Genomic DNA, 67,581 nt, shown 5'->3' with positions numbered 1-67,581 from the left:
CAGCACCCCCCATGGGAGGGGCGGGGCTGTCTGTGCAGTGCCATCCCTCACCAGCGCCAGCCAGCGCCCGTCCCCCTGCACGTCGGCCAGCGGCGTCGGGGTGCTGGCTGGGTTCTTGTCCCCGTCACTCATGGTCCTGGAAGCTCCTAGGAGGCAAAGCCAGCAGGTCAGAAACAGCAGCAGTCTCCACCCTGCTTTGATAATGGTTCTGTCCAGACCCAACCTCTCCCCATGTGGGATAATGGTTGGGTCTGCACCCTCAAGTCCCATGCACGGTGGATAATACCATTCCCTGGGATGGGGGACAGGAGTTTTGGCCCTTCTCCATTCTACCCATGCCCGTGGATAATGGTTGAATCCTCTCAGCCCACTCTCGGACTGTACCATTGTGAAGGTGGGGTGACAGGTACGGTTCTCAGCTACATCATTCCCCCTTACGTGGTATAATGGTTGTGTCCACCCCCCAGGCTCCCATGCATAGTGGGAGATGCCATTCCTTTGTGAGGGGGACTGATCCTATTAACCTCCCTTCCCCCCCTCCCCCGGTGTATACTGACTTATCCGTACTCCTCAGGTCCATGCAGGGCGGGGTCAAACTCAGTTTCCAGGCTCAAGTATGGGGAAGAAGGCTGAGTCCTTCGTAACACCCCCCATGAAGACTAATGGTTTGGTCCGCCCCGTGAGGCGGGGGGGCATAGAGATTGAGCGGGTCCATTTCCCCAGGAAGGGGGTTTATCCATCCCCCCATGGGGGCAATGGCTTGGTCGGCCCCTCGAGCCCCCATGTAGAATGGATAGGACCATTCGTGGAGGGGGAGGGAGGAGAAAAGGGGCTGGTTCCCCTACCCTCCCGTGGGTATAATGGTTAGATCCACACTGAGCCCCCCCGATGCATGCGGGTGGTACCATTCCCCTGGGCCGGGGGGAGGCTCACCTAAGAGGCTGGCGGGGGAGGGGAGCGAATGGTTCCGGAGCCGCCGCAGCCGCCCGCACGTTCGCTCTGCGTTGGGGAGCAGCGGGCGGCCTGGGCGGAACCATGTGACAGGGGAGGGCTGGGAAGAAGTGCAGACGCTCCCACCGCCGCGCGGAGATGGTATGAGCTAGTCCGGCTCCTCCCCACCAGAGCCCGGCTGTTCCCAGCGCCCCCCTTCCCGGGGTCCGGCTCTTCCCTTTACCCTCCCCACCAGAGCCCGGCTGTTCCCAGCGCCCCCCTTCCCGGGGTCCGGCTCTTCCCTTTACCCTCCCCGCCAGAGCCCGGCTGTTCCCAGCGCCCCCCCTTCCCGGGGTCCGACTCTTCCCTTTACCCTCCCCGCCAGAGCCCGGCTGTTCCCAGCGCCCCCCTTCCCGGGGTCCGGCTCTTCCCTTTACCCTCCCCGCCAGAGCCCGGCTGTTCCCAGCGCCCCCCCTTCCCGGGGTCCGGCTCTTCCCTTTACCCTCCCCGCCAGAGCCCGGCTGTTCCCAGCGCCCCCCCTTCCCGGGGTCCGGCTCTTCCCTTTACCCTTCCCGCCAGAGCCCGGCTGTTCCCAGCGCCCCCCCTTCCTGGGGTCCGGCTCTTCCCTTTAACCTCCCCACAAGAGCCTGGCTGTTCCCAGAGCCCCCCTCCCCTGATTGCAGCCTCTGTGTGACTGTGGCTGTTCTCATCACACACCCCCCATCCAGCTGTATTAACTGCCCCCCTCTGGACTTAGGGGGAGAATGACTTAAAAGCCGAAGTCTGGCTGTTCCTTTTACCCCCTCCCCCTAAATCCAGGTGTTCTGTTCACTTTTCCCTCCCCGTCAGCTGGCTCTTGCTGTGCCATCCCTCCCCACCCCACCCCCACACACAGCTGCCTCCTGGCCCAGAGGTGCCTCGTCCCGTCAGTGCTGCTGTGCCCCCATGGCACGATGCCGCCTCGCCCCGCGCACGGCTCCCCAGCCAGTTTCTGCAGTGACCCCCACACTGCGCAGGGTCTGGCCTGCTCTCTCTCTGCGTGGGAGACCTAGGCCCAGCGCAGCGCGAGGGAGAGGCTGGTCAATTTCTCAGGGGGAGAGGGATCAGAGGCCCAGCTCAACCCCTCCCAAATCTCCCCCACCTGTGGTCTGGGCAGGAGAGGAGATCGCCTTTGGCTCCCTGTCCCAAAGTGCTGTGAGGTGTCGCCATTAACCAGTGGCCCTGCCTGCCCCAGACGTGGCCGCATCTCAGTGCGGGGCTAAGGATCCTGTATAAACAGCTTCCCCCCTAAGCATCATACACATAGGAACCCCAGAGGAAGGGACGCTGGGCCTGGGCCCTCACTAGCTGGAAAGCGCTGCAGACACACAGGAGTCTCCGGGAGAGGAGCAGCAGCAGGGATGGACCTACCCTCCTCTCCAGTTTCTCATGTTTGGTGATGCCAATGCAGTCCAATGGCACAGCGGGCACTGCTCCCTGTCTCCCGCGGAAATCACGGACCTCCCCGGACTGCTGTGTCGACTGCAACAAAACGTTGTCACTTGAGCCTGTTGAAATTCAAAGCACTTTTTAGAGCCGGGGCTGCAGCTCAGGGAAACTAGTAGCGCGAGGACCAGACGGCCAGGCGAGCTCAAGGGGCTTAGGGCAGAGGCATTTACAGGCTCCCAGATCATATTGAATCAAGCACCAGGCCAAGACAGGAAATACTGGGGTGGGAGGGAAGAGGGTCCCTCAACTTCCTGGGCCTCTTTTGAAACCCTTCACCTCAGGTCCTCATCGCAAGTTGGTCCCTGGAGGTGAGCAGCCCCAGGCCCCTGGTGTCCCTGCGTCCCAAGGGCTGCAAACCTCTCTCACTTTCGCAGTGGCTGTAAAACTGAGGGTGCGACTTGCCTCTTGCCTTGCAGAGGGCAGGCCAGGTTAAAGACGCCTCATTTATTTTAAGCTTGCCCAGCTGATGTTACTGTTGTAAGCTCACGGGGCAGCAGGCAGCAATGCAAAACCTGGGTCTCCCCGATCCCTGCTGCACCAAGGAAACCTCCAAACCCCAGCAGCGGGTGCTGGCGATGAGTCTCAACCTGCGGAGATCTCGCTTTGGCCAGCACGCGCCGCCCTGCCAGCCAGGTGGAGACCGCTGAGCGTCTCGCCCGCCCTCCTACGTCACACAGGCCAGGAGTGCCCTCCATGGATCCCTGTTGGAGCTAGAGCCGGGCCTGTCAAAAACATCCATGCAAAGAGTAAAATCGCTCTGTTGTCTCCATTCTGCCCCCCGAGGAGCCAGCTCCCCTGGCCCTGCCGCTTGTGGTCCCCGAGCCCTGCCCTGCCCCACTGGACCCTATGTCCAGCTTGGCATGGCGGGGAGGTCTTGCCCTAGCTCCCTGTCCATGGGGCTGGAGCTCACTCCTGCCCCTCGTGGCAGAAGGCTGGCTTGAGTGGCTGCACACCCTCTGCCCTGGGGGTCAGCCTGGCATAGGGCTCTTGCTTGGGATGCTCACGCTGCAGGGTTGGCCCCGCTCAGGGGTCAGGCTCCCCCCAAGGGTCAGCCCTGCGTAGGAGGGGTCACGCTCCTGTCTGTGGGTCGGTCATGTTCTCCCCATGCGGGTCAGCCCTACGCAGGGGGGTCACAGTGCCCCCAAGGTGGGTTGTCATATTTGGGGGTCATACTGCCCCATGGGGTGGGTGGGACTTGCTTGGGGGGGCCACAGTGCCCCCAGTGTGGGTCAGTTGTGCTTGGGGGTCATGCTGCACCATGGGGTGCGTGGGGCTTGCTGGGGGGGGACACAGTGCCCCCGGGGTGGGTCAGTTGTGCTTGGGGGTCATGCTGCACCATGGGGTGCGTGGAGCTTGCTGGGGGGGGACACAGTGCCCCCGGGGTGGGTCAGTTGTGCTTGGGGGTCATGCTGCACCATGGGGTGGGTTGACCATGCCCAGAGTCACGCTTTCCCATGAGGTGGGTGGGGGTTGCTCAGGGGGGTCACAGTGCCCTGTGGGGTGGGTGGGGCATGCCTGGGGGTCACACTCTGCCCAGGCCAGGCCAGCCTAATCTGGATCCAACCTGTCCAGCCCACGCCCTTCCTTAAAGGCTCGCCCCAGCAACTGGCCAGCCAATCAGGGTGTGGCTGCCAGAGCCGCGTGACCAATCACCGCGCGGCAGGGGGGCGGGGACAGCGAGCCTGGAGCGGCCGTTTCCCCTTCAGGCGGGGAGGGGGAGGGAGCAGCGCGAGGCACCGTTGGCGGTTGTTACACTGCACGTGGCAGCCGCCTCCGCACATGGCCCCGCCCCCGGGGCGCACGTAGGGGCTGGCCGCTTCTAGAATCTTCCAACGTCAATGCCCCCCCGCCACTGCCGCCCCCCCAGGTCACGTGGCACAGAGACTCCCCAGTGTAACCCCCCCCCGGCACAGAGACCTGCCCCCCAGTGTAACCCTCCTGCACGTCTCCTGCTCCCCCCTTACACAGAGACGACCCCCCTGATTGCCTCCCAGCGTAACCCCCGCCCGCATATCCCAGCCCCCCAGCAGAGACGGCCCCTGCTCACTCACCTCTGACTACCCCCCAGTGTAACCCCCCAGCATGGAGACGTGCCCCCCAGTGTAACCCTAGCACATATCCTGCTCCCCCCTTGCACCCCCCAACCACCCCTGACTGCCCCCCAGTGTAACCCTCCACGTACCCTGCTCCTCGCAGCACAGAGACATTTCCCCTGTCTGCCCCACAATGTAACCGCCCCCCATGTACCCCACTCCCCCTGCACACAGACATCTCCCCTCACAACCATCACTGCCCCCCATGCCTAACGTCCCCCTGGGCTGTTCCCTCTTCATATAAAGCAGGCTGCAAATGCCCGTCTGCAGTCACAATGCCTCCCACTGCCCCCCAAATCACCATGGGGCATGGAGAGGCCAAGTCACCCCACGGGCGGGCAGCACTCCTTGCTTCCTAAGCGTAAATGACCGTTAATAGGTACAGGAGCCCTCTGAAAGGAAGCACGTGGGATTAAGGCTGGCGCCCAGTATCCCCCACTCCCGGCAGCATGACGCCTCCCATCGCCACGCTGGGGCAGCGGGGTCGGTGACGGGGTGCACCTCCCACTGCCCAGCTGTCCCTTGGCAGTTAGCGATCAAATCCAGCTTAGCTGCTGACGTCACGGCCAGGCAGCTGTGGCTGGGCTTCGGTCAGACAACCCCCAGAGAGGAACCCAAACCCTGCACCCGCCCCAGTGACGTCGAAATATCCAACCCTGCCCTATCCTGATCCAGATAGGAGCCTAATGCGATTTTCAAAAGCGCCATATGTGTTTAAAAATCTGGCCTAATCCCTCCATCCATGGACAATAACGCTCATGATTAGTGATGTTTCAAACTGTTTCACAATGTTTTATTGGCAACAAACAGCGGGACCCACTCATGGTGTGAATTTCACGTCCACTCATTCCCAAAAGAATAAACCCACAAATTCCCTGGCAACTTGGACATGCCAGAAGGGGGATAAATCCTTCAGTGCAGCTCGAAAGCGGCTTTTAAATAAACAGCCAGTCTTTAAAACCATACATTTCAATCCCTGTTAATTTCAGGAGGAACTCAAACTACTCAATACAATATTGTTAAAAACCCATGCCCCTAACGACATTAAAAACACACTGCTTTAACATTCCCGTGACAAACACAGCTGTGTGCCGTGTCTTCACTAGGGCCAAGGTTTGTTCTTGACTCACGTTAGCTAGCACATGGTAATGAATGGTGAAATCCTAGGCAAGACAAGACAGACCCTCGGCTCCCCTATCTTCGTACCTCAGTGGGAGTGGGAAAACTCCAAGCTGCAGTGCCTTGTCTTCAGTGGGATTTTACCGTGCGCTAGCTACCTTGAGTTAAGGGCACACCTCTCTTCCCAGTGAAGATGCACATGGAGGGTCCCCGCACAACCCACACTGCAGTCCGTATGTTCCAGCATGGTGCTGGCCTGGCTTTTTACATTTCTACAAGGAAAGCAGGACAGGCAGTTTAAAACCAAAAAGTGGCCCTTCCCCCAAACCTCTTAAAAACAAACACCAGCGGGGAGGTAGGGTGAAATTCCCTCCCGCTCCCCATGATTGTCCATCTTGGTCCCGTGGCCTTCCTCCCAGTGCCGTTCTCCTAAAGGCAGGGCCTGCTGCATCGCCAGTCCCCAAGGAGCTGGGAAGGAGATGGAGCTCAGCTGGCTGATGCTCAGTGTGGCGGATGGAGAGGTGCTGGGCTGGAGGAGCAGGTGAGGCTGGGCAAGGCTCCCTGGATGGAGAAGCTGCATGTTTGCTTGGGGACGAGGAAGCCAGTCCCTGCTGTGGCGGGATCTAAACAAAACACACAAGTCAGCATTACGTTCCAGGACCTGATTCCTGCACTCCCTCCCCCTTCCACTGTTCAAATCGCAGGCAGGCCAAGCAGGCCAAGCTCTTCCCAGGACAGGCCGGTGACTCTCCTTTGGCGCTGCCCAGGGATGAGGAATGGCCCATGGCTGTTGGGATTTCAGTGGCTGCACCTCCCTGCACAGGAGGCAAGCTGATACTGAGCAAGCCACAGAGAGTCCCCCTGACTTGGGGCATGAATATGGCCACTCACTGCCTGGCACGTGGGCAGGTCTGTTTTGTACCAGAGGACTGAGGGTATGTCTAGACTGCACACTAAGCTCGGGCTCTGATTCAGGTTTGAGCCAAAGCCCCTTTTTGTCCATACACATCAGTCTGACTTGGGTCAGTGAGCGCTCAGGACCCAGGTCCTAGGACCCTGCTGGGGGTGTATCAGAGCCTGAGTCCCACTGTGACTCAGGTCATTTTGCAGTATGAGCAGCTCAAGCCGCAGACCCCTGTCAGAAGGCCTGTGCAGCGTAGTGTGGACGCATTAGCATGGCTGTGAGGAAACCGAAGTCCAGCAACCGTAAACTCAGATGTACAGTGCAGGGTGGTGGCTAGAAATGGCTTGGAAACACCAATTCCACTAGCTGGGGTCCCACTGACTCAGGTTTACAGTGCAGGGTGGTTGCTAGAGCACGACTTCGAACCACTGAGCCGGGGTCCCACTGACCCAGGGGTGACACTCCGCACCCCATATTCATCACAGTGGTAGGAGTATGATTATGACATAATTATGCTGCATCTTGGACAAAATATGTCCTGTGAGGTGTCTATGGAAAAGTGATGGTTTGCTGAATGTGATTATCCTGTTTATATAAATGTATCATTTTTGTATCTGGAGTTATGAATATTGACTATGTAGGTGCTTGCACCTGAGTAACTAGCCAGCAAACCATGAATGGCCTGTGTAAGTTGACTGGCCCATCAACAAAGACAAGGGCCATGGGAAACACTTATCCTCATCTGGGGAGGTTTCAGTCAGCCCCTGGATAATGGCTGCCATGACTCAGTGAAGTACACAAGGCCATGTGACTAGATCACATGGTACTGAACTCCATTTTGGTACCTGTATTTTTCCACAAACTGGGCTGGGACTTGGCTTGGAACAGAGGGGTTCCCACCATATGGAAGGAGCTATAAAAGGGGGACGTGACATCACCAATGGGCCTCACTCCCCACCCAAGAGAATGCCTGGAAACACCTGAGGATAAGGTTACCAACTTTCTAGTTGCACAAAACCGAACACCCTAGCCCTGCCCCTTCCCTGAGGCCCTGTCCCTGCCCTGCCCCTTGCCCTAGACCCCTCCCCCTACTCACTACATTTCCCCTCCCTCAGTGGCTCACTCTCCCCCACCCTCACTCATTTTCACTGGGCTGAAGCTGGGGGTTGGGGTTCAGGGTGGGTAGGGCTCTGGCTGGGGGTGCTGGCAATGGGGTGGGGCTGGAGATGAGGGGTTTGGGGTGCAGGAGGGCTTCCAGGCTGGGGAGTGGGGCCAAGAGATTTGGAGTGCAGGAGGGGGGCTGTGGGTTGAGGCAGGGGGTTGGAGTTCCGGAGGGGGTGAGGGCTCAGGTGGGGCTGGGGATGAGGGGTTCAGGGTATGGGAGGGAGCTCTGGGCTGGGGCAGAGGGTTGGAGTGCCGGGGGGGAGGTGAGGGCTCTGGGCTGGGGTGTGGGCTCTGGGATGGGGCCAGGATGAGGGGTTTGGGGTGCAGGAGGGGTCAGGGCTGGGGTAGGGGGTTGAGGCTTGGGGTTGGGGTGTGGGCGGGTGGCTCCCGGTCAGCAGTGCAGCGGGGGGGCTAAGGCAGGCTGCCTGCCTGTCCTGGCATCGCACTGCGTGCCCTGGAAGCCGCCAGCAGGTCCGGGTCCCAGGCGGGGGTGCTAGGAGGCTCCATGCACCACTATCGCCTGCAGGCACCCCCCCCACAGCTGGTGCTCAGGGCCGGGGCAGCGTGCGGATCTCTGTGGCCCCCCCGCCTAGGGGCTGGACCTGCTGGCCGATGCCAGGGCACAGCGCAATGCCAGCCAAGCCAGGTAGGGACTAGCCTGCGATAGCACTGCCGACTGGACTTTTTACAACCCGGTCGGTGGTGCTGACCGGAGCCGCCAGGGTCCCTTTTCAACCAGGTGTTCCAGCTGAAAACCCGACAGCTGGTCACCCTGCCTGCGGGGGGGGGGGGGGGGCGGGGAAGTGCTGGTCCCAGGCAGGAAAGAAGGAAGCCTGCCTGTGTAGAAAACCTTGGTGGACTTTTATACTATCTAACAGGGTGAGATGCTGCTTAATTCAAATCCTATCTAGTATATTAGGCTTACATTGTGTTTTTGCTTATTTGCTAGGTAATCTACTTTGATCTGTTTGCTATCACTTTGCTGCTTGTCACAATGTCACAGTGTGAGAGGGAGCCCAGACTAGTAAAACAGGGGGCTCAGCAATCCCCCAGTTCCAGGTTGCACTCCGGGGTGGGGAGGGGTCACACCGAGTTTACAGTGCAGTTTGGTCTCTAGCATGGCTTGGAAACACCAAGTCCACTAGCCGGGATCTCACAGACTTGGGTTTACGAGGCAATGTGGACATGGAAATGGGATACAGGCACCTGTTTCAACTCAGTCCCAGGGGACGAGGCTGGCTGGTTCATGGGGGGCAGGAAATTGGATATGCAGCTTGTCCCTTCCAGGGGGTGCTGGGTCTAATCCAAACTCCGATCTAGGGTTGCCAACTTTCTAATTGCACAAAACTGAACAACCTAGCCCTGGTCCTTCCCCAAAGCCACTCCCCTTGTCCCCCCCTTCCTCAAGGCCCTGTCCCCCACTCACTACATTCCCCCTCCCTCGGTGGCTTGCTCTCCCCCACCCTCACTCACTTTCACTGGGCTGGGGAAGGGGTTGGGGTGTGGGAGGGAGTGAGGGCTCCATCTGGGAGTACAGGCTCTGGGGTGAGACTGGGGATGAAGGATTTGGGGTGCAGGAGGGGCTCCAGGCTGGGGGGTAGGGAAGAGGGGTTCAGGGTGTGGGAGGGGGCTCAGGGCTGGGACAGGGGATTGGGGCTCGGGGTAGGGGCACTGGCTTACCTCCGGCAGCTCCTGGTCAGCAGCAAAGGGGGGGTAAGGCAGGCTTCCTGCCTGTCCTGATTCTGCGCTGTGCCCCAGAAGCGGCCAGCAGGTCCGGCTCCTAGGCAGAGGTATGGCAGGTGGCTCTGCGTGCTGCTCTCACCTGCAGGCACCACCCCCGCAGCTCCTATTGGCCATGGTTCCTGGCCAATGGTAATGCAGAGCCAGTGCTCAGGGTGGGGGCAGTGCATGGAGCCCCGTGGGCCCATTGCCTAGGAGCCAGACCTGCTGGCTGCTTCCAGGGTGCAGCGCGGAGTCAGGCCTGGTAGGGATTAGCCTGCCTTAGCTCCGCAGCACCGCCGACGGGACTTTTAACGGCCCGGTTGGCGGTGCTGACTGGAGTTGCCAAAGTAACCAGGTGTTCCGGTTGAAAACTGGACACCTGGTCACCCTACTCCAGTCCGGGGGCCTGGCTAGTTCAGGGGGGTGGGCAAAGGGACATGGAGCTTTTTCCCTCTAGGGGCACCAGTTTCAGTGTTGTCCTGGTGGGCTCAGGAGTGAATGCTGTTCTGATCTTACAGCCGTTCAGTGGCCTGAGTGGGAGCTGAGTGTGCTGGGTCTCTGTTCCTGAGCAGGCTGGACCCCTGGTGGGAAGGGTCAGGAATCTGACACGTGCCCTCAGTGATGGGAGCAGCCGAGTGGCTTGCACTGTACCTGCCAGGCCCCGGGTCCCAGGTGCCCTGCTTCTGCTGCTCTCCTCTGCCACCTGCCCCTTGCTTCCACTGCCACTCCCCTGGCTTGCAGGGCCCTGCTGTATCTTGTGCCTTGGGGCAAGCACAGTGTCTGGGAGGGGCTGATGGGTAACAAGGTATGGGCTGGGAGTCAGTAAGGAGAGCCTGGGGACTGTGTGCACTTCTACCATGACAGGGGGGATTTGTGTGGGCAGAGGGGAGATGGGCATTTCTGCGGGAGGGGCACACAAGGGCAGGGGGTGAGGGCTGCTGAGAGCAGAGGCAGCTCGAGCTGGATCCGGGGCGGATGCAGCTGTGTCTGGAATCCCACTGGGATCTGCAGCCTGTGCCATGCAGAGGGTCTGTGGACTGGAGCCCAAGGAGTCAGAAGGGGCGGCATCATGGTTGGGAATCTCCCGGGGGCTGGAACTAGGTTTGAAGACCTGGATGTTGGAAACCATCAGGGTTGTGGCTGCCTTGGGCCCCCAGGGTGGTGCTGTCGAGACCAGGCGAAAGTTCTTGCGAGGCTGAGGAAGAGTGCTGCAGCGCAGCAAAGGGGGGATCACACGTCCTGAGCCCTGCTGCCCACCAGCGCCAGCCAGCTCAGCTGGCAAAGCCTTGTCCCCACAGGCCTTCAGGGCCTGCTGCTCGGTGGGATAAGATGCCCCCATGTTACCGGGGTCTCCAGGGGGAGGGGTGAAAGCAGGAAAGGCCAGCAAGGGGGGTGCAGTGCCAGTGAGGGGCAGGAAGTTTGGCATGGCAGCAGAGGGGGCCAGCTGGGGGGAATTTCTCAGGACCATCAAGGCCTCGGCAGCCTCCTTCTGCAGCTGCTCTTCGGAGACAGGAGAGAAGACAAGCCCCCTGCTGCACCTGAGTGGGAGATGAGCCGAGGAGAAAGGAGGCTGAAAGAGAGGGAAGAGACGATTCCCACATCAGGGGAGGGACAGACACTCCAATCCAGCTGAAATCAGGACAGAACCACAGGCTGAGGCCAGGACATACGCACCCCAGCCCAATATTATCCCCCCATTACACAGTTGCTGAGGTTGGAGCTGGCTGACTGGGATACGGGGCCCTGGTTCTAATCTAGCCCCAGGTCGGTGCTGACTGAAAGATGCCGAGTCGCCTCTCTCTGTTCCGATCACTCTGTGCCGGGGCTGGAGAACCACGACACATTCCTGTGCAGCGGACTCCTGCTTCTCAGGGACCGACTGAGGCCCTGGGAAGCCATGGACACATATTGGAAAGGAAGAAGAGAGCCTGCCAAGTCCGGGACGGATGCCTGAGCTTTACAACCGTCCCCTGAGACCTGGAGCAGTGAGGGACCATGTGTCAGCATCAGGAGGGACACAAAAGGGGGTCTCTCGGCTGCCATATCTCAGCCCTCTGAGGAGGACAGATCTCAGAGCTACGCACCTGGGCTCCTGGCAGTGTCGACTCCAGGTGGCTGCTCAAATCCATGTTCCCATCCAAGGGTCTCAGCACCAGGCGGCTGGAACAGGCAAGAGACAATGCATCAGAAAACACTGTACTTGGCAGCTTGTCTCCCACTCTAAGACTGCTGAACCAAAAGCCACTGGCTGGGGAGCATCATTTCAGTGTCTGTTTATGGCCCGTCTCCCATGCCAGGTCTCTGGTAGGCAGGCGCCCAGCACTGCTTGTCCTTGGGATCTAACCCACCTCCCATCCCTGGCTTTCCCATGACATTTACAAATAAACTGTCATGGTGGGAGATACCAGTCAGCTCTGGCTGGGACACACATACGCAGAATCTTACAGGTTATTTTTTTCTTAATGTGTGAGCAAGTTTTCAGCCTTTGGAGAAATACTGTGGGGTTAGTTTTGTCTGTGCAGATGTCAGTGACAAGCTCGGTTCCAGGACTGGGTGCACACAGTGCAAATAAAAGACGTTACCCATAGAGAGTACTCAGACTCCTTGTCACTGATTTCTCCTCCACGAGGAAAGTGACCTGCAAAGCCCCAGGGTTTTGCTCCTGCTAGGCCGAGGGGTAATGCTGATATTGGCAATGAGACACCAGTACTGAAAGAAGGGGCAACAGCACTCTACGAAAATCTTTCCAGCTAGATCCACGTTAACCTCTGGCCCTTTAAGAGGAGATGGTTCCAGGTATGTGTGACACCCTTAGCTCACCTCCCCAGGTGGAGAAAATTAGCAAAGTTACATGATGACAGGCAGGTCATGTGGCTAGATCAGGCCTCTGGCAGAAGCCTGTGGAGAAAGAGAAGGGAGGCTCTAGAGCAGTGGTTTTCAAACTTCTTTTCTGGTGACCCAGTTGAAGAAAATTGTTGATGCCCATGAACCACCAGAGTTGCTCCTGACCAATGGGAGTGCGGAGCCGGTGCTCAGTGCGAGGGCAGCGCGGAGAGCCCCGTGGCCCCCCTGCCTAGGAGCTAGACCTGCTGCTGGCCGCTTCCAGGGCGCAGCGTGGTGTCAGAACAGGTAGGGACTAGCCTGCCTTAGCCAGGGAGCACCACCAAAGGGACTCTTAATGGCCTGGTCGGCAGTGCTGACAGAGCCGCCGCGACCCAGTGCCTTCCATTCCGTGACCCAGTACTGGATCGCAACCCACAGTTTGAAAACTGCTGCTCTAGAGAGCCTTGGGATGGGAGCCCAGGGGAGAGAAGACAGACCCTCAGGAAGGAGTGCTGTGCCCAGCTTGAGACTGGACGGGGAAGACTTTTAGAGTTTGTCTACGCTGGCAAGTTTTGTCACCAAAAACTGCCTTTTGGCAACAACACAGCGATAGCGTATACACTGCAATGGGACTTTTGTAGAAAAAAACACCCAGTTTTGGCGACAAAAAACTTCCACCCCGCAAGAGACTTTTGTCTTTGCCCCTCCCTTTATTGTCGACAAACAGAAAGTGGAGACACCACGCCTTTTTTTTTCGGTTTTATTGGCCTCTGGAAAGTGTCCCACAATTCCCATGTTGCCACTCTGGTCAGAAGTTTGAACTCTGCTGCCCTGCAGCCAACCCACTCCTCCCCCTTGCAAGACCTGGGAATTTTAAATCTCATTTCCTGCTTGCTGGCTTCCCAGGTGAGCATAGCTGGCTGTCGCACCTAACACGCTCCCACTTGGACCATCACAGAGCTGTTGGATCTGATCAGTATAGGGGGCGAGGAGTCTGTTCAGTCGCAGCTGCGAGTGACCCATAGGAATCGGGACACATATGGGCACATTTCTCGAGGCTTGTGCGAAAAGGGCTGTGATTGGGACATGCAGCAGTGCAGAGCGAAGATAAAGGAGCTGAGGCAGGCATACCATAAGGCCAAACCATCACTCCAGTGGTGCACCTAGGACCTGCCACTTCTAAAAGGAGCTGAATGCTATCCTTGGTGGTGACCCCAACTCCATCGCTGATTGTCCCGTGGATACTTCGGAGGCAGCAGAAAGAGGGGGTAATCCGGGGGCTGAAATTCTGGAGGAAGAAGTGGAGCTAGAAGAGGATGTGGAGCTCCCAGTGGGGTTGCCTAGTGGAGCAGGCAGCCAGGAACTTTTCTCCACTCCAGAAGTGCTCAGTGGGGAGCAGGAAGCAAATGATACACCGGGTAAGTTGCTGTGGCTTGTGCAGAGAATCGAAAAGTGGGAGGTAGGTAGCGTTTTATGTGAGCTGCACATTGCCCTGTGTAGCTAATCTGCATTGCCAAGCAGGGTGTTGATGGACATCAAGAGCTGCAGGGAATCCTCCAGAGGGAGGCTCTGGAAAGTTTCCAAGAGGTACTTGTTAATCCTCTGCCGCAGATTCCAAGGGATTGCAGCCTTGTTCGTTCCCCCATTGTAGGAAACTGTACCCTTCCAGTTAGCAATCACTGGTGCTGGGACCAAAGCAGCACACAGCTGAGCTGCCTATAGACTGGGTTGAAAGCTGCAAGCATTCAGCAGCTGTGCCCTTGTTTCTCCCTTCACCCGCAGCAGCGAGATGTCAGCCAGCAGGTTGGCTGCCTGTGAAAAAGTGTGGGATAATTTTAGAATGAGTTCCGTGCAAAGCTGCCCTGCAAGCTGTGATGGTTTTGTCCGTACACACAACTGCCTTCCCCCCACTCCCGACACTCCCCATGATTGGGGTGCTCGTGGACCTGTGTGCCTGCCTAGAGTAAGTGAGAAAGTGATAGCTACTAGTTGCGAAAGGCCCTTGTTACTGAAATGTTTCAATCGTTTGCTGGAATGTAACAGTCCCTCTTCTGTGAACTGTCCACAGCAGCCAAGATCTTGTGGAATACACCACGCACCCCTGCTGACCGACTTCGGCAGATAAGGAAGAAGCCGAGACGCAGCAAAGACGACATGTTCAGGGACGTGCTGCAGCGCGATGAGAGACAGATGAGGGACAGAAAAGAGAATGCACCAGGCAAGCGACAGAGCAGATGATACAAGTGATGGAGGATCAAACAGAGATGCTCAAGTCTTTGATCCAGCTGCAGACTGAGCAGATCCATGGTCGACCTCCACTGCAGCACGTGCACAAGTCTTTACCAACCCCACCCTACTCTACGCCCACACATTCCTTTTCACTCCACAGCCCTCCTGAGTTTCCCCATCACTCCACCCCTTCTCACAGCTTGGACAATAATCGCTGGAGCTACGCCCAGTTGTGAGGTTTTACCCTTTTTAACAATAAATAAAGGCTAAGATATTTAATGGTACAGCATTTTTATTCTGTGTTCTACAAAAACGTATAGCAATCTATTCAGTCTTGGGAACAGGCTTCTAAGTCATTTTGTTGCATGGATCTTAGGCCCCAAAATTGTACATGGATGCACCAGGGAATCAACTCCAAAGCAGACATGTGTTAATGCCCCTCATTGTCAAAGTGATTCCTCAAAGCCTCTCTGATGTTAATAGCAGCCCTCTGGGCTCCTCTGACAGCCCTAGCATCTGGCTGTTCAAACTGTGCAGCCAAGTGCTCTGCCTCAGTGCTCCACACCTGAGCAAACATTTCACCCTTAGAGTCACACAGATTATGCAAAGTGCAGCCTGCAGCTATGACCACGGGAATATTATCCTCAGTAAGGTCTAGCCTGCCAATGAGACACCTCGAGCAAGCTTTCAAACAGCCAAAGGCACATTCGACTACCATGCGGCACTTGCTCAGGCTGTTGTTAAAATGCTCCTTGCTGCTGTCCAGGTGCCCTGTGTAAGGTTTCATGAGCCAGGGCTCTAAGGGGTAAACCGGGATTACTATGGGCATTTCTACATCTCCCACTGTGATCTTGTGGTCTGGAAAGAAATTCCCCACCTGCAGCTTTCTGTACAGGCCACTGTTCCTGAAGATGCGTGCGTCATGCACCTTTCCAGACCAGCCTGCATTGATGTCCGTGAAACGCCCCTGGTGATCCACAAGTGCCTGCAACACCAGGGAGAAATATCCCTTCCTATTGATGTATTCTGAGGCAAGGTGGTCTGGTGCTAAAATTGGAATGCGTGTGCCATCAATTGGCCTGCCACAGTTAGGGAAACCCATCTCTGCAAAGCCAGCCACTATTTCATGCACATTTTCCAGAGTCACGGTCCTCCGCAGCAGGGTGCGATTTATTGCCCTGCACACTTGGAGTAATACAGCTCCAACAGTGGACTTCCCCACTCCAAATTGATTTGCTACTGACCAGTAGCAGTCTGGATTTGCCAGCTTTCACACAGCAATTGCAACACGCTTCTCTGCCGAAAGGGAAGCTCTCAATCTGGTGTCCTTGTGCTGCAGGTTGGGGGCCAGCTCAGCACATAGCTCCAGAAAGGTTGCTTTACGCATCCGAAAGCTCTGTACCCACTGGTTTTCATCCCACACCTGCATGACAATGTGATCCCACCAACCAGTGCTTATTTCCCTAGCCTAAAAGCGACGGTCTACCGTATGCAGCTGCTCTGTGAATGCCACTGATAAGTTGCTGCTGTCCATATCACACTCGGGTGCCTGAGATTCATCCTCTGTCAGTAACTCTGCGAGTAACTCTGCTGCCATGCACGATGTCCTCACGACAGCTAACGGCGCATAGGAGAGAAGTGTGGGATCCAGCCTCTCTCACTGCAGATGCTGGTGCGCACTACAACGACTGACAGTTGGAAGAACGGTGTGAAAGGAAGCCAGAAACCACTGGAGGACTGGGACACAAAGCAATGCATGACAGGACATTTTGCATGTCCCAGGATGCACTGCTCTCCCTTTCCGCCTTCCCACAACACCTAGCGACAGATGGTGTCGCCAGGCACTGTGGGATACATACCCACAGTGCATTGCTCACGCTGTTGACAATGGGGACATGATCTGTTGACACAGAGGGCAAATGCAGACTTGCTTTGGTGCCTTTGCTTTTGTTGATTTTTTCATGTCAACATTAGTTTCATTGACAAAACTTGCCAGTGTAGACAAGCCCTTATTTCGAACCCCTGGAAGGGGTGGACTTGTTTCTTTTATGACTTAGCTGCGGGGTGAAGAGGCTGCAGCAGCCAAAGCAGGCTGGATGGTTGGGAGATCCGACCTGCATGAGGGGGAACTGAGGTAGCAGCTAGATCAGGCTGGTGGCACTGCTACACCTACCCTGAGGGTTTAAAGTTGATGGAGGCCCCCTGTCTTCACCATGGGGACCGATAGGTTGATCGCCTTAGCCTCTGGTTAATCCCCAAGCCCTTCCCACGTGTGACTAACCAGACGGGTGGTTATTGGTATGTGTAAACATGGCATCTCTCTCGCCATACAGCTCTGTTCCAGGGGGCAGGTGTTGGGTTTGCTGCTTACAGTGTAGGACGGGTCTAGGCTGGCGTTTAGTGGAACCAGGCAGGAGAGGGGATAGCTCTGGAGTATCTTAGGCTGCCTCCAGCCTGCAGATATTGAAATACTCCAGTTCAGAAGTCGCTTCCCATGCAATTTCAGGTTGCTTCTTTTATACGCTGTGAGCGTGCTCCAGCCAGGGCTGCTGGCCCGGCAGAAATACACACCCAAGCAGTTCAGTGGATGCAGAGGCTGCTGGTGGAAACCAGGGGGGGCTTGGTGCCTGCTGGAACAGTCGTCCTGGGGCCGCCACGAGACCCCCTGGGGCACGTGTCACCTCGCCGCCATCACAACCTGCTAGACAAATACCAGCCGATGTCAGTCAGAGCTGAGCAGCTGAGGAGCCGGCAGTGGAGGCAGCTGGGGCTATGTGGCACTGTTGACGCATTCTACTCCTGGCTAAGGGAGCGTTGTACAGGCACAGCCTGGCTGTGCCGAGCTTTACAGAGGAGCTGTCACGCTGACAGAGCCCACAGAGTCACCTAGCTCCGTATCCCTCGCCCCGAAGCAGGCCAGTGGCCTCGGCTAGCCAGATATCACTCCCTTTTCTTGCTACGACTGGTCAGACCCACAGCCTGGTATCCTTCCACCATCCCCGCCACCTCTGTATCCCTGCCCCGCAGATTAGACCAGTGAGCCCTTCTGAGTCCTGCCCAATCCTCCCCGCCCAGTCTGTAACCTTTCATCCTGCATCTTAAAGAGACAAGAAAACACCAGAAGGCACTTAGGCTCCGGGGCCATCCTGGAGATGGAGCTACCCACCTGGGTGAGCTGTGAAGCAAAGGGGAGGCTCCTGAGGCAACACCTGGCAGGGGAAAGGTGGTGGCAGGGGAAGAGCTGGCAGGAACCAAGGTGTGTAGGGTGGCTGGCATTCTCCAAGAGGCCAGGGCAGCTGAGTCACCTCAGGCTGGTGCGGAAGAGGCAGCCAAGGGCTTTCCTAGAAAGCAATGCAGAGGACACATGCATGCGACTCAGGAGACAGGCAGCTGCTTGCAAACAGCAAACACTGGTCACACAGAGGAGTTCAAACCCCTCTATAAGGGGATTTCGCCACGTCAGGGGACTGGCAGCGTTAAGGGGAATTGAGAAAGGGAATATGGGCCCTTTCCCCTCCAGGGGGCACCTCAGTTAGCAGGACTAGATGGTTCTGGGGGCACGTGGAATGGATTGAGGGGCCTTTTGCCTCTCGGGTGTGCTGGTTCCAATCCAGACCAAGGTTAGTGGGACTGGATGGGCCTGGGAAGGTGATGGAATGGGTTATGGGTCCTATATATAGGTTCTATAGCACAGTACCCATGGTACAACACCCTCTATAGGGCACCAACTCCAATCCATACTGGGGTTAGAAGGACTGGGTGAGTTGGGGGTCTGTGGAATGGGTTATGGGGACTTTCCCTCTATGGGACCCCAGTTCCAATCCTATCAGGGCCACATGCAATACTATTCCCCTCGGCACCCTTCTGGCAGGTTGACTCTGACAGCCGGTGGGCCCTGCAGTCCCCTGATGGGTGTGTCTGTCCGTGGAGCCCGGCTCTGCGTTTTCCTTTTCGGCTGCGGAAGGAGGAGAGCGTGTGAGTTTCTCCAGCAAGAGAAGCTGGATGTGAGCTCTAAAGGGGCCATTAGCCCATCTGCAGGTGTTGGTGGGGTAGATACACACCTGCGGCTGCTTGCTCCTTTGGCTTGGCCCCTTCGCAGGGATTGGCCAAGCCCAGAGAGGCCGCGGCACAGCCATCCCTGAGCCGCTGCAAACCTCTGGCCAGCTGCTTCCTCAGCTCTATCTCCTGCTGCCTGCGCAGAGCCACCTGGGCAGCCATGACACGCCGGCGCTGCCTGTGGGGAGCAGAGTAAGGGAAGGGCCTTGGAGGAACAGAGAGAAGGCAGTGCAAGCCCAGACCTCCCCCCAAGAGTGTCTCCTAGAATTGGGCATTGGGGCCAGACTGACTGCCGGGGAGAGCCCCCCAACCCTGTTCCCTGCAGCACTGCACCCCCCAGCAGCACGCTGGGGCATTGGGCCAGCCCTGACTGCTGGGGAGGGTGCCCCCTACTGAGCCCCCACCCTGCTCCCCGCAGCACAGTACCCCTAGTATTGGGCTCAGCACTGGCTCCGTGGGGAGCACGCCCCGGCACGTACAGAATGAGGATGCACTTGTCACACTGGCAGCCCTGGAACTGGCAGCTCTTCTTGTGGCCCTTGAGCAGGACCCGGATGCCGTGGTTGCGGCAGCGGGCACAGGTTGGGGAGCGGGCGGGGGCAGGCGGGGCACAGTCATGCTGGGCTCTGCCGTCGTCTGTGGTGGAGTCTGAGGGGCAGCACTGAATGCGTGGCCTTGCCGTGGCGCCAGGGTCGCCGCTCTCCTCCATGGTCCGTGAGCCTGAAGGGGGGAGCAGCAAGTGAACACAGGGGCCATTCCTGACCACAGAGACAGAGCCCAGGCCCTAGGCAGCTCCATAGCTGCTCAGCTCAGATAAAGCAGGGGGCTGGGGCCCTGCCTCGGGATCTGCCCCCAACCCCCCTCATCTTGTGCATCAGGGTTATGGCTTGTATCAGGGTCACGATCATATATGGGCCATGCATCCTGCACCCCTGGCTGCCCCGTTTTCACTCTGGCCCGAACACGCTACCCCCACCTCCCACGTAATTCTGTGGCAAAGGGGTGGAACTGTCGGGAAAGTGGGAGAGCAGGGAGTGATAGTTGTTACAGGGCGGCACTGTTGGCTGAACAGGAGTTGACGTCCCCATGCGGTGGCCAGGGTTGCCTTGACGTCACAGCGGGGCATCTGTTGAGGATGCACACGTGGGGCTGGGAAATGGTGTCACCTGTGTCTAGGTGGGTGAGGGTTCTTCTGTGGGGAGGCAGACAAGATAAGTCACCAGAGAGTGGATGTGTAGTGGGGTTGCTGTTGCCATGAAGCCTAGCATGGCCTGGCATCACTATGAGGGAAGAATCTTTTGTAAGGCAGCTGTGGGGCGGTTCTTGTCAGAATGGGGCGACTGTTGGGGAGGGGGGTCTCCTGTGGAGTAGCTGTGGGTGGGTTGGTGTCAGGATGGGGTGACTGTTGGGGTGGGGGTCTCCTGTGGAGTAGCTGTGGGTGGGTTGGTGTCAGAATGGGGTGACTGTTGGGGCGGGGGTCTCCTGTGGAGTAGCTGTGGGTGGGTTGGTGTCAGAATGGGGTGACTGTTGGGGCGGGGGTCTCCTGTGGAGTAGCTGTGGGTGGGTTGGTGTCAGAATGGGGTGACTGTTGGGGCGGGGGTCTCCTGTGGAGTAGCTGTGGGTGGGTTGGTGTCAGAATGGGGCGACTGTTGGGGCGGGGGTCTCCTGTGGAGTAGCTGTGGGTGGGTTGGTGTCAGAATGGGGTGACTGTTGGGGAGGGGGTCTCCTGTGGAGTAGCTGTGGGTGGGTTGGTGTCAGAATGGGGTGACTGTTGGGGCGGGGGTCTCCTGTGGAGTAGCTGTGGGGTGTTGGTGTCAGAATGGGGTGACTGTTGGGGCGGGGGTCTCCTGTGGAGTAGCTGTGGGTGGGTTGGTGTCAGGATGGGGCGACTGTTGGGGCGGGGGTCTCCTGTGGAGTAGCTGTGGGGTGTTGATGTCAGGATGGGGCGACTGTTGGGGCGGGGGGTCTCTTCCGGAGTAGCTGTGGGGGGGCAGCTCTTGGAGGGGTGTCTCTTGTGGGGGCTGACATCCCCTCTGTGTGAGGCAGCTGTGGAAGGTTTGGTACCACTGGCACTGAGTGGGTGTCAGTGGGGGTGTCTTCTGTGGGATAGCTGGGGGGTTTGACATCCCCTTGGGATGAGGCAGCTGTGGCAGAGTTCATGTCACTACAGGAGGCTGCTCGGGGGGACATCTCCTGTAGGACTCTGGTTTGTAGGTGGAGGGTGGCTTAAGGTCACCATGAGGAGGCTGTTTGTGTGTCTTCTGTGGCCAGGCTGACAAACTGCAGTGGGTGGCGGTGGACGTGTTGGCGTCACCACAGGGAGGTTGTTGGTGGGGGCATGTCTCCTGTAGGCATGTCCCCACAGCATCATAGGGAGACTTTTGGAGAGGGTAGACATCTCCTGTAAGGTGACTGGGGGTGGGGGGCCAGCGACGTCACTTATGGAGTGGCTGAGGCAGGATGGCTGTGGAATGATTGATGTTGCTGTGGGGCAGCTGTATGTGTGAGGAGGGGGGCATGTCCTAGGGAATTGTGTTGCTGTTGCTATGGGAGGTTGATGATCCCTGGGGGGTGGTTGCTGGGGGGATGTCTGTGGAGGGACTGATGTTGCTATGGGCCAGCTGTATGTGGGGACACTTCGCAAGGAATGGTGTAGATGTCCCTGGAGGAGATTGATGACTCCTGGGGGTGGTTGCTGTGGGGAGGATGGCTGTGGAGCAATTGACGTTGCTGTGTGTGTTTGTGTGGAGGGACTGAGAGTGTGTGTGTGTGTGTGTCCCAGAGAACGGTGTTGACAGTCCTGGTGTGTGTGTGTTTGTCCTGGTGTATGTGTGTTGATGGTACTGGGTGAGGTGTCCCAGAGAACGGTGTTGACGGTGCTGGGGTGGCTGTGGAGGGATTGAAGTTGCCATGGTGTGAGGGCTATTTTCCAGGAATGCTGTTGAAATCGCCATTGGAGACTGATATCCTCTTGAGGGGGATGGCTGTGGAGGGGATGACATTGCCAGGGGCGGTTGTGTGTGGAAGACTCCCAGGGACATCACCATGGGAGGCTGATATCCTCTTGGGGGGGATGTCTGTGGAGGGGTTGACGTTGCCAGGGGGTGGCTGTCTGGCGATGTCTCCCAGGGAAGGGTGTTGCCATTGCTGTGGGGGGTTGATATCCCTGGGGCGGTGGCTATTGCCAGTCAAGTGCTAGTTGTGCGCTGGTGTTGACATGACTGCAGGGAGAACGGCCTGGCTCTGTGGGGCGCAGCCCTTGGTACCTCAGGGCTCATTAATTTGCAGAAGGCTCTATACCAGTCCCTTCCCCCTCCACTGACTGAACCTAACGAACCCTGCCTGTCGCAGAGAGCCAAGGAGCCAATCACAGCACCTCTTTCAGCCGCCTTTCCTCGGTGGACCAATCGTCCTTCTCCTTTCGTCTCACTTTCTAGCGGATGCCCAATCAGAGGTGATGACCCATTTCCCGCCTTCGGGCAGCTAATCAGGCTCGCGCTCCCCACAGGGACAAGGGTGGCTCGAGAGGCCGCTCTATTCCCGCGCTCCCTCGGAGCCAGCCAATCAGCGGCGGATGCGCCTCAGACGGGCTAATAGAGGAGGAGATAACCTTCTGCGGTCGGGACCGAACCATCTGGCAGAAGGAAAGGGGGAGCCAGTGAGCTGAACCATTGTTCACGTAGGGCGAGCTGCTTCCTTGTGTACATGGGGGTCACTGAGCAATGAATCAGTGTGCAAATGGGGACAGAACCATTTTTTTGGGGGGGATAAAAGGGTAGAGATGGGGACTGAACCACTGGTTAAATAGGGGGCTGAAACACTGCCCCACAGAGGTGCCATCCCCCAGGATGCACATGTCTCTGGAGAGGCCCACCAAGGTAATAATTCCCAGCATGCAATGCGCCAGTGCAGCCCAGGGAGGTGGGGGCTGCCAGCAATCACTGCTCCCAGAGGCAATAGCTCCCAGCATGCAATGCTGCAAAGTAGCCTGTGGGGATGACAGCTCCCAGAATGCACTGCTTCATCTGAGGTTTGCCCTTTGAAAGTGTCATACTCTGCGGGAACCCATGGAAGTAAAGTGTTCCCAGAATGCACTGCTCCCGCATGACCTAGGGTGGGGACAGTTCCCAGCAGGCATTGCTTGTGTGGGGCTCATGAAGGCAACAGCTCCCAGCATGCTCCACTGCAGAGCGGCCCAGGGAGGAGGCAGCTCTCAGCATGCTCCACTGCAGAGCAGCCCAGGGAGGTGGCAGTTCCCAGCATGCTGTGCTGCAGCCTGACCCAGCAGAAATGGCAGAGTCGTCCTGTCCCTAAGGCCAGGACCGTTTCCCCCGGGTTGGGATGTTGGCCTCAGTTCTCCACTAAATCCCTGCTGGGGGACTCAGCTCAGCCTCTGACTCCCTTTGCACAGTCAGCCGGTAAGACGTTGACCTTAACTTCCTGTCCCAAAGTGCTATTGGTCATGGGGGTACGTTGCTGCCGTGCCCCATCCCAGAGGAGCTGCATCACAGCACCAGGTGAGGGGTCCCTATATAACCAACCCTGCCCCACCCCACAGGGGCCCCATCCGAGCATCAGCTGAGGGGTCCCTGTATAACCAACCCTGCCCCACCCCAGAGGGGCCCCGTCCCAGCACCAGGTGAACGGTCCCTGTATAAACAGCCCTCACCCCAGAGGGGCTGCATCCCAGCGCTGGGTGAGGGCTCCCGGTATAGCCGACCCCCGCCCCACCCCAGAGGGGCCGCGTCCTGCGCGGGGCGAGAGGGTGTCTGCTCGGGGGGCTGCCCGCCTAGCGTTTGTTCACCAGCGGGGGCAGGGGAATCGTTTCTCCTTCTCGTTTAGTTCCTGACGGTGGCAGCAGCGACATGAGCAATAACGGTGCAGTGCTGAACACAGAGCTTCAAACTCCCCTCCCCGAGCCAGGGAGAGAACCCAGGAATCCTGGACCCCACTCCCCTCCCCGAGCCAGGGAGAGAACCCAGGAATCCTGGACCCCACTCCCCTCCCAGAGCCAGAGAGAGAACCCAGGAGTCCTGGACCCCACTCCTCTCCCCGACCCAGGGAGAGAACCCAGGAGTCCTGGCTCCCAGCCCCCACTGCTCTAACCCACCAGACCCCACCCTCCTCCCCAACCAGGCTAGAACCCAGGAGTCCTGGACCCCACCTCCCTTCCAGAGCCAGGGAGAGAGCCCAGGAGTCCCTCCCCGCTTCCTCCCATAGGATCATGGATTTAAGGCTGCCACACAGCGGGGAGGAGTCGGCAGAGAAAGTGAAAGCAAAAGCCTCACTTCCCCCAGCCCAGGGACACTTCAGTGCTTGCTGTACCCCAACTCTGCTCCAGCCTGGGGCTCCTCCCACGGCCCCAGCCAGGTTTGAACCAGGACTCCTGGGTTCTCTCCCCGGTTCTGGGAGGGGAGTGGGGTCTCATGGGTTACAGCAGCGGGGCTGGGAGCCAGGACTCCTGGGTTCTGTCCCCAGCTCTGGGAGGGGAGTGGGGTCTAGTGGGTTACAGCAGCGGGGCTGGGAGCCAGGACTCCTGGGTTCTCTCCTGGACTCTGGGAGGGGAGTGGGGTCTAGTGGGTTAGAGCAGCGGGGGCTGGGATCTGTCCTCAGCTCTGCCCTTGTGTGGCTTTGGCCCAGTCTCTGCTCTGTGTCTCAGTTTACCCCTCTTTAAAACAGGGCCGTCAGCTCCTGCGGAGGGGCCGTGTGGTTGGAGAGCGGGTCCTTCTGCCCCCTCCTTGTGCAGAGCAGGTGCCCTGGGGTGGGCTTGGTTCTGGTGGTACCAGCTGGCCGAATGCCTACGAATCCCTCCTTTCGCAGCACCTGGGCTGGTCCTGCTCCCAGAGAGCAGATGGGCCCAAACTGTTGGCCGGACCCCCTGGTGCTGTGGCTCCCAGATATGGGCCAGGCTCTGTGGGCCACAGGCATCTCCGCTGCACAGCCTCTGGTGTAACACTGCCCTCTCTCCTCCAGCCCCGTGTGCCGGACCCCCACACTGAGGCCATGGAGCCCGTTTGCCTGGTAGAGCCGGTGCCCAGCTCTGGTGCCCTGCGGGTGAACCCGGCCGCCCTGGGCCTGCTCCGGGGCCTCACCCGGCCCCTCCACGTCCTCGCTGTCTTCGGGCCCCGTGGCACCGGGAAATCCTTCCTCATGGACCGGCTGGCGGGGCAGGGCGAAGGTGACGGGTCCCCATTGCTCCCCCTTCCCTATGCCTGGGCCTCCACCATCCCCCTATGCCCTCCGCCTGGGCTTCCCCCAAGCCCCCGCCTGGGCGTCCCGAACCCCTGCCTCCCCCGACTCCCAACCTGGGCCTCCCCTGACCCCCTGCCTGCGCTTCCCCCCACCCTCCGCTGGGCCTCCTGAACCCATGAACCCCCCCCCACCCCCCCGGCCTGGGCCTCTCCCAACCACCCGCATGGGCCTTTCGACCCCCTGCCTGCACCTGCCCGTATTCACCCGGCCCTGGACAGAGTCGAAAGCTGGGTTTGGGGGGGTCCCCGTGGGACCAGCCCACCCAGCGTCTCCGATGTCTGCGCCCTGATGTGAGGAGCGTGGGGAATGCAGAGAGGGAGTCCTGGCAGGCAAACCGAGTTGTGGCTGAACTGGCTGCCCGGAGCTGCGGCGGGATCCCTGGCACAGCTGGGCCGTTGGCCAGAGGGGTCCGGCCTGCTGTGGAGCGCCGGGCGGGGGGAAGGGAGTGAGGGGCAGCGTGTGGCATGTCGCTGTGGGAGGAGGAAAGGGGAAAATGCGCAACGCTAGGGTGGGCGCCTACACAGGCCCTCCCAGCTCCGCTTGCTTGGGGAGGAGCTGGGTCAGGTGAAGAGGGTCAGAGCAGAAGCCCGAGGATGAGACTTCAGAACGGGGGACGCGACCCGCGGCGGGAAGGAGGGAGGGGAGCCCTGGGGGAAGGGGAGCTCCGGGGGGAAGGGGAAGCCGGATGTATTCAGGCTGGAATAAGGCATCAGCTGTGACTGGTGAGGGGAATTAACCAGGGGAGCAGTGTGCTGAGCGTCTCCATTGCGGACGGGGCGGGTCTCCGGGTGATCAGCTCTGGGCTGGTTTGGGGGCCGGTCTCTGGGCTGGGTTGTCAGGGGTCAGGCTGGATGATCACAGAGTCCCCATTGGCCTGGGAATCGCAGCATTGGGGCTTAGACAGACCCTGTCAGGGCTGGTCTCGCTTTACTGGGCCCTGCCCCAGCGCCGGGGGATGCCGACGACGGCCTTGCCAGGGCCCTGCCAGCCTGTATTGCTACGTTTCTATCCCACCGCTGGGCCTCGCTGAGCCTCCACCGGTGCCAGGCTGACCCCCTGTCTCCATGACCCCTCTGCCTGGGGCTCCCCTGACCCCCCCCTCTCCCCACAGGTTTCCCCTGCTCTCCGGGGATCTGGGTGTGGTGCCTGCCCCACCCGACTCAGCCTGACCAGGCCCTGGTGCTGCTGGACACAGAGGGATTCCCCGAGCAAGAGGTAGTGGGGTCCAGTGGTTAGAGTGTGTGTGTGGGGGGGGGGGGGGGGGCTGGGAGCCAGGACTCCTGGGTTCTATCCCCCAGCTCTGGGAGGGGAGGGGGGTGCAGTGGTTAGAGGGGGGAGCTGGCAGCCCAGACTCCTGGGTTCCCTCCCCGTCTCTGGGAGGGGAGTGGGGTGCTGTGCTTAGGCCCGCTGTTCATGTGCCTCTCTACGCCATTGCAGGGCGACAAGACAAAGCTCTCCCAACTCTTCCTCCTGAATGTGCTGCTCAGCAGCGTCTTGGTCTATAACACCAGGAGTGAGGGCGACCCCCAGAGGCAGCTCGACCGCCTGACGTATCCTTCCTAGCATGGCCGCCTCATGTCCCATTCCCTGCCCCTCTGTGCCAGCTGGTCCCCTCACCTTGGGGCTGGATCAGGGCTGGCGCCCCCTAGAGGGGAAAGGCCCCATGCCTCATTCCCCATCCTCCCCCACAGCCAGTCCCCTGCCCTGGGGCTGGATGGGAGCTAGTGACCTGGAGGGAAAAGGCCCCAAGTCCCATTCGCCCCGCCCTGCTCCACCCCAGCCTGGTTTGGTTCCCGTCGCTTGGCCCTGTCTTTTCCTTCATGGCACCCCCTGCAGGTACGTGAGGGATCTGCCCCAGGTGGTGCAAGTGCTGGACGAGTGCTCCTGGGAGAACAGCTTCCTCCTGAGCAGCGTGCTGCCCAGCTTCGTGTGGTGCCTGCGAGACGTGGCACCCGACCCCTGCCTGGACGAGGTGCTGGAAGCCACGGGCCATGAGCTGGACTCGGCTCTCAGCTCCCCGCAAGGTGCATGGCCATCGGGGCCCTTCCCCCAGGGGAGGGGAACCCTGGTGTCCGGGCTGGTCCCCAGCCTGGCTCAGGTTCCATCCTGCCTCCCCAAGTCACCCCTGCCGTCTCAGAGGGGTACAGGAGCCCGCTCCACTTCCTGTCCTAAACGAGCACTGGTTTGAAACAGCTTCTGCGTTCTGCTCCACAGGGGCCGCATCTCTGCGCTGGGCTGGGGTCCCTGTATAAACATCCCCCACTCCACAGGTGGTTGCATCTCCATGCTGCATGAGGGGTCCATGTATCAACAGCCTTTGTGCCCCGCCCCAGAGGGGCCACATCTCTGCGCTCAGCTTCCCCTGCTGCTCGCTGTGACCCCAGGATTCACCCGCCGCCCCCCTTTCTCTCGCAGATTTGGAGGACTCCCCGTCCAGCTGCGTACAGAGGTTATTCCCCTGCCGCAAGCTGTTCCGTTTCTGCTCCCCCCGAGTGGATGGAGGGCACGGTGAGCCGCCATCTCCCGCAGACCAGCTGCACCCCATGTTCCAGGAGCAGATGGGGTGTTTTAAGGACTACGTCCTGAGTCGGAACCCTAAGACCATGGTGGGGAACAGAGTGGTGGATGGGGCATGTAAGTGTCTGGCTGGGGGTGGGTGGGCAGTGTCACGGAGTCCCTGGGCGATGCTCTGGAACTGCTCCCTACGAAGCCGGTCAGGACTCTGGGGAAGTCGCCTTCCTGTGAGCAGCCTGTCTGCAGGACACACAGCTCACCCAGCTTCCACCTTCCTGGGTCTGACCTCGGAGCATTCAGCCTCCTCTGCCCCTCTGTGCGCTTCCCACAGCGAGTCTGCCCAGGCGGGGTCCTGGGGAAGACAGAGGGTACTGCCCCCCAACTCCGCAGTCAGACGTGACTCTCAGCCAGACAGTAAAACAGAGGTTTATTAAACGACAGGAACATGGTCTAAAACAGAGCTTGCAGGTGCAGAGAACGGGACCTCTCGGCTGGGTCCATTTTGGGGGGCAGTGAGTCAGACAACCCCGTCTGCCCTTCACTTCATGTCCCAGCCAGCCCCAAACTGAAACTCCCTCCAGCTCCTCCTCCTCTGGGCTTTGCTCCTTTCCCGGGCCAGGAGGTCACCTGATTCCTTTGTTCTCCAACCCTTCAGCTCTCACCTTGCAGGGGGGATAGGCCCAGGCCATCAGTTGCCAGGAAACAGGGTGTCAGCCATTCTCTGTGTCCAGACCCCTGCACACACCTGCCCTGTAGGGCTCTGCAATGATCATACACCCTTACCCCACCCCCTAGATACTTAAGAACTGCATAGGGGAAACTGAGGCACCCCCACAATATTCGGAGGAAACATTAAGAACAGTCCCACTTCGTCACAGGCAGCCTGTGGGGTGTCTGTGCAGTGCCTAGCGCAACGAGGTCATGGGCCCGACCGGTATGCCTCAGTGCTACCATAAGACACCTAATAAATAGCAATCCTAGTGTACAGCGCCTAGCGCAACCAGGGCGTATGCCAGGACCAGGGCGCCTGGGCGCTACCGTAATACACCTAATAAATAGCAGAGATAATTCTAGGTGAAAACTCAGGAACGTGGGTACTGCTGGACAAATTTTTTTGGTGAAAAATGCAGCTTTGGCAGCGGAGACATTTCCCCTGAATTCCTGTCGGTTTCTCCATATTGTTGGTGTAGGGGGAAAAAACCAGAAAACTTCCCAAAATGGCAGAAGTCTGGTTTTTGGTTCAAGACAACTTTCCATTTTGAGATTTCCTATTTTGTTTAAGCCGCAAAACTGTCCCCAAAGCCTTGGGCTCTCGGGGTGTTGGCGGAACGTTTCCTTTGGCCCGAAACGTCGGCTTTGGGGCTTTTTCTATTGGTTGGAAGCTTTGAGCAGTTCCATTCTTTTGTTCAACCCAAAACAGTTTTATTTTATGTGGAATTGCCAGGACCTGAAAGCCCGTTAGTCTCCCACTTCTGGCCCCGTCCTCGGGCTGGAAAATCACCAGCCTCAGTTGCTGGGAACAATGGGCTCAGCTGCCTGTAATGATAATGATCCCTGGCTCTTCTCTAGTGCTTCCCAGCCATCCATTTCCAAGAGGTCAGCACCTTTGTCCTCCTTGTACAGCAGGGGAAACTGAGGCACAAAGCAGGGCCATGACTTGCCCCAGCTCCTCCAGCAGCAGCGCCCGGACCGAAACCCAGGAGTCCTAGCCCATGCTGCAGCAGCAGCACAAACCTCACTACCTGAGCCAGAGTGGGGCAGGGGGAGGGGGTGACTGGACAGGAGCCCCCGGCCCACTGAGTCCTGGTCTGTCCTCTCTCTCCAGTCCTGGCTGATTTCCTGGAGCGTGTGGTGGACCTGCTGTCCCGGGACAAGCCCGTTCTCTTGAGTGAGATCTGCAATGACCTGCAGGTGAGGGAGGGTCTGGGGGGAAGCGGGCAGGTGAGGGAGGGTCTGGGGGGAAGCAGGCCAGGTGCTGGGAGAGCAGAGGGGCTCATGGCGGGGCAGGGTGGGGGTCCCATGGGATCTGTGCGGGGGCCGGGTGCTGGGAGATGCAGAGGGGCTCATGGGGGGACAGGGTGTGGGTTCCATGGGATCTGTACAGTGGTGAGGGCTGGACACTGGGAGATGCAGAGGGGCTCACGTGGGGATGGGGGAGGGGGTCCCTTGGGATCTTTGTCGTGGTGGGGGAAAGGGGGTTGGGTGCTGGGAGAAGCAGAGGAGCTCACACAGGGAGGGGGATCCCATGGGATCTGTGCAGTGGGGGAAGGGGGCTGGGTGCTGGGAGATGCAGAGGGGCTCACGTGGGGGTGGGGTGGGGTGCCATGGGATCTGTGCAGTGGGTGGGGGCGGGGCAGGCTCCAGTTAATGCGGAGGTTTCTGCTTCAAGCAGGAAGGCGATGATTACTCTGTGGGGTACCCAATGGACCCCACAGGAGGCGCCCCACCAAGGAGAGCCGCAGCCAGCGATGCCCAGCCCTTGGTGCCGGAGCCCAAGGTCAGTTGGGGGCAGCCCCAGGGACTGGGGGGGAGGGGCTTCAGGGGTGGGGGGGGGCCTGTTCCTGGTTCCAGCAAGGCTTAGAGACAGCTGGGGGTTGGGCTGTATGGGGCGGGGGGGCTTCCTGCTAGGAACTGGGCTGAGACCCAGCAACTAATGTCACACATGGAACCACTTGTAGCCATGGAGCACGTAGCTAAGTGGGAGCTGGTGTCCCATTCCCCGCCGCCCTGAGCCAGCCAGTCCCTGCTCTGGGGTGCATTGGGGCTGGCGCCCCCTAGACGGGGAAGGTGCTGAGCGGCTCTGCGGCAGATGGTGGGGTGCATCAGCCCTTTGCCAGGCGGCGGATCTGGCCGTGCTCTCTCGCTCTCCATGATGTGTCTGCCCCCCGTTGTCTTTCCCGGACAGAGGGAGCGCGTGGTCCCGCTGCAGGCGTTTCGACCCGCCGCGCCAGTCCTGGCCCAGGTGAGTGGCCCCTGTCAGTCCACCCCCAACCCCCTCCTGGCTGCCTTTGGGGGGAAGCGGAAGTGGCCCCCTCCGTGTCCCCTGCTCCCAGCCTCATTTATCCCTGCTGTCCCCCAGGCTTCCCCCGGCACGGCACAGCCAGGCGCCATGGAGGAGCCGATGTGCCTGATCGAGAACTGGCCAGGCGGGGAGCTGCAGCTGAACCAGCGAGCCCTAGGCCTGCTCCAGAGCTTCCGCCAGCCTGTGGTGGTGGTGGCCATCGCCGGGCTGTACCGCACCGGCAAGTCCTACCTCCTGAACCGACTGGCTGGCAAGGACCGGGGAGGTGAGCACTGCAGGGTGCTCGGCTCAGCTGGGGAAATATTGGGTGGATGGGGCCATGGGGCTGATCCAGGGAGCGGGGAGGATACCAGGGTAGACAGGCCCGTGTGGCTAATCCCAGGGGAGGGAGGGGGCGGGATATCAGGCTAGATGGGCCTGTTACCTGCACAAAATTCTCTGTTACTCACCCAGTCTAGGGGGCACCCACCCTTACCCAGTTCCTGGGGCTCAGGGCGTGTGCTTTGCAGGTGTGCAGGACCTTTTCCCAGTGAAAGAGTCTTACACAGTAATATCCTTCTCCTCTATTTATTAACAGTTATCCAGCAGAATACACATGCTAATCCTTATGGGTTTTTCAACATACCCTAAATGTAACCATGCTGCCCACCTCTTACGGAGCGTTTGTATGTGTGGGGCACATTGAGGTACGACCTTGGACATATTTAACCTGGTGAGGTCCAGCTCAGTTTGCTTTAGAGATCGTATTGGTGATACAAGAACTTGTTCCATACGTGACAGGATCCCCGGGGTGCAGCCTGGGACCGTGGGACCGCTGTGCCACCCTTATTCTCCAGCCTGGGCTGTCTCCCACAATGCTTTGCTAGTGACCAGCAGCAACCCCTCCCTGCACTGTGCTCACTCAGCACAGTCGCACGTGGAGCCCCACACCCAGCTAGGTTGCATGAATGCTCCCAGAGCCACTCATGGATCACACAGAGAAAAGCACCTGCCAAATCCCCCCAGCTCCCAGCCTTGCACCTCGGGAATATACCATCCAGCACTGCTCAAGACAAGCAGTGCAAATTTATTAATTGGTTCCCCACTTCATCAATGGAAAGTGGATGTACACCAGCCTTTGTAACCTGAGCAGATTTACCACACACTTCAGGCAAACTCACTGGTAAAGATAAACGGTGAAACAAATTTACTGACTACAAAAGATAGATTTTAAGTGATTATAAGTGATAGGGGAAAAGTCCAGAGTTAGTTACCAAACGAAAACAAAATATAAGCACACAGTCTAAACTCCCAATCCTGTTAGCCTGGGCAACATCTAGACCAGGGGTCAGCAACCTTTGAGAAGTGGAGTGCCAAATCTTCATTAATTTAAGGTTTGGTGTGCCAATAACACATTTGACATTTACAGGTGCTGGTGGATGGAACCCCAGACTGGCAGCGGGCTGAGCGGCGCCGGCCGCCAAGAACGCTCAGCCCCCTCTGCCGGTCTGGGGTTCTGTGCGCCGGCCCTGCCAGGCGGAGTCCCGGCCGCCGGCCCCGCCCAGCCCGCTGCCGGCTCTGGGTTCCGTTCATCCAAGCAGGCAGCGGGCTGAACGGGGCCGGTGGCCAGGACACTGGCTGGCAGCAGAGTGCCACCAAAAATCAGCTCACGTGCCCAGGTTGCTGACCCCTGATCTAGACAAAGCAGGTTTTCTCACCTTACTGGATATTGCAGTTCATAGAACACAGCTTTCACCCTTGAAACCTGGGCCAGTCCCCTCTGCTGGAGTCTTCAGTCTTCCGAGTGTCCTTGTTGCTTGCAATGTAGTGTGGGGGAGGAGAAAGGCCCAGCATGGGGCCCCTGTGCTCTGTTTTATACCTTAGTCCAGGTGCTTGGAGAATGCAAGTCCGGGCATGTCTGGGGGGCATTGCTGCGACTCCAGGCAAGGCTGAGCAGTTCCCCTGGTGTGGCCTCATGCCGGTGAGGCACTGAATTGTAGCTCCCTTGCTGGACAACAGCTGTTGATGGTTTGACACCCACCTGGGCATTGGTTACTTTCCTTGACATTATCTCTGGGGAGCTAGTACCTAGATGCCTCCCAAACCCACAGCGTATCTTGGTGATAACCACACAGCACATTCTCATAACTTCACATGCATGGATGATACACATATTTAGATGGAATAATGGTTTTCAGCAGATCATAATCTTTGCCATGATACCTCATGTCACAGACTCACAGGACTCGTGCTCTCTCTTGGCTCCGTACGGTCCCTGTGGGGAGCCCCCTTCAGAGCGACAGCTCTTCCTGGGGATCCACTCTTTCTCGTGGGTTAAGCCCCTCCACCTCCTGGAACTGCACCTCTCTGAGCCTCAGCATGCCTGTCTCTGCTGTGGGCCACCTCAGGGAGTCCCCTCGCTCTGGACCCCCGTGGCCTCCACTCCCAGAGGGAATAATGCAACCCTGTTCTCTAGACCGGAGTGACACTCAGCCAGCGTAAGACAGGAGGGTTTATTGAGCGTCTGAACCCAGCATAGGAAACTCACTGGCCTCAGGCCTGGCCTCCCTCAGCACAGCATATCTAGATCTGTCCTGCCTCCAGGTGGGCTCTCTCCTCCTAGCCCAGCAGCCCCCTCCTTCCAGCTGGGCATCCGATATCACTGTCCCCCGGGCGCCGCCTCTGTCCTTTGTCTTCTGTCCCAGGTAAACAGGGTCGCCTGGGTCTCCTCTCCTCTCATCCGTCCTTTGTTTCCCCACTGGCTGGAACTGGCTGGTCCGGTCACCGAGATCCTCTCCCCACAGCCCATGTCCTCCCACTGGCCAGAACTGGCTGTGACTCCCGAGCTGGGCCTCCCGGTCACCAGTCGCTGAATGGTCACCAGCCATTCTCCAGGCCGTTCTCTGTCCCTCTGTAACAACAAACTCCCTCTCCCACCACCTTGTTAAACTAGTAACACACAGGGAAACTGAGTCCTACACTCTGCATGCAAACCATTGGAAACAACAAGAAAACCTCCCGCTTCGTCACACCTCTCACATGGCATGTTTTATATGCAATATCAGCATTATATGTAAATGAGGAATATGGGGGTTACAGGATGCTCCCACAAGGTATAGTATGTCACACCCTATGATCCAGTTTTACCACATGTGGTCCATTTATTGGGTGTCTTCTTGATTTTTGCAAATCCAGTTTGGAGGCAATTATTTTAAAATTTAATTTTACCTAGATGTTTTGCAATATATATTCACCTAGTTGGGCAGGGATATTATGAAAATTAGTCAGACACTGATATTGTAATGGAACTTTAGGTTGATTTTTAGTATATTCACTGCCCTGGGTTTCTTTAATCCATTCTGGGGGGCCCATCTCACCTATATCCCGGATATCCACCTGCCCAGGCACGTTGAGGCAGTTTCCTGATATTTGCAGTTGTTGCCCTGAGGGAATAGTCAGTGTGCTGGGCCTTGATTCCCAGATTTGAAGCAGGTGAGGCTCATTAAACCCCATTAACATCCTAATTTCAATGTCTCCTCCTGGCTGCCAAGCAAACCCCATGACCTTCAGTATTCCACATTTTGGGGTGGATACAGGGATACTAAGAGGATTGACCCCGTCTTGTTTCCATGTGAGCTTAAGGCAGTCAATATTTTATATTGTGGCTTTTGGTCCCGTACAATTTCCCATCACAGTGTTAGAATATCCAGTCATTAATGACAAACTAGATTGGGATGGGGCTTCTGGTGATGGCCCGCCGGCCGTTATGTTAGGATAATGAGCAAATCTCTTTTCCCAACACAAGCAATAGCTGGTGTGATTGAATACTGATGGATTAAGCCAACATTGTACCATCATCCAGCAATTGTTTCTCCATACATTTACTGCATGAATGTCCACAGGCCAGCGGATTGGGTTGGCTATCTGACAAACAACATGTAACATAAAACACGCACCCGCACACAGTCGCGACAGCAGCTTCTTTATCATGGTGCCCAGGGTGCTTGTGTTCTGCTGGCACCGGCCTTTTCTTGGAACTCTGAAAGACAAAATAAAAAATTTTAACCCCTCCCTTGGTGGGGCTGATTAGAGGTCACTGCTTGGAATCCCCTTTCCATGGTTTAAGCTGTGCCGAATGGAACCATTTTAACTTTGGCTTGTTTAGCCTTTCTGTCCAGATTTCTCCCTGGTATGCTGTTGGGCTGGCCTTTTTCCACAGTGTTCCCTGCGGCCTTCCCATTTCATTCCTGAAGAGTGAGCTTGTTCTGCATATTTCCGATGCAGCACCTGGCCTCCAACCTCCCACTCAATGGGCTTCTTCACCCAGCCCAGACTTTTACCCACCTTTTTTATGGGAACACCCAATTGTTCTGCTATGTTCTTGTGGGTTTCCGTTAGTGCCTCTGAAAGGGACTGGATCCACTGGTCATTTAGCACTCTGGGTTGCCACCCATCTGGAATATTTACATCTAGCCACCACTGTTGGGGTGTTCTCATGTCCCTTCCCGTCATTGCTACAAAGGGACTATAATCACGACTCGCTCGGACTGACCTTAAGGCCATTACAATCATAGACAATTTTTCATCCCAATCTTCTCCATTTTCTTTTACCAGTTTTCTTAGAGCATCCTTTAGAGTGCGGTGAGTTCGTTCCACTTGTCCTGAGGATTGCGGGTGGCCTGCATTGAGGAACCTTTGCTTAATGCCGAGTATTTTACACAGTCCCTGCAGCGTTTCCCCAATGAAGTGTGGGCCTTGGTCCAAATTGATTTCCTTGGGCAGCCCCCACTGGCTAAACACCACATTAAACAATTGCTGGGCTGTAGTCAAAGCTGTGTTAGTCTTTGCTGGGATGGCATCTATCCATTTTGTAAAGGGATCTACAATCCCCAAACAATGCTTGTTATTTCACGTGGTGACTGGTAGGGGTGCAATATAGTCTATCTGTAACCAGGCCCACGGACCCTCACTCTGGTGAGCAATGGGACCCTTTTGTACTTGAGGGTCTGCATTGACCATAGCAATTGCAAACAATGATTACACCACCGCTTTACATCTTCTCTTATGCTGGGCCACCACCTTGTATCTTTGATCCTTTCTAGAGTTTTGTCCACCCTCAAATGCCCTTGCTCATGCACATATTGAATCAATTCAGTCCTGGTTTTCTGAGGCACTAGCCACCTTTTAGGCCGTTCCCCAGGGTCTGAGTCATGCACCGTGACCCACGCTTCCCCTCTGGGGTTTTTGTGTACATGTCATTTTCCTTGGATTGTTTCTTGCTTCAGTAATTGCTCCATTTCTTCATCCCCTTCCTGTAGGGTTTGGATCCAGCATCTCTAGGCTGGTCAGCTTCCTTCATGCTCTGGTTACTACACTAACTACATTAACTTAGGCTTGAATAGAGACTGGGAGTGGATGAGTCATTACACAAAGTAAAACTATTTCCCCATGTTTATTCTCTCCCCTCCCACCCCCCCACTGTTCCTCAGATGTTCTTGTTAACTGCTGGAAATGGCCCACCTTAATTACCACTACAAAAGGTTTTCTCCCCCCCCTGCCCCCGCCCCTCTCTCCTGCTGATAATAGCTCATCTTAAGTGCTTCGGGGGTCGTTCTGGGAGTCACAGGAACCCTGTCAATCAATTCCTCTAACTGGGCAGCCCTCTGCAGTAACTCACTTGTGGGCTTCCCATCCCATTTCTCTTTTGGTTCCCCTGCCATCATGAGTTTCCTCCATGCTTCCCCTCTCAATGTACCTTTCCCACCTTCAGCCAGACATCCTCTAGTCTGCATCTGATACCCACGTCCAGATGCATTTCTTCCTCTTGCTCCTCTGCTGCCACCTCCCTGTCCTCTTCCTCTAACATGCCATTGTGCATTGGGCCCCGAGATCTGTGGGCCCGTTGTTGGCAAAAGTTACCGCCTGTACAGGTTCCAGTCTCCCGTTCCTATTTCCTTTTCCCGTGTGTCCCTGCATGTCTTGAAAAACTACAGCTGCTTGAAAAATCTCATGTTTCAACTCCGAGTATCCCCGAGCTGGATCTATGGGTCCTAAAATCACTTTCATTTTTGAATTCAAAACATCTAACAATGCAGTCTTAAAAATGGAAGTATTGAAATCCGGTGGGGTTCCAATTCCTACTGGCACAACCCCAGCAGCCATGGCCAGTATCTCCTTTTTAATAACATACACTTCCGGGGAGTCACATGGCCCTTTCTGTTACATGGAACAATTTCCCCAGTTGTCAGGCCAACATCCCTACCTTCATTACTTCCTTCACCCAGTCCCATCCAGGGGCAAGAACACCGCTCGCACCTAACTGCCCCTTGGCACTGCCTATTGCTGCCCAGTCAGAAGCACTAGAACAAACCTGGGCTAGAACCTCATAATCTGCTGGCCTCCACCCAGTTCGTGCCAACACCTTCACCATCCAGTCCAAATACGTGTCCCTTTCTAGAGGTCCCAATAACTGAGCAGCCGCCTGTACCTGGTCTGGGTAAAATCAGAAATCTCTGTAACATTTTGGATTATTTCCCTTCGTTGTTGTGCATCATTGGGTCAGTTCTGTTCTTGTTACCACTCTTGTGCTAACTGGAACCACAGGATTGAATTGTTGTGCTTTTAATTTCAAATCCTTCAAGTCCCTTTATGCGGGGGCATAGGACCCCTCAGGAAAAGCACCAAGCCGTATGAGCATCCAGGATCTTTCTCTTCAGAATCCATCCAACTGTCCCACTCCAAGTGTCCTCCCAGGTGTCTGTATCCCCCATGCCCACACTCACGCCTCCCCTTACTACTGCTACTGTGCCCCTCTGGTCTCCCACCACGTTTTCCAGTTTCTCTGTTCGCTGCCTGCAGACTGTGTGGTCACTGCCTGTCTGGGCCCGATCCTTATTTTCTTGTAACACCGTTATGACAGCTGCTTGAGCACCCCCCGCTTCATTTGCAATGTAGATCCCTCCCCATTCAGGTTTTCTACTTTCCGTTTCAGTTGCTCACACTCTCCTGTTTTCGCCTGTAGAGCTGTTACATTCTGTAATGTTGAAGCTGCACTAGCTCACTGAGATGCCTTATACTGAGCCAAATTATCCTTAACTACATCCAAATCGAGTCTGTAATCCTCCAGTTGTCTTTCCTGGAGTGCTACCAGGCTGGAGAGATTAGTGACAGCTTTGCACAATGCCCACCCAGCTGCTGCTTTGATAGCCTTTTCCTTTGGTTTTGGCTTCGTGCACTCACAGAATGCTTCAGACCCCTTCCAGGCGCACTCAGGGGCATCCCTCCCCTGGAAAGAATCTTGTCCCCATAGGCATGGACCTTGTTCTGCTACCCATTTAGCAAGGAGGGGGGCTCCTCAGCTAACCCCTACCCCTCCTGGTCCCTTTGCTTTGTTTCCTTTCCCTCCTCTTGCTTCAGGGTGAACAATCTGCCAGGCAGGTAGCGACCCTTTTTGACAAATTATCACCGGTATTCTGCTGCTGTGACTGTGTTAGGCTAGATCAATTCGGTCCTAACGACCTTAGGCTGCCCGCATTCTCCACCAACTCTGTTACCCGCACAAAATTCTTTGTAACTCACACATGCTCGGGGGCACCCCCTTTACCCAATTTCTAGGGCTCAGGGCGTACTCTTAGCGGGTCTGCAGGACCTTTTCCCAGTGAAAGAGCCTTAGACAGTAATATCCTTAGCCTCTATTTATTAACCATTACCAAGCAGAATACACATGCTAAGCGTAAAGTGCCCTGCTCACCAATCCTGATCAGGCAGGTGGACTTTCCCTGTTGGCTGGGCAAGGTCGGTCTCGTCGGGATTCTGGCTGCTGCCCGTCACAGTCGTGCAGAGGATTCTTAGCAACTTTGAGCTTAGGCCATGTCTTGGGGGTGAGTTCTTCTTCTTCCTGGTCTTTCCTTCTTCTCCTTCTTCTCTTCCTTCTTTCCTGGCCTCCTTCTTGGACCCCGGTTTATATAGTGAAACTTGAGTCCTGCTTAGCTGTACTTTAACCAATCATTTTACTAAAATTTTACTAACCAATCCTAACATAGTGTAACAAAATTCTCTAACCAATCATCCCACACCACCTTAATTAATTTACACCTAGCCAAGTTAATTATACAGCAGACAGAAGCAATCAAAGAACCAGGCAGAGATCATCCAGACAAACAATAGGGACGTGGGGACCATAAAGATAAAAAAATACAGAAATGAGGATTTCACAACCACAGCTGTTGATAGGTGATTTCTTGCCAGACAGACTGTATCAAACTACGTTTTCTTTAACCATCTTAAGATCTGTTTCTTTATGGGGTGATAGTGGGGGCCATTAGGACGGGGTCTCCTTCTTAACAGCCTGATGGAATGTGAGGATGTGACTTCCTGCTTCTTAGCTAATGGCTGCAGACAAGGGCCTTATCCTTACAGGCCCGTGGGGTGATCCAGGGTAGTGGGGAAGGGTCGACAGAGGTGACAGGTCAGCGCCAGCCAATTGTTCCCCTGGCCCCTCTCTGCCCCCAGCTCTGGGAGGGGAGTGGGGTCTAGTGGTTAGAGCGGGGGGAGGGGCTGGCAGGTAGGACTCCTGGGTTCCATGGCTCTGCATCTGTCCCAGCTCCACCCCTCTTTCCCCAGGGTTTTCGCTGGGCGCCACGATGCACATCTGGATGTGGTGCCTGCCCCACCCCCGCCGGGCCGGCCACACCCTGGTGCTGCTGGACACCGAGGGGCTGGGGGATGTGGAGAAGGTGAGTGGGGGGTGATGGGAGGGGCGGGGCTGGGTTTCGGCTCCAGGGATGTGGAAGGGCCTCTGGATGTGGGAAGGGCCTCTGGGCCTGGAGGTGGGTGGCCCAGGCATCAACATAGGTCAGTCTCCCCTGCCCCATATCCCCCCACTCTGTCCCTCTGCAGTGGGGTCTGGTGGGCCATGCTCCCCACCCCAGACCTGCAGGGGAAGTTCCGGCTCCCTGCCCCATATCCCCCTGTCACAGACTCCCAGGCCTTGCGCTCTTTTTGGCTCCATACAGACCCTGGGAGGAACCCCCCAATGTGACAGTCCTTCTTGGGGGTTCACTCTCTCTCTGGGGTTGGGCCCTCTGGCCTCACCGCCTCCTGGAACCGCATCTCCGAGCCCCCAGCAGCCTGGCTCTGCTGGGGCCCCCTCAGGGAATCCCCTCGCTCTGGACCCCCAGGGCTCCCACCCCCAGAGGGAGCAGCGCCCCCCGATCTCTAGCTGCAGGGACTCCCAGTCAGCGGCACACAGGAGGGTTATTGAAGATCTGGACCCAGCCCGGGCAGTTCTTGGGGCCCTGGGGCCTGGCCAGTCTCAGCCCCAGCCAGCTCCCCATGGGCTGCGGCTGCTCCTTGTCCCCAGCCCCCTAAATCCCCTCCCCCACCAGCCCCTCCTCTGTCCTTTTGTCTTCGGTCCCAGGTGAACAGGCCACCTGAGCCCCTCTCTTCCCTCCTTTGTTCCCCTCTGGCTGGTCAGGTCCCCGGGCCTCTCTCTCCTCAGTCCATTGTCGTCGTCCCCAGCCAGAACCGGCTGGCTCCCAAACTGGGCTGGGCCTCCCCGTCACAAGTCGCTGGGTTCCCCATCTCCAGGACAGTGTTCGGGGTCACGGCTGCTAGGCAAGGTCACACCTGGTCCCCTGAAATTACAAGCCCCCTCCCCCCACCGCGTTACGCCTGCAGCACACAAGGAAACTGAGGCACCCACAGTGTTCACATAAAACACTAAGAAAATGCCCCACTTTGTCACACCCCACAACCCTGCTTCTCTGCAGTGGGGCGTGGTGGGCTGTGCTTCCCTCTGTGACCTGCAGGGGGAGGTCCAGATCCCTGCCCTATATTCCACCCGCCCCGCCCCTCTGCTGGGGTCGAACACTGATGCCCTGCGATTTCCCCCCCTCTACCTTCCCCGCAGGGCGATACGAAGAATGACGCATGGATCTTTGCACTGGCCGTGCTGCTCAGCGGCACCCTGGTCTACAACAGCCTGGGCACCATCGACCAATGCGCCCTGGAGCAGCTTCAGTATCCTGCCCCTGCTGGGAGGGACCCAGGAGTCCGGGAGGTGGGGGCAGCTGGGATTCCCCTCCCATAACTGGGTAGCACCTGTCGCACCCTGATGGGAGCAGGGGTCTGGGGTGGGTGCCAGTAGCCAGTGCCACTGTTGGGTGCTGTTCCCAGGGGCAACGGGGTGAGGGCTGTGGGCGCTGGGCTCAGGGACCCCTTGCGGGGGGGCGCTGCATCTCCAGTTTCTTAGCTGGCCCCCAGCTACGTGACGGAGCTGACGGAGCGCATCAAGGTGAAAGCAGCAGGTGAGGGCGGCCAGCAGGAGGGGGAGGATTCGGCCGAGTTTGTGCGGTTCTTCCCGGCCTTCGTGTGGGCCGTGCGGGATTTCACGCTGCAGCTGAAGCTGGACGGGCGGGAGATCACCGAGGACGAGTACCTGGAGAACGCCCTGAAACGCAGAGAAGGTGCCAAATGTGGGTGGGGACTGGGCTAGGTGGGCAGGGGTCTGATCTGGGAGGCAGGGAGGGGCTGTGGGTCTGGTGGGGGCAGTGAGGAGGCACTGGGGGGTACCAGGCTGGCTGGGCCCGCGGGTCTGACCCTGGGGGTCTCTCCCAGGCCAGCCTGAGAAGCTGGATCTGCCCAAGAAGTACTTGCGACAGTACTTCCCCTCCCGCAAGTGCTTCGTGTTCGACCGCCCTGCCCCGCGCTGCGACCTGCCCCGGCTGGACGAGCTGCCCGAGGCAGCGCTGAGCCCCGAGTTCCTGGAGCAGGCACAGCGCTTCTGCAGCCACGTCCACCAGCACGCGGGCACCAAAACCCTCCCGGGCGGCCACGTGGTGACGGGCACCTGTGAGTGGGGATCGGGGCGCAGCCCTTGGGGGGGATCAGGGCATGGCCCTCGGGGGATGGGGTGCGTCCTGGGGGCAGGGGAGGGGGATTGGGGCGCATCCCCAGGGCGGGGGATAGGGAGTGGAGCGCAGTCTGAGCGGGGCTGGGGACAGGGGATCCCAGTGCGGGAGGAGGGATGGGGGCACATCCCAGGCTTGGCGTATGTGCTGCAGGGTCAGGTCAGGTCCAGGGCTGCTGGCCAGGGCAGGGAGCTGCTGGCCGATTGGAGGGGTCCAGGGCCAGTATGGGCAGGTCGTGGGAGGGGCTGGATGGGAGGAGGGTGCCCTGACCCTGCCCCCCTCCGGCCACGCTGGGCCCCCTGGCTCTGACCCTGCCCCCCTCCGGCCACGCTGGGCCCCCTGGCTCTGACCCTGCCCCCCTCCGGCCACGCTGGGCCCCCTGGCTCTGACCCTGCCCCCCTCCGGCCGCGCTAGGCCCCCTGGCGCTGACCCTGCCCCCCTCCAGCTGCGCTGGGCCCCCTGGCGCTGACCCTGCCCCCCTCCGGCAGTGCTGGGGACCCTGGCGGTGACCTGCGTCGACGCCATCCGCAGCGGGGCGGTGCCCTGCATGGAGAGCGCGGTGCTGGCCCTGGCCCAGATGGAGAACTCGGCGGCGGTGGGGGAGGCCGTGGCTGTCTACGAGGAGCAGCTGGCGCGGCGGGCGGCGCTGCCCACGGAGAGCGTGCAGGAGCTGCTGGAGCTGCACGCCCAGTGCGAGCGGGAGGCGCTGCGGGCGTTCATGGCGCGCGCCTTCAAGGACGAAGAACAGCAATACCAGTGGCAGCTGAAGGTACTAGGGACCCTGCGATGGGGGTGCAACCCCCCCGCCCCAGCCTGGGGCAACCCACGGGAATAGGGTACCGGGCATTTCCCCTCCAGGGGGTGCTGGCCCCGATCCGGCCCCAGGGCAGGATTCTGGTTGGCTCTGTGGAGTGGAGACTGGGGCACGGGGGCTCCAGGAGGGCCGGCTGGCTCTCTGGGGCAGGAAATGGGGCACGAGGTCTTTCTCCTCCAGGGGGCACTGGCTCCAACGTCCCCTCTCTCTGCAGGACAAGCTGGACTCCAAGCGCTCTGAGCTCTGCCACCGGAACGAGCTGGCCTCGTCGGACCGGTGCACGGCCGCGCTCATGGAGCTGTCGCAGGAGCTGGAGGAGCGGGTCTGCGAGGGGAGCTACTCAGTGCCCGGGGGCTACCAGCACCTCCTGGACGACCAGCGGGAGATGGTGGAGAAATACCAGCTGGTGCCAGGGAAAGGGATAATGGTGAAATGGCTGAATAGCATTAATGGGGGCTGGGAGCCAGGAGTCCTGGATTCTATCCCTGGCTCTGGGAGGGCAGCAGGGTCTGATGGGTTAGAGCAGGGGGGGCTAGGAGTCAGGACTCCTGGGTTCTGTCTCTGGCCGTGGCTCTGAGCTGCACACACAGCCCGCGCGCACCCTGGCGGGGGAGGTACCGATGACGTCGCTGGATCCCGCTGCGGGTTTGTGGTCCAGGCTCGTCCTTAGCTGACGGGATGAGAGGGCAGCGCAGAGGCTCCCACTGGTCTGGGGCCCCCTCGGTACGTGGGTCGGGGGAGGTTCAGGCAGGAGGGGCTGTGGGCCCCGGCTCACCCCCTTTCTCCCCGATTCCCCCAGGCGGCTGAGGTGCTGCAGCAGTTTCTGAAGTCCAAGGAGACGGTGGCCCAGGCCGTCCTGCAGACGGACCAGAGCCTCACGGACAGACAGAGGGAGATTGAAGGTGACTCCAGAGATGAGGCCCGTAGTCCTGTGACTCCCATGGCCCTATGGATCTGGCGATGTCTTGGCCCCAGACTCACCCCCTTGAACGCCATGGCCCCATAGCCCAGTGACCCCTGGCCCTCATGGCTCCATAGATCCTGTGACTCCTGAACCCCACAAATGCCAGGGCTCTTCAACCCCATAGATCCGGTGCCTCAGGGTACAGGCTCTATGGCCTCCCAGGCCTGGTGACCCATAGATCCGGTGACCCCAGCACCCCATAGATCCAGTGATCCCAGGGCCCCATACATCCAGTGCCCCATGGACGCGGTGACCCCAGGGCCAGGGCTCTGGCTCCATAGATCTGGTGACTCCTGGGTGCCGATGACCCAGTGACCCCGGGCCAGGGCTCTGCACCCCAAGCCCCTGGTCCTGATCGTGTCCCCCCCCGTCCCATCCTCCCCCCTGTCCCCCACCGCTCAGAGGAGCGGACGCGAGCTGAGGCGGCCGAGCGGGAGGCCCAGCTGTGCCAGGAGATGCAGACCAGGACGGAGCAGCTGCTGCAGGACCAGGAGCGCAGCCACGAGGAGCATGTCCGGCAGCTGACGGCCAAAATGGAGGAGGACAGGAGGCAGCTGCTGGCCGAGCAGCAGAGAGCGCTGGCCTTGAAACTGCAGGTACCTTCCCCGGGCCCCTGGGGGGCTGGGACTGGGCTGCCTAGAGCAGGGGGTTGGGAGCCCCTTTGGTTCTGTCCCCAGCTCTGGGAGCTGAATGGGTCTGCGAGGGGAGCTACTCAGTGCCCGGGGGCTACCAGCGCTTCCTGGACCACCAGCGGGTGCCAGGGAAAGGGATAATGGTGAATTGGCTGAATAGCATTAATTGGGCCTGGGAGCCAGGACTCCTGGGTTCTCTCCTGGCTGTGGGAGGGGAGTGGGGTGGGGTCTAGTGGTTAGAGCAGGGAGGGGAGGTGGGAGCCAGGACTCCTGGGTTCTCTCCTGGCTGTGGGAGGGGAGTGGGGTGGGGTCTAGTGGTTAGAGCAGGGAGGGGAGGTGGGAGCCAGGACCCCTGGCCCCCGCTCCAGATCCCCACAGCTCTATGTCAGTGGCGCTAACCCTCGGCTCTGTCCCCCAGGAGCAGGAGCAGCTGCTGCGCGAGGGCTTCCGGGGGGAGGTGGCGCAGTTGGGGCAGCAGATGCAGAACCTGAGGAAGGAGATGAGCCGGCCCCAGCGCTCCCGCTGCGTCGTCTGCTGAGAACAGAGACCCAGAGGGACTCAGGGATCTGGGCTGGGCTGGCTCCCCTCCCACCAGCCTGTCTGACACGTGGAGGATGCTGGCCAGAGCCAACCACTAGGGTCGTTGTACATTTGTAGGTGGGGGGCTTCTGGCTTTGCACTAAGTAATGCTTGTTGTTTACTGAGGAAAGCTGTACACACTGGTGTGTTATTGTAGGGTCTCTCATAAACACCAGAGCTGCTGCTGGCTCTGGTGTGTTATTGTAGGGTCTCTTGCAAGCCTGCTGTTGCTGCATGCAGTGCTGTGTTATTGTAGGGTCTCTCATAAACACCAGAGCTGCTGCTTACCCTAGAGTGTTGCTGTGGGGTCTCTTATGTATTGGGCCCTACCAAATTCACAGTCCATTTTGATCACAGCCAGAGGGTTTTAAAATTGGTCAGTTTCATGTTTTCAGCTGTTTACATCTAAAATTTCACAGTGTTATAACCACGAGGGTCCCAACCTAGAGGTACCCAGAGGTGGGTCTGATCTTTCCCCCAGAGTGGCCATACAGGGGAAGGACAAGTCCCGTCCCACCCCAGCCAATCTCGGGTTTGCAGCTGGAGCCCCCCAGCTGGGGCGCTCCCAGTAGCCCGGGGGAGATCAGGGCTATTTCACGGCCCGGGACACGTTTTTCACGGCTGTGAAGTTGGTAGGGCCATACTTATGTATGCTGCTGCCTCTGGTGTGTTATTGTAGGGTCTCCTTTAAACCCTGGTGCTGCCATGTAGAATCGTAGAATATCAGGATTGGAAGGGACCTCAGGAGGTCATCTAGTCCAACCCCCTGCTCAAAAGCAGGACCCATCCCCAATCAAATCATCCCAGCCAGGGCTTTGTCAAGCCTGACCTTAAAAACTTCTAAGGAAGGAGATTCCACCACCTCCCTAGGTAACGCATTCCAGTGTTTCACCACCCTCCTAGTGAAAAAGATTTTCCTAATATCCAACCTAAACCTCCCCCACTGCAACTTGAGACCATTACTCCTTGTTCTGTCCTCTTCCACCACTGAGAATAGTCTAGAACCATCCTCTCTGGAACTACCTCTAAGGTAGTTGAAAGCAGCTATCAAATCCCCCCTCATTCTTCTCTTCCGCAGACTAAACAATCCCAGTTCCCTCAGCCTCTCCTCATAAGTCATGTGTTCCAGACCCCTAATCATTTTTGTTGCCCTTCGCTGGACTCTCTCCAATTTATCCACATCCTTCTTGTAGTGTGGGGCCCAAAACTGGACACAGTACTCCAGATGAGGCCTCACCAATGTCGAATAGAGGGGAACGATCACGTCCCTCGATCTGCTCGCTATGCCCCTACTTATACATCCCAAAATGCCATTGGCCTTCTTGGCAACAAGGGCACGCTGCTGACTCATATCCAGCTTTTCGTCCACTGTCACCCCTAGGTCCTTTTCCGCAGAACTGCTGCCGAGCCATTCAGTCCCTAGTCTGTAGCTGTGCATTGGGTTCTTCTGTCCTAAGTGCAGGACCCTGCACTTATCCTTATTGAACCTCATCAGATTTCTTTTGGCCCAATCCTCCAATTTGTCTAGGTCCCTCTGTATCCTATCCCTGCCCTCCAGCGTATCTACCACTCCTCCCAGTTTAGTATCATCCGCAAATTTGCTGAGAGTGCAATCCACACCATCCTCCAGATCATTTATGAAGATATTGAACAAAACCGGCCACAGGACCGACCCCTGGGGCACTCCACTTGACACCGGCTGCCAACTAGACATGGAGCCATTGATCACTGCCCGTTGAGCCCGACAATCTAGCCAACTTTCTACCCACCTTATAGTGCATTCATCCAGCCCATACTTCTTTAACTTGCTGACAAGAATACTGTGGGAGACCGTGTCAAAAGCTTTGCTAAAGTCAAGATACAATACATCCACTGCTTTCCCTTCATCCACAGAACCAGTAATCTCATCATAGAAGGCGATTAGATTAGTCAGACATGACCTTCCCTTGGTGAATCCATGCTGACTGTTCCTGATCACTTTCCTCTCATGTAAGTGCTTCAGGATTGATTCTTTGAGGACCTGCTCCATGATTTTTCCGGGGACTGAAGTGAGGCTCACTGGCCTGTAGTTCACAGGATCATCCTCCTTCCCTTTTTTAAAGATGGGCACTACATTAGCCTTTTTCCAGTCATCCGGGACTTCCCCTGTTTGCCACGAGTTTTCAAAGATAATGGCCAATGGCTCTGCAATCACAGCTGCCAATTCCTTTAGCACTCTCGGATGCAACTCGTCCGGCCCCATGGACTTGTGCACGTCCAGCTTTTCTAAATAGTCCCTAACCACCTCTTTCTCCACAGAGGGCTGGCCATCTATTCCCCATGTTGTGATGCCCAGCACAGGAGTCTGGGAGCTGACCTTGTTCGTGAAGACAGGCAAAAAAAGCATTGAGTACATTAGCTTTTTCCACATCCTCTGTCACTAGGTTGCCTCCCTCATTCATTAAGGGGTCCACGCTTTCCTTGGCTTTCTTCTTGTTGCCAACATACCTGAAGAATGTGCCCTGGTGTGTTATTGTAGGGTCTCTCCTGTGTTACCAGCTTTGCCTGTTACTTTGGGGTATGTTTATTGAATGCATCCGATAAAGTGAGCTGTAGCTCATGAAAGCTTATGCTCAAATAAATTGGTTAGTCTCTAAGGGGCCACAAGTACTCCTTTTCTTTTTGCGGTTACAGACTAACACAGCTGCTCCTCTGAAACCTTATTTATCACAGTTACTCTGCTGGGAGCGGGGTTCTGTAATTCTGTCCTTGTACTGCTTGTGTCACTCGCGTTCTCATCCGGAGCTCTGCTTCTCCCTTCTGCAAGTCCCCTCCCAAGGGAGCTTGCTGCCGGACCTCGGTTCCCCAGGGCTGGGTTCCTCCAGCCCCAGAATCAGACGAACACACCCACGTTAACAGAGCGCGTCTGAGAGGACCGGGTCCATCAGCACTCCCAGGCTGCCACCCTCCTATGCCCCGGATTCAGCACATCCCTATCCCCACTTCCACATTACCATTGTTCTGGTCGTAACCCACTGGATGAGCAAACTCCACAGGACTTTTGGGCGCTGCAGGGATCTTTAGCTTAGGTACGAGGAGCCTTGCTGCAGAACACATGGGGAAACCAAAAAACACCCATGAGAGAGAGGGAGAGAGAGAAGCAACCAACTTAACCATGAAAGTTATTTATTGCCAGGTAATGAGGGGAGCCAAACAAAGAAAACAGGGATAATATTAAATCCAACGTAAAATTGATTATAAAAGTCAAGTTTAGAAAACTATAACTGATCCCACAAGTCAGGGTCAGAAGGCTACACAGAGAGAGAGAGCGAGAGCGAGCGAGCTGGGTTTGCACCACTCTGTGAAGCTGGAATCGATCGGGGGGCCCAGGTGGCGTTGGTAGCTGAGGGTCCGGAAAGCTGGAGACAGGCAGAGCCCCCAGCACGATCAGTCAGGAGAAGATGAAGTCCCAGTGGAACGGATGCAGATTTTGGATCCAGGCATCAGAGCACTTCCTTGAGCGTGGGTCGGGGTTTTTCTAGGGAAAGAACAATGGTGCAAGGGAGACACTAGATTTGGTTATGTGTAAACAAGGGAGAATACCAGCGTTGTTTTGTTCAGGCTGGACATGGGAGCTGGTCATTCCTGGCTACGGGCAGTGTTCCTTGGAGGGAGCTCACAATGCAATTAGGGAGCTTGAGTATTTTGGATCCCAATAAAGGATTTATTACTAATATTGGTCTGATAACTGCTGAGCTGGGTATGTGCAGGCGTGGGTTCATTAACATCTGGAGCAGAGATCCCCCATCATGCAGCGCTGCCCTGCTTTTCCGGTCCCAGGCTTCCCTGCGGTTGTCCCAGGGGTCTAGGTGTGTCTCCCACGGCCTTTCCAGTGCTCTTTGTAGGTCTTTCGTGAGTCTGACAGGCTGCGTGCTGCGTCCTGGTTCCCCAAGAACACAGAGCTGATGGGTAACACCTGGCTCCAGGGAAGGCGGAGGATGGGCTGGGGAGGAGGCTTGGCAGAATCCTTGTACCAATCTAATAAACATATATTTTAACCCCCGCCCCCGACTCTTGAGGCCTGGGGGGTGACAGGTTGGGCCAGGGGGGTGGCGACCTCAGGTGATTTCTCCCTTCAATGACTTCCGGTCCACAAAGCCCCCCTCCCCACATCAGCCCAGGACAGAAAGCAGGACAGAGTGGGCTCCATCTGCCCAGGCCCTTGGCTCTGGTAGGGAAGTCGGGTCTGGTGGTTAGAGCAGGGGGGGCTGGGAGCCAGGATGCCTGGGTTCTATCCCCAACTCCTGTACTGTCATCCTGTGTGACTTTGAGCTAGTCACGTCACAGTCCAGTGCCTCAGTTTCCCCCCGCCTCTCGGGGCTGTGAGGACGAAACCATTGTTTATCAGGTGCTGAGCGGATGGTGCTATCGACACACATGGTGTTAACACGGGGATCTGCAGCGAGCAGCTGCGATTCCCCTTTGTGCCCCTATGGCCATGTAAATGCACCCCTGCTCCCAGGGCCCTCCACCCTGCTGGCACTGTAGTGGGGCCTCCGGGTGCCCTAGAGCTCAGGGCCAAGGTGCCCTGGAGTGGGGGGAGAGGTGGGATGATTGCTGGGTACATCTGGAGTCTGCTCCCAGCCCATATCTGGTGGTCGAGCTAGAGGGGGGCTTTTGAAGGCTCAAGTGACAAAGCCCCTGTCCCGTCCCCAGCAAAGCCTTCTGTAGGGAGGGGGGGTCCACCCACCCCAGGCGATCTTCATTCACAAGGGCGTTGACCCCCTATGCCAGGTGCCCCAGAGGACTTGGGGGGGGAGGGAGAGCATGACTCTCTCATTCCCCTCTTCCTTGAAACAAACCTACCGGGTTGGAAATGAGCCCCTGGAAACTCCTTTTGGAAGGCGGGCGGCAGCCGGAACCCCAGCGGGGAAGGGGAAGGGTTGGGTTTGGCCCATTTTCCAGCGGGTCAATTCACGCGGGCGGGTCCCAGCCTCAGGCAGGGTGTGTTGTTCGCCTCGCTCGGACTATGGCTGGGTCGGCCCAGAGCCAGGAGCACTTGGGGGTGGGGGGACCGGAGCTGGGGGGAGGCGCTGCCCGGCTCCGGATGAAAACACGGCTGGGTGGCCGTGGTGTTGGCTGCGGTGCCTTGACCCCGGCAGCCTGCGGAGGACGCCCCGCAAGGACTCGCCGTGGCGCCCCTCCTGCCGCAGTGAACCCCCTGGCGCGCCCGGCAGCCGGGCTGCGGCCGGTCCCTGCGCACAGACTGAGGTGCAGAGGTTGGGGCTCCTCCGCGTGCAGCCGGGCCCGGGTTTGCTCCAGGCTGGCCCTGCAGACCGAGTCTGAGCCTCCCTCCCGAGCCCAGGCTGGGGATTTACCGCACCCGCTCGCCTTCGCGGGTTTCGCTACACCCCAGTCTAGCCGCTGGGGCAGCATCCGTGCCAGTGACCTTCCCTCTGACGACACCCTGGGCAAACCCGACGGAGCCAGAGAAACCCAACTGAAGTAAGTTTAATGCCTTTGGGGTCCACTAATGCCCAGCCCCCCCAACTCTAACCCACTAGCCCAGGAGTCCTGGTCCCAGACCCCCCTGCTCTCACCCACGGGGCCCCACTCACTTCCCAGAGCCAGGGATAGAAGAACCCATGAGCCCTGCTCCATGTCTCCCACAGGGCATTAGGCGCCCGCTCCGGTTGGAGGGTGGGGGCACAGTAGAGTGGGGAGCAAGTCGGGAAAGAGCTAACTGCTCTCAGGGTGTGAAACAGGCGAGGGGGTCCCAGCATCCCAGCCTGTGTCGCTCAATGTTAAAACCTCCCTGGACACACTGGGCCAGTCTGGGCAGCCTCGGGGGCTTCCCACCCAGCCAGCACCCTGGGAAATCAGCCAGGGCTGCTCGGTGCCCAAACCGCCTGGCCAGCTGCTGGGAAAGGCCCACTGCAAAGGCCGTGCCAGTGGGTCGCCCGGCCCCAGGCCCAGATCCTGTGCTGCGGTAACTCCACTCCATGGCGACTTTGCGGCAGCTCGACGCCGGCTCAAAACCCCACCCTGCAGGGCCAGGCAATCCCCGGCAACGGGACGTTTAAATCTGGACTGGACCTACTGCTCCGTCCGGCACAGCCCAGCTACTGAGTCCCCTGCCCCACGCCCTGCAGCAGGACATTCCCAGCCACGCCCCCCGGCCCTGCGGCATGGCACCCCCTACTGCCTCACTGGGCCCAGCGCAACCAGCTGCCAGAACATCAGCACAGCCAGACTGGGTCAGCCCCATGGCCCATCTAGCCCCATAGCCTGTCTTCTGAGCATGGCTGGGGCCAGCTGCTTTAGAAGGAGTGAACGGAACAGGTCATCATCACGTGATCCATCCCCTGTCACCCATTCCTAGGGACACCCAGAGCAAGGGGTTGTGTCCCTGCCCATCCTGGCTAATAGCCACTGATAGACCGATCCTCCAGGAACTCATCTAGTTCTTTCTGAACCCCGTTCTACTTCTGGCCTCCACAACATCCCCTGGCAATGAGTTCCACAGGTTAACGGTGCATTGGGTGAAGGAACGCTTCCTGTTGTTGGTTTTAAACCTGCTGCCCATTAATTTCGTCGGGTGGCCCCTGGTTCGGGTGCCATGTGAAGACACATTTCCTTAGTCACTTTCTCTGTGCCAGTCATGATTATATAGACCTTGGTCATGTCCCCCTTAGGCGTCTCTTTTCCAAGCTGACCAGCCCCCGTCTTTTCCATTTCTCCTCATAGGGAAGCTGCTCCACACTGCTAAATAGTTTTGTGGCCCGTCTCTGCCCCTTTTCCAGTTCTAACAGATCTTTTTTGAGCTGGGGCGCCCAGAACTGCCGGCAGCGTTCACGGGGTGGGCAGTCCCTGACCAGTGTCTCCCGGCCTGTTCGCTGTTCGGGCCGCTGCTGCGCATGGAGTGGATGTTTTCAGAGAAACGTCCGTGGTGCCGACCCACATACCAGGACAATGATCTGAGTCTGGCAGCTCTAAATCCCCTGAATGTGTCTGAGTCAGATGGAAACCGAAAGCAGCCGGAGCCTTTCCGAGCCCAGGGCTGATTCCGGGAAACCCAGTGGTGAGGGTGGGAGAGAGGGTTGAGTCTCTCCGAGCTGGTGACCCCGGCTGACCCTGCAGCTGCCCAGCTGGTGGGGACGACCGGAGCCCTTGGGTCCTGTGTCTCCATCTGGGGGTGTTTAACCCTGGGTTTGCCTCGCTGGGTTTCCAGGCGCAGAGGCAGATGCCGGCAGTATAGGGTGACACACAGCACAGCGGTCCCGAGGGCACCTAGCAGAAGGCCTTTCTGCAAAGCCTCCTGCTGCCACCCTGCTTATAGGGCAGAGTGTGCTGGGCTGGGTGCTGTGTCCAAGCTCAGATACGGGCACTGCCTCGCCCCCCCTTGCCTCAGTTTCCCTCCCCCCCAACACACTCCCTGCAGCTTGGCGCCCCTGCTGACCTCCCACTGCCCTGCTCCGTGCTGCCTGACACCCCTTACCGACCCCCTGCCCCGCTCCCTGCCGCCCCCTACTGAACCCCCACCCCACTCCCTGCCACCCGGTGCCCCCTACTGACCCCCCACCCCGCTCCCTGCCGCCCCCTACAGACCCCCCGCCCTGCTCCCTGCCCCCCGGAGCCCCTGAGGACTGCATTGGGGCCAGCCTTGGCCGTGAGGGTTGCGGGGTGGGGAGGGGGGCTGGGAGCCAGGACTCCTGGGTTCTTTCCCCGGCTCTGGGAGGGAAGCAGGGTCTGGTGGGTTGCGGGGCGGGGGAGCTGGGAACCCAGGGCGGCGGGGTGTTTCCCCGGGTCAGATTGGCAGAGACCTGGGGGGTGGGGGTTCGCCCCCCTCTGCAGTGTGGGGCACGGGGCACGCGCGGGTTGAACTAGGGGATTTGCTGTCCCCGGAGTCTGTAGCCGGGGCTGCGGGGCCGGTACCGGGGGGGCTGCGCCGCCAGGGGGTCAGGCTGGATCCCGCGTCCCTGAGTCCGAAGCGCTGAAACCGGCTCCCCCCCAGGCTGCTTTCGGTTTCAATCCGACTCGTCCCGTTTCCTGGCTCGGCTCCGAGCCGCGCGGCGCCGCTGGAGGGAGACGAGCGGACACCGGGCTCCCCGCGCCCCGGGCAGGTGGGTCCCGGCTGCTCCCCGGCCCCCCGGGGCTCGGATCCACGGGGGTCAGGGCAGGGGGCAGCCATGGGCAGCGGGCGCCTGGGGCCATCGCCTGGGCACGGCAGCGGCTGCGGACGGGGGGTGGGTGCCGGGGCCGACCCGGGCTGGGCTGGGTGGAGTCTGGGGGGGAAATGGGGGGCTCCCCCGCACTGCAAGCCTCGGGCAGCCCGAGCGCCCCATGCAGGCGGGGCCCGGAGACTGCGCCCGGCGTGCGCCCAGTGCCGGGAGTCAGAGCCGGGTCCGCGGCAGGCCGGGGGTTGCCAGGGCACTCGGAGGAGAAAGGCTCTGGCCCGAGCCTGGTGACCCGCCGAAAGTGGCCGGGTCGCTTGTTGGATGCAAGAGGTGGCAGGCACAGTCCCCCTGTCTCTCCTGGGGGAGAGGCCTGATGTTTTAAGGCAGTCGATCCGATCTAACCGGGTGTCAGGAAGGCTCTGGGTGCACACTGGAGAAGATGCACAGTCTGGTGGAGATGTGGTCTCCTCGTCTCAGAAAAGATAGAGACCGGCTTTAGGAAAGGGGCAGAGAAGGGCAACTAAAATGAGGAGGGGTTTGGAATGGGCCCCATATGGGGAGAGATGAAAGAGGCGAGGACTTTTCAGCTGGGAAAAGAGGAGACTAAGGGGGGATACGATAGAGGTCTATAAAATCATGAGTGGTGTGGAGAAAGGGAATAAGAAAAAGTGATTTACTTGTTCCCATAATATAAGAACCAGGGGCCACCAAATGAAATAAATGGGCAGCAGGTTTAAAACAAATCAAAGGAAGTTCTTCTTGACTGAGCGCACAGCCCACCTGTGGAACTCCTTGCCTGGGGAGGTTGTGACGGCTAGGACTATAACAGGGTTTAAAAGAGAACTGGATAAATTCATGGAGGTTAAGTCCATTAATGGCTATTAGCCAGGATGGGGAAGGAATGGTGTCCCGAGCCTCTGTTTGTCAGAGGGTGGAGATGGATGGCAGGAGAGAGATCACTGATCATTACCTGTTAGGGTCACTCCCTCTGGGGCACCTGGCATTGGCCACTGTCGGTGGACAGGATGCTGGGTTGGGTGGACCTTTGGTCTGACCCAGTGTGGCTGCTCTTATGTTCTTATGTAAAATGGGGATTAATCTGAGAACTGGAAGATGGGTAAGGAACTGGTTGAAGGGCAGACAACAATGGGTCACGCTGAAAGGGAAACTGCCAGGCTGGAGGCAGGTTACTAGTGGCGTTCCTCAGGGATCCGTCTTGGCACCAACCTTATTTAACGTTTTCATTACTGACCTTGGCCCAAAAGGGGGGAGTTTGCTAATCAAGTCTGCGGATGGCACAAAGTGGGGAGGCATTGGCAGTGCGGGGGAGGACCGGAATATCAAACGAGAAGATCTGGACGACCTTGTAAACCGGAGTAATAGAAACGGGATGAGATTTAACAGTGCGAAGTGCCAGGTCCTGCATTTAGGGACTCACAAGCAGAGGTGAAAGTGGGCCGATGTGGGCCAGGATGGCATACCAGTAAGAACTGGGGGGAGGGATAGCTCAGTGGTTTCAGCATTGGCCTGCTAAACCCAGGGTTGTGAGTTCAACCCTTGAGGGGGCCATTTAGGGATCTGGGGCAAAAATTGGGGATTGGTCCTGCTTTGAGCAGGGGGTTGGACTAGATACCTCCTGAGGGCCCTTCCAACCCTGATATTCTACAAACCAGCCCCCAGTACCGGTCTGTGCACGGCTGATGGAAGCGCTCTAACATTGCTGCCCCTTTTGCTCCCCCCTGTGGTGACCCTACCGGCAGGGCCCCCGATGTGGGGAGAGCAGAAGGCGCAGTTACCCCTGGGCCCGGCGATTTCAAAGGGCCCGGGGCTCCCGGCTGCTGCTGCAGAGTCCAGGAGCCCTCAGCCCTTCAAATCACCGCCAGAGGCCCAGGTCTCCAGCTTCCACCGCTGCAGCCCCAGGGCTCCTGCCCACTGGCTAGGGGAGTCTGCCCCCAGCCCCGCCCCTTCTGCCCAAGGGCCCAGAGCGGCCCCCCCTTGCCAAGAACGCTGGCGCAGGGCGCCCCGGTAACTCCTCGGATTTACTTTCACCCCTGCTAACAAGAATGTTTTGCTCTAAGCTGGGGCCGTGTCAGTTGGAGGGGCCGAGGAGGAGTCGCTGGGTGTGTCGCTGATCGCAGGCTGACTCTGAGCTGTGAGTGTGATATGGCCGTGAAAAGGGCTAATGCCATCGTGGGGTGCACCAGGCGCAGGATTTCCAGTGGGGACAGGGAGGTGTTCGTACGAGGCCCTGGGGAGACTCATCTGGAACAGTGGGTGCGGTGCTGGGCTCCCATGTGTAAGGAAGATGAATTCAAGCTGGGACGGGCGGAGAAGGGCCACTAGGATGATCCCAGGACTGGAAAACCGACCTTGAGAGGAGACGCGAAGAGCTCGGCTGGTTTAGCCTGACCAGACACAGGCTGCCGGGAGCTCAGCTCGCTCTCTGTAGATACATCGGAGGGATAAACACCACGGAGGGAGAGGAGTCATTTGAGTTCAGTGCCAATGTGAACTATGAAAACAAATGGATATAAACTGGCCTGCAAGTTTAGGCTTGAAATGAGGCGAAGGTTCGACCGATCAGAGGAGTGACATTCTGGAGCAGCCTCCCAAGGGGAGCAGTGGGGGCAAAACCCCGAACTGGCCTCACTCCTGAGCACGATACGGGTATGCGGGGATGGGATGACAGGGCTGCCTGCAATGGCATATGGCCCATACCTGGCTCCTGTAGCAAAAATCCCCAAGGGCCGGAGATGGGGAACTAGCTGGGGAGGGCTCTGAGTTATTCCAGCAAATTCTTTCCCGGGGTCTGCCTGGTGGGTCTTGCCCACATGCTCAGGGTCTAACTCCTGGGGGTGTCGCCTTCCTCTGCAGCAGGGGGCCTGGGTCACTGGCAGGTTTGAACGAGTGTCCATGGTGAAGTCTCTGTCACGAGGCCGTCCGTGACTCAGCTGGAGGTCGGGGTCTGTTACCGGAGGGGGTGGGGGAGGTTCTGGGGCCTGCGAGGTGCCGGGGGTCAGACTAGACGATCGGGGTGGGCCCCTCTGATGTCAGTGGCGTCTCTGAGTACGGACAGAAGTGACAACTGTCAACCTGTCCAGTGTCCCACGAGTGACGTGCCCGGGGGTCAGAACACGTCAGTGTTGCACCTGGGCAGGGCTACGGTTTCATTCATTTTCTCTCTTGACATAGGAGGTAGACGCCGGGCTCCTGCCAGAGATTTCTAAGCTATTATCTGCCAAAACACCACCGTTTCCTGTTGCCTAAGTAGGCCCTGGACTCACGGTTAAAGTTGTGCCCCTCCCCGTCCCCCCAATCTGAAATAGCACCGGTGTGGGCAGGCCCCATTGGTCTGACTGGAGCCACCTCCCCAAATACAGAAATCAAATGGTGCCTACGCGGGCTGGGGAGTGGGTGGAGAGCAGGGTCTGACCCGGCTGCCCTACCACCTCCCCCAACTGCTGAATGCTAACCCGGCCTTCTTCGCCATGCCCCTAGCCCCATAGCCCTACCCTTAACCCCAGAACTCTACCTGCTATCCCTGAAACTCTATCCTCACCCCTTAGCCCTAACCCCGTAATGCTATCCCAGAACCTCACAGCTCTACCCCCGTCCCCAGCCCTAACCCTAACTCAAATTCTTACCCCTTAGCCCTAACCCCATAACGCTGATCCAGACCCCTTCCACCGTAACCATATTGTTGTCCACTCTGGCCCCTGCGGGGTTAGACCTGACCCCGGCCAGTTTTCACTTTGAACCACCACTTTCCCCAGGCATGCCCCAGGCTGATGCTCTAACCATTGGACTGTCCTGCCTGTCCAGCAGCAGCCCCGCCAGGTGCAATTAAAGGGGCTCTGGCAGGGGGTCTGCAGTGATGCCCAGGAGCGCCAGGGCTTGTCTGTCCCAGGGTGAGCTGCCGTGGGCCATGCTGGGGTCCGTACGCTGCACCCGGGGTGGGTGGAAGGGTCTCCCACAGTTTGGGGGGCCTGGCTCCGTGTCTCATTGTCCTCTGCCCCCGTGTCTCATCCCCTTACGCTGACCTTCCCTGCTCTGTGTCCCACAGGCCGAACCCCCAGCGCGATGGAGATCCCCATGCTGGCCCCCATCTGCCTGATCGAGAACAGCCCGGCGGGGGAGCTGCGGGTGCAGCAGGAGGCGCTGCGGGTGCTGGCAGAGATCTCCCAGCCCGTGGTGGTGGTGGCCATCGCCGGGCTGTACCGCACCGGCAAGTCCTACCTCATGAACAAACTGGCTGGCAAGAGAACAGGTGGGAGACGTGAGCCCTGCCCCTGGGTGGCAGGACTCCTGGGTTCTCTCCCTGGCACTGGCAGGGGAAAGGGGTCTAGTGGGTCAGAGTGGGAGGGCTGGGAGACAGGACTCCTGGGTTCCCTCCCTGGCTCTGGGAGGGCAGTGGGTTCTAGAGGTCGGGGGGGGGCAGGACTCCTGGGTTCCCTCGCTCTGCGACTGTCCCAGCTCCACCCCTCTCTCCCCAGGGTTCTCGCTGGGCTCCACCATCCAGTCGCACACCAAGGGCATCTGGATGTGGTGCCTGCCCCACCCCCGCCGGGCCGGCCACGCCCTGGTGCTGCTGGACACCGAGGGGCTGGGCGACGTGGAGAAGGTGAGTGGGGGCGGGGGGCAGTGTATGAGAATCAGCCAATTTGCAGAGCAGGATGGAACGGCCCTTGTAGTTCCCAGGGGCTTCTGGGACTTGTAGTTCCCAGGGGATGCTGGGCATTGTAGTTCAGGGCAAGGCATGCTGGGAAAGGGGATGGGGTATTTAAGGAGCTCCCGCTGCTAAGGGACAGACTCAGTGAGCCCCATGGAGGGGAAGGAGGCGCTGTCTGATGTGGGGTGATGCCCTCTGAGGGGGGCAGTGCCAACCCCGGGAGAGCTGGGGATGCCGTGGCGGGACTGGGAAGGGAGGCCCAAGGGCGTGGCTGGAAACACCTGTCGTGGCCGGGGAGAACTGTTGAAATATTGAAAATGTTCTCGTCCCGAATCGTGATGAAAAGTCAAAATGGGGGGAAAGTGTCAGGGCTTGAAAATCGGAAATGTGTCCTGGGTCCGGGTCATGCAAAAAAACGTGAATAATTTTCAGACATTGCATTTTGATTGTCCACTTTTTTTTTTCTTTCTTAACTTGGTACAAATTTACCAAAACATTGGCAAGGAGACGTCATTTTACCTTGAGAAATGAAAAGTCTCTGTTTAGACAAACGGCCAGTCGGGCCGTTTCTACAATTCTGAAACTTTTTTCCCCAATAATTTTTCAAGTTGGGAAATTTGCCTTAAGTGACCCTGTTTCGCGAGTGATTTTGGTGTCAACAATTCAATGTTCTTCAGTGACAATTTCCCGACCCGCTGTAGCGGTGGAGGTCAGGCCTGGATGATTTAACTGGGAATTGGTCCTGCTTCGAGCAGGGGGTTGGACTAGATGACCTTCAGGGGTCCCTTCCAACCCTGATATTCTATGATTCTATGATTCTATGATTCAAATCCCTGCTCCACAGACCCCCGGTGTGACCTTGGACTCAGTTTCCCCACCCCGCCTGCCAGAGGGTGTGTGATGATAAATACATTCCATCTGGAGGGGGGCTCAGACACAGCTGATAAGATGGAAGGGCCGGTAACGCCAGCCACCAGGAGGCCAAATAAAGTTGGGACCCGAAAAATGCATGAGAGCAGCTGCAAACCCTGCGCCCTGCAGTGGGGGCTGCTGCATCTGAACCCCGTGGGGTGGGGAGGTGTCGCCTTCCCAAAGCTTTAATGCAGCCACATGGGTTGGAAACTTACTTCAGTAAGAGAGGAGCAATGAGAGCTCCCACCCGCTCCCATGCCTCCGGGAGCTGGGGATTTCACAGGGGGAAATACACCAACCCTAAATAGTGACTCTCTGTGACAATGGTGCCCGTGGGAGCCAGCTGAGATCACACAATTAGGGTGAATTGCAAACAGAACGGGGCAGACAAACTCCAAAGCCGGTGACAGGTTTCAAAGTAGCAGCCGTGTTAGTCTGTATTCGCAAAAAGAAAAGGAGGACTTGTGGCACCTGAGAGACTAACCAATTTATCTGAGCATAAGCTTTCATGAGCTTTTTCCAAAGCTGGTGGATATTCCAATATTTAGTTTTACCAATCCAGCACAAAACAGCCTCGGTATGACCTCACTGGTTGCTCAGAAGTCCAAACAACGCAGCTCCCTTAAAGTGCCCAGCCTCAGGCCTCCAGCCAGGTATCCACATCAAAATATGATGATTTCTGAAACTCTTATTTCATCATATAACAGAAAAAGTTCTTCTGATCCCAAAGGACCAGCCACATGCCCAGATCAATATATAACTTAGATCTTGCCCCAAAATCACGCTTATAGCCAATCTTTATGAACTAAACTAAAATGTATTGAAAAAGAAAAGAGAGAGCGAGCGTTGGTTAAAAGATCAATGCACATACAGATGTGAGGTCAGTTCTTGAGGTTCAGACACATGGCAGAGACGGTGAGCTTGTCGCTGCAAAGAGTCCTTGTAGAAATAGTCCGAGGTTATAGCCCAATGTCCATATTCAGGGTGATTCCAGCCAGTGACTGGGATCTCAGTTCTTATGGCTTAGGCTTCCCCTGCATGAAACCTTAAGCAGATCTGCGATAAACAGGATCAGGTCCCAAGGCTTTTTATACATCTCTAGCAGCCTCTTGACCATTCAGTCCTGGGTGAACAATAGACTTTTGATGTTACTCCTTGTTTTTCAAACATCCTGGTAATTAACACAAGGTAATTTGTCCATTAAGCTGTTCATATACAGTTTACCACAGACTTTGAAGAGACAGATAAACAATGCCACTAATTCAAGGTGCATCTAAAAGTTAGCCTTCCCTGGTGATCTCTGCAGCCACAGCCACGGTAATAGACAGGCACTGTCTGGTCACCTGGTTTGCATCTACTAGATATAAGTAAACACACGTAGCTAGCAGTTCCCTCCAATTTCTAATCTACAGGTTTGCACTTCAAAGTTCTGGCCTAACTAGCACGGAATGGTCCTAATTATCATTTGCTCACTGTTCTCACCCGCCTCTATAGGTTGACTCTGGGTCAGCTGGCCTGCAGGATGCTTAATTCTTTCTGGCTGTGGACGATACTTCCATGAGATGTTATATTATAGTCAGATAACGTCACACTCTCTGAGCTCCGGGAATGGGAATTCTCTGTGGCCCAGGCTGGGACTCTGGAGAGCTGGGGGCTGATCCTCTGGCCAACCCTTCCCCGTGCCTCAGTTTCCCCATCTGTGCCATGGGGCCGGGGATCCCGCCGTGCTCTGCGATGGGCTGTGAGCTCTGTGGCTGGGATGCGCTTGGGCCGGTGACGGTGGGTTTCGTTCCAGGGTGACACGAAGAACGACACGTGGATCTTCGCGCTGGCCGTGCTGCTCAGCAGCACCCTGGTCTATAACAGCATGGGCACCATCAGCCAGCAGGCCATGGACCAGCTGCAGTATCCTTGCCCGGGGGCCGTGTCTGGGGAGCCGGGTCTAGGGGTTTGGGGGGGCCGCATGTCCCCACGGAAGGGTCCCGCGGTTCCCTCCAAATGCTTCACCCCCAGCGAAATTGTGACCCACAGTGCAGGGTGTGCTCCATGGCCCCCTTTAGTCGCCGCTCTGCATGATGGGGTAACAACCCACTACTGCCACCAGCTGACAGAGTCGCTCCTTCAGCTCCAGTGCTGCAGGGGGCTGCTCCGGACCCTGGAGGTGGTGGGTTCGATCCCTGCTTCCGAGGGTTGTGATGGAATATCCTCCCCTTCCCCCGGTCCCTTCTGAGCCCCTGTTGCAGATGCGTAGGGGGGACTCTGAGGGAGTGGGACCTCCCTGCGTGGGGCACCGCATCTCCGGTTCCTTAGCCGGTCCCCAGCTATGTGACGGAGCTGACGGAGCGCATCAAGGTGAAGGCGGCAGGCGAGGGCGGCCGGCAGGAGCGGGAGGATTCGGCCGAGTTCGTGCGGTTCTTCCCGTCCTTCGTGTGGGCCGTGCGGGATTTCACGCTGCAGCTGGAGCTGGACGGGCGGGAGATCACTGAGGACGAGTACCTGGAGAATGGCCTGAAACTGAAGCCAGGTAGGGGAGCGGTGCTGGCCCCAGGGTGGCCCTAGGGGGCGCTGGGCTGCAGGGGGTAGGGTGGGGCTCTCCCCTGGCCGTCAGGGCTGGCCCCAGGGTGTGGCTTTTGCTCAAGACACAAACCCAAGTGTGTTTGGGAGTTGGGGCGTTCGCTGTCCTGGCCACGTTGCAGCTTGGACGGTTCCCCAGCTCCCCTCAATCCCCTGTGGATAGTGAGGTCTCTTTCCCGCCGTGGGGGAATCTGTCCAGCAGCCGCCGTGCTGCCCCCCAGAAGCAGCCACATGGCAGCACAGGGCTGCTGCCCAGCTCCCGTCTCCTCCCCAGGCAGCAGCCGGCGAGCCCAGCTCTACAACCTGCCCCGCGAGTGCATCCGTCAGTTCTTCCCGGCCCGGAAATGCTTCGTCTTCGTCCAGCCGGCCGGCAGGAGGGACCTGCCCCGGCTGGAGGAGCTGCAGGAGGACGAGCTGGAGCCCGAGTTCCGGGAGCAGGTGGCCCGGTTCTGCCGCCACGTCTGGGAGACGTCGAAGCCCAAGACCATCCCAGGCGGCCACGTGGTGACCGGGGCCAGTGAGTGTCGGTAGCCCTTGGGCGGGGGAATGCTGGGGTCCATGGGGCTCATGCAATGCTGGGCGGGATGAACCGAGCTGGGAGGGGGTCCCATGTGGCCAGCACTGGTGGGGCCAGCGCTGGAGTCTGTGCCCAGCTGTGGGGTGCGCGGTTAGGAGGGGCGCTAGAAAATTGTCGAGGGGCGGAGAGAGGCAGAGCAGGGCCCCATGGTTGGGGGGTGAAGCCGGGCTCATCCCAACGAGAAACGAGGCACCAATTGCTCATGGAGAGGGGGGATTAGGGGGTATCTGGGGTGGGGAGCAGGGCACATCCTAGGCTCGGTGTCTGTCCTGCAAGGAGGGTCACGGAGCAGGTGGAGTCCTGGAGAGTGTGGGAGGAGCTGGGTGGGGACCTTACCCCTGCTCACCTTTGATCACACTGGCTCTGACCCTGCCCCCCTCCGGCCACGCTGGGCCCCCTGGCTCTGACCCTGCCCCTCCGGCCACGCTGGGCCCCCTGGCTCTGACCCTGCCCCCCTCCGGCCGTGCTGGGCCCCCTGGCTCTGACCCTGCCCCCCTCCGGCCGTGCTGGGGACCCTGGCTCTGACCCTGCCCCCCTCCGGCAGTGCTGGGCACCCTGGCGGTGACCTGCGTCGACGCCATCCGCAGCGGGGCGGTGCCCTGCATGGAGAGCGCGGTGCTGGCCCTGGCCCAGATGGAGAACTCGGCGGCGGTGGGGGAGGCCGTGGCTGTCTACGAGGAGCAGCTGGCGCGGCGGGCGGCGCTGCCCACGGAGAGCGTGCAGGAGCTGCTGGAGCTGCACGCCCAGTGCGAGCGGGAGGCGCTGCGGGCGTTCATGGCGCGCGCCTTCAAGGACGACAACCGCAGCTTCCAAGGGGAGCTCATGGTACGGCCCCTCGCGCCGGCCCCAGGGGTTATGGGACAGCTGCCCCGCTGCAGGATGGGTGGGGATGGGGCTCCCCTGATCCCTGAGCCCCTTCCCCGGGGGATCTCCCAACCCTGGTGTGATGGGTTCCCCCTGGGGTGCCACCTGGAACTGGGGTACCACTGAGCCCCGTGACCCACCAGCCTGGGCTCCCTCTCACCCTGTACGGCTGTGACACCCTGCAAAGTCCTCCAGCTGCACTTTCCCAGCATTCACACGGGGGGCGGGGGGCACACCCAGCTGCAGTTACACGCCGGGGCTCTGGCCAGCCCCTGCATGGGCAGGCTACTCCCAGCTCCTCAGCACGCACCCCCTCTGGAGCGTAAACCCAAAATCATACCGGCTTGCACTCTACAGCGAAAGCTCATAAAATTCGCCCCCTCCCTCAACGTGGAGAGGAATATGCAACAGCCTTTGCCCCTGAGTTAGGATTCCTGCACACTTCACTCCAACTTGCTGGTTTAGATAAAGCAAAAACAAGTTTATTAACTACAAAAGATCGATTTTAAGTGATTATAAGTGAAAGCAAACAGATCAAAGCAGATTACCTAGCAAATAAACAAAACCGCAAACTAAGTTAATACACTAAAGAGATTGGATCTGAATTCGCAGACTCTCACCCTAAGGGATGATACAAGCCAGCTGCAGATCCTTAAGTGACAAGCTGCACTTGCTAACAGCTTGGAATCCCCAGGTGCTCCATCCCCAGGCCAGAAACCCCTGCAGCCTGGGCCCAGCACTTCCCCCAGTTCAGTCTTTGTTCCTCAGGTGTTTCCAGGAATCTCTTTGGGTGGGGAGTGAAGAACCCCAGATGATGCCACTCCCTGCTTTATGTAGCTTTTACATCTGGTGGGAGCCCTTTGTTCCAAAACATGATTCTCAGACCAGTCTGTGGGAAAACCCTGACATCCCAAGATGGAGACCAGCATCATGTGGTCTCGTCACAGGTGCTTGGAGAGTCTCAGCAGTCAGTATTTGGAGGCTGTGTGTAGGGTTCTCAGGAAGGCTCCCCAGGTGGGAGATAAACTTCTCCTAAGGCCTGTTGTTTTTTCCTAGTGGCCCATTGCCCTGAATAGGCCCTTCCCCACCCACTGTCTAGACTGAAAACGTCTTGTCCGGTGGGTGTTCCCCAGGTGTATCTACATTTGCAGGACAGACACATCGTCAATATTAGTAACTTCACATACAAAAATGTTACATGCACACACATGGGATAATGGTATTCAGCAAATCATCACTTTTCCATGACACTGCACACACCTTATCTTGCATAAAATACACCAAAATTATGCCATAGTCATGTCACCCTAATATCCCGGAAGAATATGGGGTGCAGGGACACACTCGGCCCTGCTTAGCTGGAGACCCGAGATGCCAGGCCAAGGGGACCCAGCCCAATCTCCAGCCCCAGGCACACGTGGATCAGTTCACACCCCTGCCCCATTCAGGCCCTGTCATGGCTTGTACCCCTGCCCCATCTGCACCCCCTCCACCCTGGCTCACACCTGCCCTGTCTGTACCCACCACCCTGGCTCATGCCTGCCCAATCTGCACCCCCCACCCTGGCTCACGCCTGCCCCATCTGCACCCCCCACCCTGGCTCATGCCTGCCCTGTCTGTGCCCCCCACCCTGGCTCACGCCCGCCCCATCTGCGCCCCTGACCCTGTCTCATGCCTGCCCTGTCTGTGCCCCCCACCCTGGCTCACGCCCGCCCCATCTGCGCCCCTGACCCTGTCTCATGCCTGCCCTGTCTGTGCCCCCCACCTGGCTCACGCCCGCCCCATCTGTGCCCCTAACCCTGTCTCATGCCTGCCCTGTCTGTGCCCCCCACCTGGCTCACGCCCGCCCCATCTGCGCCCCTGACCCTGTCTCATGCCTGCCCTGTCTGTGCCCCCCACCCTGGCTCACGCCCGCCCCATCTGTGCCCCTGACCCTGTCTCATGCCTGCCCTGTCTGTGCCCCCCACCTGGCTCACGCCCGCCCCATCTGCGCCCCTGACCCTGTCTCATGCCTGCCCTGTCTGTGCCCCCCACCTGGCTCACGCCCGCCCCATCTGCGCCCCTGACCCTGTCTCATGCCTGCCCTGTCTGTGCCCCCCACCTGGCTCACGCCCGCCCCATCTGCACCCCTGACCCTGTCTCATGCCTGCCCTGTCTGTGCCCCCCACCCTGGCTCACGCCTGCCCCATCTGCACCCCCCACCCTGGCTCATGCCTGCCCTGTCTGTGCCCCCCACCTGGCTCACGCCCGCCCCATCTGCGCCCCTGACCCTGTCTCATGCCTGCCCTGTCTGTGCCCCCCACCTGGCTCACGCCCGCCCCATCTGCGCCCCTGACCCTGTCTCATGCCTGCCCTGTCTGTGCACCACCTGGCAGCGCCGCCTGGAGGAGCAGAAACAGGAGCTCTGCCGGTGCAATGAGCTGGCATCCTCGGACCGCTGCACGGCCACCCTGCTGGAGCTGTGGGACGAGATGGACGACCGGATCAGCCAGGGGGTCTACTTGGTGCCCGGGGGCTACCAGCACTTCCAGGATGACCGGCAGCGGATGGTGGAGAGATACCGGGAGGTGCCGGGGAAGGGGGTAAAGGTAGGAGAGGACTGGTGCCTGGCTCTGTGTGTCTTTGTGCCCCCTCGTTGTGCAGCCCAGGAAGCCCCGCTGAGAACCAGTCAACAACTTCGCCCACCTGGACAGTTCCTGGATCCTCCCCAGAGTGGGGGCAGCAGCAGAGTGTGAGCCTACCCCCTCCCCCCACAGCCCTCCTGACTGCCAACGTGCCGGGGTTGCCTGGTTCCTGTGGCCCATCCAGCCCTCAGCCACTCTGCTGGGGCTGCTGGCGGGGGCCAGTTGTAGCCTGTGTGATGAGGCCGTTTGTCCTGTTACAAACTGGGTTCTGCTCCCAGCTCATCCGGAACAGGCGTCGAGGGTGTCGAGTGGAAACCAAATGCTAACTCTGGGCCTGGATGGGAGCTGGTGCCCCCTAGAGTGGAAAGGCCCCATGTCCCAGGCCCCGCCCCCCTGAGCCAGCCATTCCCTGCCCTGAGGCTGGATCAGGGCCCGCGCCCCCTAAAGAGGAAAGGCCCTGTGTCCCAGCGCCCGCCCCCCTCCAAGCCAGCCAGTCCCATTACTCTCCAGTACCACGATCCAGAATCCCGACCTGGATCCAGCCCCACAGGACAAACCACCTGACCCTGTGGCTCCCATTCTCCATTCCCAGGCCAAGGAGGTGCTGCAGGAGTTCCTCCAGTCCAAGGAGGACGTGGCCCAGTCCATCCTGCAGACGGACGAGGCCCTGACGGAGAAGGAGAAGGAGATGGCAGGTACTCACTGGGGGGACGTCACACCGCTGGGGCGGAGGGGGAGGGTGCTTGGGCTGCAGCCCGGGCAGTCAGAGTCACCATGGCCCTCCCCGTGCCAAGCCACCTCTCTCTCCCTGGCCCAGCCGAGCGAGCCCGGGCCGAGGCGGCTGAGCGGGAGCAGGAGGTCCTGAAGCAGAAGGAGGCTGAGCTGCAGCAGAAGCTGGAGGACCAGGACCGCAGCTACCAGGAGAACCTGCGGCAGCTGGAGACGAAGCTGGAGGACGAGAGGAAGAAGCTGCTGGAGGAGCAGGGCAAAATGATGGATCAGAAACTGAAGGTACCAGGGTGCTTGGTGCTGCAGGGATGGATGGGCAGACCCGTCACGGTCGACCCTGGCCCCATGCTTTGGGGGGCTCCCTCACTTCAGCGGGATGTGGAGCTTGGGTGGTGCAGGGGCTGGTAGCAGCTCCACCGGCCCTGCTCTGCTCTGCCCCATTTTGCTGGCTCCCGGCATGGATTGGGAGAGGAGGGGCACGGGCAGAATGGGGGCAGGGAGGGGGTAGAAAGAGGTGGGGTCAGGCCTGGGGCAGGGGGCGTTGTTCCGGGTCCCGCACCCGCCTAGGGACGGCCCTGCGGATGGGCACAGCCCAGGCAAGGGCGCCCCTGCCTCTGGCCTCAGCTTGCCCAGGGGCGGGACTCCTCTGCGTGCGGCAGCCAGGGCGCTGGCAAATGGGAGGCAGGGGGTGGGATACCAGGCTAGATGGGCCCGTGGGGCGGATCCCCCAGGGATGGGATTGCTGGGGGGCGCAGTGTGGGGAACGGCTTGTGAACACACACAGCAGGGCTCATCCCCTCCAGCAGGGGGCAGCAGGGACACACACACACCCTGGCCCCCCCTGCTCTGGGCCCCCATTCCCCCCAGGCCAGCCCCACGCTGTTGCCGTGACCTCTCCCTGCCTGTGGGGTGGGGGCTGTCCCATGGGGCGGGCTGGGGATCCCCCTCACGCTGTCGCTGCCCCCCAGGAGCAGGCGGCCCTGCTGAGGGAGGGGTTCCGGGAGGAGGCCGGACGCCTGGAGAGCGAGATCCGGCGCCTGCAGCAGCAAAATGAGGAGATCCGGAAGCCGTCATGGATCCACTCGGCGCTGGGGATGCTGGGCGACGTGGCCTCCCTCGTGCTACCCGGCTTCTTCGGCAAGGCTGCCGGGGCCATCACCTACCTCATTCAGCGCCTGTTCTGATGGGGACCCCAGCCACCCACTCGCCTCTGTACCCCAGCGCCCGTTCACCTGCGGAACCCCCCGCCATAGGACGCCCTGCCGGCGAGCAGCTTAGTAACGTCCAGCAAAGGCTCCCAACCTCCTTGCTTCATGGCCAGGGCTGGCCCCCCACTGGCGGGGCCAGGAAGGAATATCTCCCCCACAAGGCCTTGCAGGGAGGGTGCATTGTGGGAGACGTGCTACCTCAAGATGCACAGGTGCTGTTGGAGAGGGATCCTGGGGTGGATGGGCTCATTGGCCTGATGTGTGGGCATAGCCCAGGTGAAGTGCCAGAACACTACACCTGGAAACCCAGCACTCCCCAGAGCCGAGGCAGCCTTCTCCCCAGGTATCTCCCCACCCCAGGCCGAAGAATGGGAGCTGGCGTGAGGGGAGGGTGCCTCTCTCCTTGCCTTGTAGCTGGTTGGCTTTAAACTCTGCAATTAAATAAATGTCCCCACGAACCTCACTGCTAATGTGTCTGGGGCCTCTTTGCTGCTCTCTGGTGGCATGAATCGACGCCCCTGAAAGAAACATGCGGGATGCCTGTGTGCTGAGCCGTGAACCTGCCTTGGCTGCCCTGAACTTCTTGCTGCCAAGGCAGGGTCAGTGCTGTGAGATTTTTAAGCAGCAGGGTGTCTAGTGGTTAGAGCAGGGGGGCTGGGAGCCAGGACTCCTGGGTTCTCTCCCTGGCTCTGGGAGGGGAGTGGTGGCTAGTGGTTAGAGCAGGGGCTGGGAGCCAGGACTCCTGGGATCTCTCCTGGCTCAGGGAGGGGAGTGCTGGCTAGTGGTTAGAGCAGGGGGCTGGGAGCCAGGACTCCTGGGTCCTCTCCCTGGCTCTGGGAGGGGAGTGTGGTGTAGTGGTTAGTGCGGGATGGGGCTGGGAGTAGACAGCCACCCGCGTGGCAGAGCTGTGAGGGGCAGGAGAGCCCAGGGCTGGGAGAGCAGGCGGCTGTTGGTTGGTTGAGGGGCATCGGCACCATGGGCCCGTTTCCAGGTGCGGCGCCTCTGGGGCATCCATCTGTCTGGATTCGACAGCCGGGGACGCCAGCCCAGCCAGAGCCACCCGGCCCAGCACTT

At 58.6% G+C, this 67,581-nt stretch overlaps 3 protein-coding genes across 11 annotated transcripts in view; 2 read left to right on the top strand and 1 right to left on the bottom strand.

The window, feature by feature from the left end:
- The window catches only part of PAFAH1B3 (platelet activating factor acetylhydrolase 1b catalytic subunit 3), a 2,721-nt gene extending 1,692 nt beyond the window's left edge, over nt 1-1,029 (bottom strand). Inside the window, 2 exon segments of the mRNA XM_077840986.1 lie at nt 52-146; nt 934-1,029. Of these exon segments, the coding sequence (XP_077697112.1) occupies nt 52-132 (81 nt within the window). The 5' untranslated portion in view covers nt 133-146; nt 934-1,029.
- A 21,807-nt stretch (nt 1,030-22,836) lies between these two features.
- LOC144279881 (guanylate-binding protein 2-like) lies at nt 22,837-46,830 on the top strand. 6 transcript variants are annotated; one of them, XM_077841580.1, is made up of 19 exons: nt 23,793-23,898; nt 24,502-24,706; nt 25,892-25,995; nt 26,218-26,330; nt 26,617-26,804; nt 27,196-27,288; nt 29,120-29,205; nt 29,684-29,791; nt 30,200-30,256; nt 30,374-30,581; nt 38,918-39,030; nt 40,206-40,315; nt 40,559-40,761; nt 40,913-41,146; nt 41,694-41,974; nt 42,234-42,446; nt 42,819-42,921; nt 43,386-43,579; nt 44,034-46,830. In XM_077841580.1, exons 2-19 carry the CDS (start codon nt 24,532-24,534, stop codon nt 44,151-44,153), a joined length of 2,703 nt encoding a protein of 900 aa, XP_077697706.1. In that variant the 5' UTR covers nt 23,793-23,898; nt 24,502-24,531; the 3' UTR covers nt 44,154-46,830. The 6 variants fall into 6 exon arrangements, with proteins under 6 accessions (XP_077697705.1, XP_077697706.1, XP_077697704.1 ...); XM_077841578.1 differs by having other exon boundaries at nt 27,196-27,414; nt 29,687-29,791; XM_077841577.1 differs by having other exon boundaries at nt 27,196-27,414.
- A 5,336-nt stretch (nt 46,831-52,166) lies between these two features.
- On the top strand, nt 52,167-66,970 carry LOC144279882 (guanylate-binding protein 3-like). 4 transcript variants are annotated; one of them, XM_077841585.1, is made up of 12 exons: nt 52,200-52,296; nt 54,429-54,502; nt 56,414-56,617; nt 56,844-56,971; nt 59,727-59,836; nt 60,253-60,455; nt 60,780-61,022; nt 61,627-61,907; nt 64,322-64,534; nt 65,163-65,265; nt 65,388-65,581; nt 66,268-66,970. In XM_077841585.1, the coding sequence occupies exons 3-12, from the start codon at nt 56,431-56,433 to the stop codon at nt 66,481-66,483; spliced, it is 1,878 nt and encodes a 625-aa protein (XP_077697711.1). In that variant the 5' UTR covers nt 52,200-52,296; nt 54,429-54,502; nt 56,414-56,430; the 3' UTR covers nt 66,484-66,970. The 4 variants fall into 4 exon arrangements, with proteins under 4 accessions (XP_077697713.1, XP_077697711.1, XP_077697710.1 ...); XM_077841584.1 differs by having other exon boundaries at nt 52,213-52,296; nt 54,429-55,017; XM_077841587.1 differs by lacking the exon at nt 54,429-54,502 and having other exon boundaries at nt 52,167-52,296.
- The last annotated feature ends 611 nt before the right edge of the window (nt 66,971-67,581 follow it).

Source organism: Eretmochelys imbricata, chromosome 24 (genome assembly GCF_965152235.1).
Source record: "Eretmochelys imbricata isolate rEreImb1 chromosome 24, rEreImb1.hap1, whole genome shotgun sequence".
Classification (NCBI taxonomy): domain Eukaryota; kingdom Metazoa; phylum Chordata; order Testudines; family Cheloniidae; genus Eretmochelys; species Eretmochelys imbricata.
The sequence above is the reverse complement of the archived record's forward strand: the minus strand, read 5'-3'. Positions and strand labels throughout refer to the sequence as shown.

What these genes read in the sequence shown, in the direction of transcription:
- LOC144279881 (XM_077841577.1), top strand. Translation starts at nt 24,532, where the DNA reads ATGGAGCCCGTTTGCCTGGTAGAGCCGGTGCCCAGCTCTGGTGCCCTG. An exon ending in AGGGATTCCCCGAGCAAGAG is followed by an intron (nt 25,996 to 26,217) that starts GTAGTGGGGTCC and finishes ACGCCATTGCAG; the next exon opens with GGCGACAAGACAAAGCTCTC. An exon ending in CGCCCTGAAACGCAGAGAAG is followed by an intron (nt 40,762 to 40,912) that starts GTGCCAAATGTG and finishes GGTCTCTCCCAG; the next exon opens with GCCAGCCTGAGAAGCTGGAT.
- LOC144279882 (XM_077841587.1), top strand. Translation starts at nt 56,431, where the DNA reads ATGGAGATCCCCATGCTGGCCCCCATCTGCCTGATCGAGAACAGCCCG. An exon ending in CAGGCCATGGACCAGCTGCA is followed by an intron (nt 59,837 to 60,252) that starts GTATCCTTGCCC and finishes GCCGGTCCCCAG; the next exon opens with CTATGTGACGGAGCTGACGG. An exon ending in GCTTCCAAGGGGAGCTCATG is followed by an intron (nt 61,908 to 64,321) that starts GTACGGCCCCTC and finishes ACCACCTGGCAG; the next exon opens with CGCCGCCTGGAGGAGCAGAA.